We start from the raw sequence: 72,089 nt of genomic DNA, 5'->3' as shown, positions 1-72,089 counted from the left end.
AGATTCATAATTTAAAACCTCTAGTTGCGCAACAAAACGCGAAAAAGTTTGTTTGTTTTACAAATGTCACAAATTCTCGAACCCTATTTAGTTTTCGAGTACTTGTCTAAAATAAGCACGTAAATTTGTCTCGAATACCCAAACAACGTGATTAAAATTTTGAATGGATAAAAAACATTTTTTTGAACTATTTATAGAAAGAAATTTATATTAGCTCCTTAAGAGACGGGTTGACATCTTCTCCTCAGCATCAACTAATTATGCTCTGAAACAAAAACTCAACATAGAGTTCAATACAATAACCACGGTCTTGCAGTAATTAAAAAGCCTATTATAGTTGTAAGAAATAGAAATCAAAAACGAATTCGAAAAACTACAAAATCTGTAGGAACGGGGCCTCCGCTTCCATACTGCCTGCGAAAAACTGTTTACAAAAAACGTCAGAAAATCAAAATTATCTACAACAATTCCAGCCACCACGTCTCACAAATGAAAGCAAACAACATTTTCACTGCTTTCCCAAAATTAGCACAAAAATTCTCTAAGATGATGAGTCGTACGTTAAAGTTCTTTCTAGCCTTCAATGCTTTTCATACACTGCAGTTTTTCTCTACTTTTGACTTGAATTTCGAATTGGTTTTTGAACGGTGACACAGCCAGTTGAAGTTAATTTACAATCGTTCATTAAAAAATGCCTTAATCATGTTGTTGCACTGAATAGTTAAAGTAAAATACACTGTGGCTAGAAAAAGCGCCTAGCTACTCACCCTCTTTTAATCAACTCTGCAGACAACCAGCTATTGTCAAACTCAAAGTCATCACGCGAGATGGAAAAGCATTCAAACAGGCCTACCCACCGACCACCACCGGCTATTGTTTTTGATTTTGAGTTTTGTTTCAGGTGGTTTCCTTTTTTTTTGGATCGAGAAATTGATTAATTGTTCCCGCCAGCATCATTGATACTTTTTTGTTCTCCTTTTCCATCCAGACCGTTTGATATTCCACAATAACATAGGAGCAAATTTATGCAGAAATTGATGAATTTGTTCCGAAAATTGATAAATTTGTTCCTGCCAGCATTATAGATGGTGTTTTTTTCCGTTTCTAGCCCGTTTGTAATTCCACAAAAAACATCGGAGCTAAATTATAATTATCAAGAAATTGAGAAACTTGTTCCTGCCAGCAACATATATTCTATTGTTTTCTCCGTTTCTAGTCAGTTTGTTGTTTCACAGTAACACGGAAAAAGTCGCAGCTCGCACGCAAAGCCTGTCCTGTTTCGGTCTTTCAGTTGTAGGGCCACCTGGTCGAACGCTGAGCCCAAATTCAACATTCTGAAGAGCTTTGCATCTCCCAGATTTGAGAGATTTTCATCAATTCGGCGAAGGATAACGCGTCTGTTACTGCTTCTGCGTTCAAGCAACGGAATCAGAAAAAATTTTTAGATTGTCCTAATTTTGTTACCATCATCACGCCTCCTACTCAAGGAGAATTAGAAGTTACTATCATTTTTTTTTCTATCGACACCTACTTTTTCCATTTTGCCATTGACTTCTATGGCGTCAATTTCCCTAGCGCACTTTCCTAGGTAATGCAACCCTCTCCACCACGATCTCAGATTCGGCAATTTTGGAACAACCTAAATCTGCTTTATGCCTCAAAAAAGTCTCATTTTCATTTTAACACACAACTCAATAATCTCGGCTTTTTGTCCAATATCTTACATCTCAGATGATTCAGGCAAATCGTTTTTGTCTGATGCTAGATCTGATTCCGTTGGTCTCTTATTAGGAAAATGCCAGCAACTAGGCAATCTTTTGCCGTTTTCAATTTTATTGAAAACACTCTTAAAAACTTTAAACTCACTAGTTCTCCTCAATATGCGTTCTTTATCAGCGTGAAAAGGGCATTCAGGTATTTAAATTTTCTGAATTTCTACTCATTTTGTTCCGGGGCCAGCTGTTTACAAGCTTCCCTTTGCGCTGTATTGTGGCCATCGTTTCCTGAGTGCTCAAAAAGGCAGTCTCATATAGTACGCACGGTGTGCTATTGAGAAAAAAATTTCTGAAAGCGCTGGCGTTGAAATTTTGATCGTAAACCAAACACACTTCGAACTTGCTCACTAATACTAAGTCCAATTAAAATACCCACCCTAAAAGTAGCAATAACTGCTTAGGTTTGTTTTTACCTAATTTTTTGGTCTATCAAAATCTTTTTAAATTGTTTCTTTTCATACTTAATTTCTGAATTTTTTGTTTTTACTAAGCCTTCATTCAGGTCAACGGTCAACTCAAAAATCTATATAAAATTGCGCGCCAGGATTATTTGGTCGGAAATATCAAGGTTCTTTATCATCAGGAACCTCATCTAGAGATGTCCTCCTCTCAAATGCAGTGACATAACCGACCTTCTCCCAGCTTTATGAATTGCCCCTTGGCTTACAGCAGCTAACCGGTGAACACCGAATATTGGTAAGCACCAAGTCCAATCTGTCGAAGCGCATATCTGTCCAAGTACTAACGGGCATGACATTAACTACAGCACAGCTATCCAGCGAGCCTTTTACTGCGAGTTCCTTTCCGTGTGTATCAAGCATGGGCGCTGCGTAAGTTATCGGCATCGTTTTCAAGCATGGCGTTGTTTCCAATGCATCTGACTTTTGTGTTTTTCCTGCCCTATATAGGTGCATGCATTCCACTTGCTCGCTTGCGCTTTTGACATAGTCTTAAGTTTATATGTTTATGCTATCTACGTTCATCAGTTTTGGGTACAAGCCATCGACCTCCAAGTGATGTCAGTCTACCCTCATCATTCTTCTCTTTCCCGCTATGAGTAGAGCTCTCACTGCTCTTGACTCCTGTTTCCGTGCTTGGATTCTTCTTGTGCAGGTATTCTTCATAATTTTCTAAGTTGACCAGTGTCATACCTGATGACTGGGTCAGATTCTTCACCTCCAGGTAGCCTTCCACTCGCATTACCGACATTAGCCTGCTTTCCTCTTTTTCTTCCCATTTTTTCCCGGAAGTCTCGTTCAATTCCAGGCTTCGGATTTTCAGCGCCTGGCGGTGGCCCGCCGTTCGTTTGTCGCACAAGCCAATTTGATTACGCATACTCGGCTACTGCCTTCCCCTGAATGTCATACCGTTAACTTGTATCTCTTGCCCCTTTTTATCATCTCCTGTTTCAAACTGCAAACCGCCATTGCTTTTTCCCATTGAAGCAGTTGTTCGTGCCGTTGCTGCAAGCAGTTTTCAATATTTTATGTCGCATACGGTGTTACCAACGTTAGTCTAGTCATCTCCGGATTCATAGACGAGAAAACTTCAGCAGCTTATAAAGCCAATTTTTCCTGATTGCGTCTTGACTTCAGCTCAGTTCCCGTTGTTCCATATGAAGCATTACCATCTATCTTCTACACTTTGCAGCTTTAAATGTCTGTTGCCGACCACTATCTCACATTTGTCGTTAATTTTGAAGCTTCTGCGGTTTCTTCGACGTTTAGGTCTCTTGTGCGCTTGGAATTAGATTATATCCCCATTTTTTTTCTTTAACTAGGTTTGGCAGTCCCGTTTTATTCTTGAATTTTGCTGTTCTGCAATTTCTATGAGGGTATCTAGTATTCTTATTTTCGAGATGTTCTTTGTCGAGCTCTCCAAAAGCGAATGTTTTCTAACTCTCGTCAAGGTGTTTTTTCTCAAACTAGAACCTCGCTTTTTCACAGCCTCTCTGCCCTGTTCAAGTTTGTCGTTTTATCCGATCAGTGATGATTCATAGGCAGAGAGCGATTCAGTGCTCCTGAACTCTCCTCCAGTAGTTTTTATCATAGTAGTACCTTGTTAACACTAGGATAGGCTTTTGTTATAGCCGAGCCACTCTGGACGACTGTTGACTTGCTTTTCCTGGATGCACTTTGGTTCTATTCCATCACCTCTAAGGTTTTTGTCAAGATCCTATGACTGGACGCAAAAATTTGTGGATGCATTAGCCCGGCTATGGTCATTAAGTTTGGCCCATGGTATCTGTTGAGGTCGTTCGTTGTACCCTGCTTGAGTAGGGGAATCAGCCACTCATCTTTCGACACTTTCATGAACATGCTTGGGACCGTATTGGGAACATTGATGATACATACTTACACTGAGTACTTCACATCGTCCAATACAACTTCTAGAGCTGCATCCTGGCACCATCTTTCTCCGGCATGCTGTTCTTTATCACTTTGAGTCCTCCTTCCATCTCCTTCTGATTAATTGGCGCCTCTAGAGCGTCAGCTGCTTGTAAATAGACCACAACATACTTTGATTTGGTCATCGAGCTCATTAACGCTTTGTTCAGCTCTGTTCTTTCAAAAAAAATTAGTAAACACTACCGAAAAGTTGCTTTTGGTGCTCCTCTGCAATTCGAAATTCCTCCCGTATCGAATTTTTTTATTTGATCCCTATCAATTTCAGGGTCTGGTACACCCTTTCTTTGATAGATGATATGTCAATCCACCATCATCGTTCCTCGTCACAGATATTCGTTAAGACCGGGCTCCTGCCTGTCGCCCTGTTGGATACATAAGCTACCTAGTTAGTACTACAAAATAATACTCAGGTTTTTCAAGTTATTTTTTCTCCTACCTAAAAAAATTTTGCCCAACACATTATGTTGGCGTTGCAATTGATGGTCAGGTCGTTCCCGGCAGCATTTGTTTTTTCCTTACTAAAAAGCCCTAACGCCTGAGCAACTGATCTGTTGTCCGATGTTCCTAACGACGAGGCGAAGTCTCCTCCAACAATTGGGTTAAATTTTTTCCAGGTTTTGATAATGGCTGAGAGTTCTTCAAAGCGGTCGGTAGATGGCCATAGTCTAAAATTGTTACTTGACTGAGCAGTATTGGTTTCCACGCTCCCATTTAATTTTACTCCTCCAAGTCGTTGTGCCAACCATCCCTCAGGAGGATGCCGATTTGCTTCTAGTGGAAAAGCAAGACGTAACAGACCTTGTCTTTTGTCCCTTTCTTTCTCGGTTTCCAATATTTCAGTTTTGTCATCAATTCGGTTTCTGTTTATGTTCTTGAGATAAAGACTTTCTGTGAATCGGGTTCTTTTTGGCAAACTCGCTCTTGCGCGTTGAATATTCCAGTTCCAAACAATCGTGTTTTTATGATTTCCCAGAATCGCTGCTCTCTCTGTCCACGCAATCCGCTCACCATTTCCCCGTTATTTTCGCTCGTATCTGTTTGCAATGGAGATGAGTTTTCTAGGAGCACAAAAACTCTTTCGTAATATTTTACTCCAGCGTAAGTATTCTCCGATGTCGGTGCAGTTCGAATGCATCCAACCGTGACAGCCTATACATTGGCCTTCCAGTCCCTTCTCATCAGCATTCTCGATCATTAATTGCACCGCCAGGGCCCGCCTGGACCCGAGTTCACTTCATCGTCATTTATCAAGCTCATGACCTTGAGGTTTGTTTGGTGCCTCTCCTCTCCTTTTATCTACTGACTTATCCAATTGCGTTCGGCTGCGCCCCAACCGGTTTCATAAAAGGTTTTCTGCCCAACAGTCTACCTTAGGCTACAAATACTGCCGGCCCCATCCCCCGTTTGGCTCGGTTTTACTACACTTAAAACTCTAGTGGGTTACGCGCTTCTTTCCTCCTGGCAAAAAACGAGCCATTTCTTGCTTAGACTTCACTCATCAAGCATTCTTGGCTTGTTTTTGCTCCCGTTAGCGCCTCCTCTTGCCCAATGTGCTTCACTGCATTACAAGACTGAGTGCAATCTGAACTTCTGAATTGAACTGTCCCTCGAGGTTGCAGAAGAAGCATCGCTGGGCAAACTCCATCATGATTCCTCATCAATAGCGTCCAGGTCGTCGTGGAGAAATCCAATGGCTTTCACGCCCTGTTTTAATTTGGGGCCATCTGAAATATGGTGGTCTAAGGAGCCGCAGCTTGCACCAGATCACCTTTTGTCTATGTCATTATGTGGCTTGTACAACCAGAAACCGTGCGGGTATTCGTGCCACTTTAATTGCCTAGAGTAGTACGTATTCTCCTGACTTCATGCGCAAATCATCTGGCGTGGCAGCATATTCAGCTAGTAGACTGGATGAAGTGAGTGGTGAGCATGGTTCTACCTCTTCACACCGTCCATAAACTTGGGCAGGATGGTCATATTTTTTTCCGAAATCCTTGAATCAGGATTGCTCCTCCACCACGGCACCTCCAAATTGTCTATGAGTCTATCAATTGACTCATCATCATTGAAGTGATGCCTTTTAACGAATCTCATCATCGCCTGGTGTCCTTGTGCTCCTGCACCAAAATGATTTATTAGGATTTATAAAACCTTCAGGAATACTGTCATGTTCATGTTCTCTTTTTGCCATACAAAACTGAAGGCCATATCCTCGAGGTTACTTGTCACTGTGCTGCATTTTTTCTTCATCGTTAGTGGAGCTTCTTTTTGCTCAATCCAGGTGTCGTTTCCCCGTTTCAAAAGTCTTTTTCAATTTTATTTGCAGAGAGAGTTTTTTTTATCTGTCAATACTTTCATTGGATTCTGAGGTTTGCGTAACCTTTTATTCAATGGGCCTACTAACAGTTCAATTATAGAAACCTAAATCGTGCCACGTGCCATTGCCGAGATATCGGGGGCACAATTTTATTGAGAAAAAGATGGTAAAGTTAAACCTGAGGCAACCTCTGTTTGGTTGCGTTGGAGTTCCAACCCGACCTTGCTCAACATTTAATCGAGCTTCCTTATCAACAGATCTGTTGTCATTTCCTTGTGAACCTTCACATTGGTCTTTGTCTCGCAGTTGATTCGATAACGTTCAATCAAGAGCCGTTAAATCTCTTGCGCTATCCGTCTTTCTCTTGATTCCACCAATCTGGCTGCGTTGTGCAGGTTCTCTGCAATATACTGATCAATTTCTTGCTCGTGCTTCATCTCAATTCATATTCAAGCCAGCTCATTATTCAGCCCATACCGTGCTTCCTTATCCACTCTGTCAATCTTTCCAGGCGCATATTGTCGCAATTCATCATGTCTCGCCATCATGTCTCTAAGGTTTTTTTTTCATTGCTCGTTATGAGCTCTTCATTTGCGTCAAAATTAGTGTCAACGACTTCTCGGGTAATTTCTTAGTGTTCTCATTGAAATCATGAACTTGTCAAATGTCGAAGATGACCCCTTTGTGACTCCGTTGGTCACCGGTCTCATGAAGTAGACGCTCCTTTCTTTTTCTTGCCGTATCTGGGACTTGGTATGAACTCCAGTTCTGAATTTGTTGATCTCAGTTGATCGAAGCTTAAATGCAGTTCATTGTTCCGAGACTGACCAGACAAAATGACTGACTATTGTAACCTCAACTGGCTCGCCAAATCTCGCAACGAAATTTTTCTTTGAGATCACTTCTGAATTGTTTTCTCTACGACTGATGTTAGGCATCAATGCATTCTTACAGTACCATGCCAGAGATGACTGCTCACTCTCTCTCTCTCTCTCTCTCTCTCCCTCTCTCTCTCTTTCGAGCGTTGCCTTGTTGCTGATTTCCATTAACTCTTTCAGGTTGGCACGGTTTATGGAGGACTAACGGTCTCTCATCATTAGCTTTGATGTGCTACATGTGCTCAGCAAAGATTTTCTAGTTTCTTCATCAAATGAGCTCCTTCTATTTTTGTTTAGATTGTAATTTAAGCATGCAAAGGACACTGATTACAGTTCACAAGATCGGTGAAGAACACAAACGTTTCGCTGCGAATTTTATTCGAACTTTAAATTTTAACAAAAAAAGTATAAATGAGCTATATCTACAATAAAAAAAAGGATTCCCGTTTCACGTTTACGTTAGTTTTTCTTAAAATGAGTCAAGTCAGCACAAAAACACACACACACACTGATTTTTATCAACAACGCTCAACAAAGTAACACACGATAAAAACAAAACAGTTCCTATAGGTAAAAGTAACCTCTCGTCTCAGTAGCAAAACACTGCCCTAATATTATCAAACTTCTGCAAGGTGTAAAATAATTTGTTTCAAAAAGCCGTTATGTTTTTGTGTAAATAATATTAAAACCTAAGGTAGTTGCAATGGTCCAAATAAAGGTAATTCAGAATAGTCGTCTTCGCAAGTGAATGTTTTGTTGTTATCGCACTCAACTAGGTCTTGTTTTTTTTTCTTGCGATTGCCTAAATAGTCCTACTGAAATACTCAAGGCAACCTCTAATCGAAAAACCAAATAACAATTTCTTCCAAGCAAAAGCTCTCCCACACACAGATGGAGGGAGCAATCAATATCCTTCGCAATTGAGTGTTTCGCATATATTAGACTCATTGCGGTCTTCCTCTAAGTGACATACTTCCCCATATACTCTGTTAGATAGTTCAACCTGAAAACCATAAAAATCCAAAACTTAAACTCAGATAATATACTACACCCTAAGTAGAGTCCAAAGTTAATTGCGAGTATCCGGGTCAACTTATTCTTAATATGCTTTCTCAGAGGGTATTCAACCTTCCAATTTGATTCTCACATTTCTCAGGGGCTTTGCGTTTCAAACGGAGGAGTTTAATTTTTCCTGCGTTGTGGCATTTTTTTGAGGGTTCTTACAAATTAAAATAAGGTAAAATAATTAAATATAACTTAATATAAAATAATTTATTATAATATCTCAAATAATGTAAAATAATATTTAAAAAACAGAAAAATTTTGAAAAAAAAAATAACTTAAAATAATGTAATATATTATTATATAATAAAATATAATTTAATATACTATAATTAAATATCAAATAATCTTTTATAATATACTATAAATTAATATAATATAAAATAAAACAAAAACATATAATATAATATGAGACAATATAATAAAAAATAATATAATATAATAAAATATAACATAACATATTTTTAAAAAATAAGCTATAACATAAAGTAATATAAAACAAAATAAAATAATATAATATAATAAATTGTAATATAAAATAATACAATATAATATAATATAATATAATATAATATAATATAATATAATATAATATAATATAATATAATTTAATACAAAATAATAAACTTGTAGATGATGTGTTTTTCAACTTGGGAAATTGTAAAACGGAAGCTATTTGTCGGAATTTTTGTAGCTTGCATACTTTTTTTTAATCTTTGGAAATGCTCTGCTAGTTTTGCATACTGATTTACATCAATCGTATGTTGACTTCAATTACTGTGCAGAGAGGCTCCTCTTTTCAGCACTTTCCAGATCTTCGTGGAGTTTTTGAGTTCTATGATACTACCATAAAACAGTTTACCCTTAACCTCAAATTTGGCAGCGTAGTTCTCCAAAAAAAAACTCCTAACAAACGGTCAACATTGCAAAACTTGGACTTTTTTCGCAGGAAACCAAAAAGGACTTCTATAAAAACAAAATCAGGCGCAGTCGAAATCAGAGCGAAAAAAAAACCTAAATTTTTAAATTCAATTCTTACACACAGATTTTGCAGGGTAGTTTCTAACAAATTCAGCTACCCTTTATCTCAGATTTGGCAAACTATTTTCAAGGAAAAATCGAAGTTTCCATAAAATTGGTCGAAACTTCAAAATTAGACAATTCATAAATCTGTAGTTCTTTTCCAAAAAATAAGGGCGTAGCCGTTTTCATCTACACAAGCAGGAATTCTAACACCGTTTCTTGCGATTGAGCGTCTGACCTCGGCTCGATAGATTTCGAGAAAAAAATAGTTGCGAAGAAACGATCAGCAGTTCATAATTTGGGCATTTTCTAAAGCCATTAATATTTTCTGCGAAAACAAGGCGGAGCAGTTTATGCAGGTGAGATTCCAGTAATTTTTTCATTTGTTTGAAGTCTTTGAGGATTTCAGATTGGGTAGTTTTGAGAAAATGAAAAAAAAATCCAACAAATGTGTCAAGAATCCCACCAATTCAAGTTTCGAATGCCGGGTGAATCGGTAAAAAGACTAGCAAAATTTAAGGCACACAGAGATTTAAACGGTCTTTGAACCGGTTTTATGAAAATAATAGTGCCACCAAAAATAGCACCAATATTTGCTACTTGGGTTAGAAAAAAAGTGGACTGCGTATTTAGACCCTACGCTCCCATTTTAATAAGCTGACTTTAGTCCAAAAACATAGCCAGCAGATAGTTGGAAAAGAGTCAATACAGGCGATACAGAAGACTGGCGGACTACGTTGGTCTGCGTACCTGCACACTGCTGTATCGAAGGAAACGAAGGAGCAACCAGCCTCGATTAGACTGAACGGCCTCTTACTCTCAACCCACCCAAATCAATCATACGAAAAGAAGGCAGAAATCTAGACGCGAAAAACGTAGGCGAATGGAGAAAAATCATGAAGACGAGACCGAAAAATATGAGGAGATTTCAAGAAGTAAACTGGAATCAACTACGCACAGGACACTCATCAATGGCCAGAGCAGACCTTGCGAGATCCGGCATTATTGATGACCCAAGTTGTCTCGATTGCGGCGAAACAGATACAGATAATCACATATTCACGTGCCAAAAAGGAGACAGGCTCAAACAACTCACAAGAGACGCGAACAAAACCGAACAATTATTCAGAAACTCCGGAAAACTTTTTACCTACCTACGACGGATGGAACGTTTCAATATTAGTGCAGAGCACTAGAAAGACCTCCTGAAAGAAGAAAAGAGTCAATGAACGCAATTCAACTTTCAAAAATGGATTGCCTTGAAACTCTTTGAATTTCTAGCACCATTTATAATTGACACTTTTTTGATAAACTAACCCAATTTGAGAAAACTGGCTCAATATGTAAAACATTTATTTCGCTGAAAAATCTGAAAATTAAAATCCATTTTCGAAACTAGAAGTCGATCACGTTTTTCGTGACCTTCTCTTTCGCAGTTTGGTAGTGGAGTTTGGGGAGGTTTCTCATGCTGGAGGGACCGAAAGCTGGAAAAATTTCAACCAATCAAAATCTTTGAACGTTCCTATTGGCTTAAGGCCTTTCTCACAAAATCGAAGTCAATATTAACAGAAAATTTTAATACAGTGCTGATTTAAATCAACCGGACAAAACGAGCTAAGCTTGAAATTTAAAACGCGTTTTTCTCAAATTGGGTTGAGTTTAGGCGAAAGCTTATGAAGACAAAACTTGCTTAAATTTTTAGCAGAATTGATATGGTGTAAATTGTTTAGCGAAATTCAGGTCAAAAATTTTACCCCAAAAATGGGTCATTTTGGCTTTTCTTAGTTAATCAAAAATTACGCCGAAAATACCCAGTCGATCACAGACATATTTATATCAAAGTGAGCCCCTTACGTAGCCCAACTCATTTTAACCAGGGTATAATCTCCAAAAAAAAATTGCAAATTATTTAAAAATTGTTTTTAAAAAAAAAGTTGGTATTTTATACAGTAAAAACGACCTTTTTTGTCTATCAAACAAAAATAAATTAACTTATACAATATTTTGGAGATTATACCTTCTTAAAGTTTGTTGGGCTACGTAAGGGGCTCACTTTGATATAAATATGTCTGTGATCGACTGGGTATTTGTGTGATCGACTGGGCGTAATTTTTGATTAACTAAGAAAAGCCAAAATGACCCATTTTTGGGGTAAAATTTTCGGCCTGAATTTCGTTAAACAAATAACACCATATTAATTCTGCTAAAAATTTAAATAAGTTTTGTCTCCATAAGCTTTCGCCTAAACTCAACCCAATTTGGAAAAAACTTGTTTTAAATTTCAAGTTTAACGCTTTCGTCCGGTTAATTTAAATCAGCACTGTATTGTAAGTATAATAGATGCAGATATAACAGCTGCAGATATAAAAAATTTAGTTATTTGTTTTTCCGTTCTTGTAAATTGGGGTTCTTAAAACATTAAATTTGTTCCAATCCGCCTTTGATCCGGCATTATTTTCATTCATCTGCTTATTATCTAATCGGGAAATATTAACAATAATGGCCTCGAATTACTTGCTTACTTAGCGATTTTCGCAATTTCCCTGAGTTTTTTGAATACTGTTGTATTGGCGGAAAATAAGCCAAAATAAATGTCAAGCATTTGGTCCCTCCAGCATGAGGGACGCCACCGTGGAGTTTGCCTTCCTATTAACAAAGGAAATGAACTGAACTTGAAACCAAATCAAAAGTCAAACCGCGAAAAACTAAATTTGAGCCTGAACAAACTATAAGACTTTTCTTGAAAAACAGATCATCACGACCTATATAAGAGTCTGAACTACGTTCATCGACCCTTGAAAACCTTCCTCAATAGTTGTCGTCACTACGTTCAGTTACACTTGAACACATTTCGGATATATTGAATTGGAATCACCTATATAAAGCAATTCGGAAATCATAAACATAGTTACATCAATATTAACATTCTATATAAGATTTCATTTGTAGAATTTTAAATTAAATTCAAAAATTGTTGACCTTATTAACTGCACAAATAATAGCATAATAATCTGAAAGAAACCCCAGAACATTCAACAAAATATAACATTTTAAACATATTTACATTACTTTGTTGTAACATATTAATTCATGTACTATGGAATGATGATAGTTCTATAACGTATTCTACACCATTTTTAAGCTGAAACTCAAGCTAGAAAACACCAAGATGCTAAAACATGAAACAGCATCAAAATATGGGATGATTTCTCTACTAGCTACTTAGTAGTTTACATAAAGCATCCGTTTTTTTATTTGCTTTCACACAAGTTCAGTTCGAGCTCGGAGTTCTAAACGAAGTTGTATATGCGTGAAATTCTGTTCATGTAGTCGAAAACTGCCTGTCTGACGAGGGGGTTGGTCACGTGACACATGAGCTGGTTGATGACAGGGAAAGTAACTGGGAGGAGGTCTTTGAAGAGGGGATCGCTGGGAAACTGAATGAGTTGGATCATGCCGGTGATCATCTCAGTCCATGCCTGGATCTTAGCATCCGAATCTCTGATAATGGAACTCTTCTGCTGCAAAGAGATCTCCATCTGAACACGCCACAGATAAAAGTTAATATCAATAATCACCAAAAAAAAATTTCCTGCGTCATTTAATCAAGTAAAATTAATAAACATAGCCAACATCAAGTTGGACACAGAAGCGACAAAACGACAACAAAACAGCTCCATAAATAGAAAGAAGGTGAAAATAAGCTTAGAAAATTAAGTTTGTTGCTATGCCTGAAGATCCTACGACTTGGAGATTTAGCACATCTGCTAAACAAGCCCTTGACAATTTACCAACACTAGCCACAAATGAAGCATGCTAATAAATTGTAAATGCGATGCAGCAAAAGTGGCATTAAATACTTATCGAAACAAATTTGCATGTAATAATTTAGAATAAAAACAAACTGGAGGCATCCACACTAACTTTGCATGTAATAAAGCATTCAGCCAAACTATGTATAAAATATGCATTTCAAAAAAATTGCGCAATATGTTGAGCTTGAAAAAATGTGAAATAGGTTTTTTTTCTGTGCTTTGATACAAATAGCTTTTTTCGGTTCATATGATCAATTTAAAAAAAGCATCAACTGTGTTGACTTATTACTACTAATCGAATGTCAAGGTACATGCTATCCAAAAGCCGTAAAGATGCCACCAAAAGTGGCACTAATATTTGCTACATAGGTTGGAAAAAAATAGTCTTACTATTGCACTATGCTCGCTAAACCTCGCAAGTGTAAAAAGTGTCAATGAACGCAAGAAAACCGAACGCAATGACTGACTTGAATTTCAAGTTTCAAAAAAAAGTTATATGGTCGTTAAACCTCTGAAATTCAGAAATAATTTATGATTGACACTTTTTTGATTAAATTATCCTAATGAGAGAAAACTGGATCAATACTTTTTTGTCTCGCTGATAATTCAATAAACTAAAAATCATTGATGTTTATCATGACCTTTACGCTTCCTGCTGTTCGATAGTGTAGCTTGCCATCCTTTTAACACACTAAATGAACTGAACGTGAAAAAATCGAAGTCAGACCAAAGCACTAAAAAAAACTAAAGAGTTTTCCTGTATCAATAAATCAACTCGACTAGTGGGCGGATCTAGGACTTTCTCGAGGGGGATGAGGGCAGATTTTCAAAAAAATTCGAAAATTTTGTCGACCTTTTTTTTGGTCGACCAAATTGATTTTCCGAGCTCTGCCAAATCACTATAAAACAGGTTTTTAGGAAATTTTTGAAAAATTTTACCAAAAAAATCGCATTTTTTTGCCGCGCGCTGCCCCCTCAAAATTAGTATATTTTGGTGCCAAAGTCGCCTTAAGAAAAACTTTAGAGTCAGTGAGCCAAAAATGAATACCTCAGAATAATACAAAGAGGGACCTTTTGTCTCGGCAGGGGGTCAAATCGCTGAGGGGGGTCCCTCCTAAATCCGCTGGTGAATTCGACCTATATAATTGTCTTCACCACATTCATTAACACTTAACAAAAAAAAAACAATTTTGTTAGTTTTTAAACGGTTTAATTTTGATTTTCATTTCGAGCTATATTTTTAAATTCAATTAGTTCTTAGGATTAATAAATGTCAACAAACAAAATCAAGCCGGGTAAATTGCGTTAAGAGGCGCTTATCTCGAAATAAATCCCTTCGAAAGATTGCCAACGCACATGTTTCCAATCATGCAGTCATGTTAACAGAATGATATCAATAAGCTTGATTAGATGTTCAGTTCTCTGGCTTTGTTGGTTAGTATAATGAGCAATCTTTTGTCATTGAAACTCATGAGCTAAAATTTGCAAATAAGTACTGACCAAGGTATCGTCAAGATCATCCTGAAACCACCAAACTATTCTTAAATTATAAACTCCTAGCCAGATATATTCCTCGTCTATGAGAAACAAATTTGAGTGCAGGACCATTCAATTTCTAATGATGCTTTCACGTACTTCAATAGGGAGCTTTTCTCATTTTTGAAATCTTGAAGGTTTTGCTGCCTCCTTTGTTTGCTACCAGCACTCATTAGAAGAAGTAACTGGTTGTTGCAAATCAAGCAAAGAATGTCCTGACCACAGTAATTCATATGATACATCATTTTAATGATAATAAGTTTAATCAATTGGTAAGGCTGGCATGCTACAAGACTTGACACAACATACTATTAACTATCTATGCACCTGTTGGTAGTTGTCGTCCGCAGACTTGTTGGGGTCGTATGCCGGATCCTTCATCTCCTGGAAAGGCTTCCTCACAAATACAGAGCGCGAATGTTGCACTTTCCTCTTTTTGTACTCCTTTAGAAAATATGCAATTAGTAACATCAAAAGCAAAAAGTATCTAACTTAGAAGACTTTTGGTTGTGAGATATAACTTTTCGTTGTCCTTTGAGCACTCTCTCCTTGGAGCACGATCTCAAAAGTCAAGATAAAGTTTGCCTCAATAGGGTTTAAATTATGTCCCATTTCCCACCGATTACTTAACAACTCATATTGATGAGGTTAGTATATGACAACGATCTCGAAATTGTTTGATGGTAAATCATTCTTTCTTCCAGTTTGGAGGAATCTGAGTTTTAAGAGCTGCAATTTTGACAGCAGAATATGTAGTTTTTCAAAAGATATAGTCAAATACAAAACAATACCTTCATCATGTTCTTGATGGTCTTGTTTGTGGCCACAGTGTACATCTTGGTCGAGTCCTCGTAGAAGTCCCCTGCGGATCCCTCGACAGACGACATTCCCACTGGCAAGGTACCCCATTCCATAGACTCCTTCTTGTTCGGCGCCCTGATTTCCATAGGCTCATCTTCCTCATTTATTGTCGGCTCGCTCGTGAAATCTCTGCAATGAACCGTGTAAAACGTCTTCATAAGAGGCCAAAATCGGTAGGAAAAAACCTTCCAAATGAAAAAAACTAACAAATTGGTAAAATTGAAACCGTTTTGCTCAAGATTCACACAAAAAACTACGGCATTACTAGCCTTTAAAAACAGCAGTGAACTTAAACTAGAGTTTGAAGTACTAACTTGAAGAGGAAAGACTTCTTGTGTTTCGGGAGGTTAGATTCGTCTGGGATCAAGAGGAACAGAGGCTGACTCGAGATCCTCTCCAAGTCCAGATCTCCTTGTTTGTCCAGATGCATCTACAAAAAATTATATTGCCTACATCTAGTTAAACTGAGGACTAACAAACTGCTAATTATCTTTAATAGAATTAAAACAACTGGAATTTCTTTAATAGCAAGTGGAAGATTGTTATTTTTGCGTCTCAGATACCCGATCAGCCTCACCTGCACATATGATGCGGATATCTCTGCACACATTGCGTACATTCGTTTTACAATCCACTCCATACCTGAAGACACGCCCACACAATGACCCCCTCCTCCCCCACTGGATAGACTAGTCTTACTATCCGACACACTCTCAGTTCCCCCTACTCCACCTTCCGTCTCCTCGGCAGGGGCGAAACTGAGCTCGGGTGCCGGCTGTTGTCCCGAAGACGCCGTCTCCTGTAGACGTTTCAACCTCTCCATCATATCCATTCTATTCTCCTGAGGAGACTTTTTGGAGCCCCTTTGCTTTGTCTGACCTTCACTTTGGTTATTAAAGGTGAAATTGGTGGGCGATAGGAGGTCTGGAGTAGCGCTAGAGTTGTCGCTGAGTTCACTGATTGACAAACGTTCTGATAGCTCGAACTGGATCGAAGATGTGGGAAGATAGTTAAGAAGGGGTTCCAGCTTCAACGTAGCTCTGAAAATATCCATGTGTCACTATTTTGCAGCTTAATTTTACATTTTTAAGCATAATAATGTTTGACAAAAATCTCCATTGGGAAAGAACACAAGTTTCCAAACATTTTAATAAATGAAAAAACAGTAAGATAGAACTTTTGAGTCCAGTTTTGTAAAAATGAGTTTCTTTGTCAACTCACTTGATGAAGTTCTGGGGCAGTTTGTCTGCGGATCTGATACACATCTCAGTAAGTACATGCATGTAGAAGGTGAAGCTAGCGCCCACTTGTCTGTAGAGATTGGCTGCCACCTCTATCTTGGCCACCTTTTGGATAAGGAACTTCAGTCCTGGTCTGACATCGAAGTCCGCCGCCATCTTGTAGGAGTCAAGCAGACATTCCAAAAGAATGTTCACCTGCTTCTTGTTCAGTTTATCCAGAAACACTGCAATGCATAAACAGCAACTGTATGAACTATCAAAAATCAAATTACATTTTCAATCGAGCAGAAAGACATCCACCACTCATTCAGATTTTAAAAAAACATCGTTCACAGCTGAACCATCTCTATGAGGATTGCAGAACCACAAAACTCGCCAGTCTAAAGCCTTGGCATCAAATGGCATCTTTAGGGTGTAGGTAGAGAGTAATAGTGAATTTCAATTCCTAAACCAGAAAACATTCTTAAAAAAATTACCAGGAAGTTTGCTGTGTTGGGCCGAGCCGCCTTCCTTTCTCTTTCCTCCCGATATCTGATTGGCTTCATCGATCGGCAACAGATTCTGCTCCGTCTCCGTAGCTTCACTTTTAGAGCCCGACAGAAGCAACAATCCCAGTGTCTGTAACAACAGCTGGTGAGACACCAATCCCACAACAATGTTTCTGAATGGCACCCTGAGAGTTGACTGGGAGGAGTCGTTGAGGTTAGTCGACGAAGCTACTTTTGAAGAGTCCGCTGTATTAGAAGAGTCATTGGGTGGGTAGATGATGAATACGAATGACCTGGTCTCATCTGCTTCTGGTTCCAGTTGAGTTGGAGTATTGCACGCGGCTAGATTGGCATACTGCGAATCCAAAAGGAAAACCTAAGCAGACACATAACGACGAATGAACCCCTCGGTCTTAATTTCATAGATGATTTTCGCCATCATAGTCAACGCTAGCTTTCGATTGATAATGCTCATATCCCTCATTTTTATTACCTTTTTAACAGCAAACACTTCTTATAGTCACCTGTTTTGCCAACTGTTGGAGCCTCTCACATTCCATCTCAGAGCAATCCCTCCTTGCCGCCACTTTCACCACCCCAATGTCCCCATTGAAGTCAATCGAACCTGGATTGAAATGCTCCATGAGTTTCTTCGCAAAACACAGTGATATGTTAACAGCCTGGCGCAGTCCATTGCAAGATATGGACCACATCTGCTCTGTGAAGTTTGGTCCAGAGGACACCAGCAGATGCTTGATGCAGGAGCAGCCCAGTCTAGCTACTGATTCATTAGGCTGTCCGACACATTCCACCAACAGGTCCAGCAGTTGAGTCAACATCAATGGAACGTGGGTCAAAGGAATTTTATTCTGCACGAACTAAAAAAAACCTCCTCTAGCTTTTAAACCCTATTTTATTCCTACTCATGGTAGCTCACGCGCTCAAAACGCAATTTTTTCATGTGTCGACAAAGAGGACATTCTTTTAAACACATTCTTAAATTCTTAAGCAAACAACGCAATTAAATTTAAAAAAACTGACTTGTCAAAAAAATTTCAAAGAAAAAAATCGATGCCCTTTCGAATTTCTAAGAAAAAAATAGCTGCCTTTAAAGCTCTTTGATTTTCTAGAACAATTTATTCTTGAAACTTTTTCAATAAAATTATCCCAATTTGAGAAACATGGGTCAATATTTAAATATTTTATTTCGCTGGGAAATCTGAAAAATAAAAACCATTTTCGAAACTAAAAGTCCACCAAGTTCTTCGTGACCTTTAAACTTTCGCTGTTCGATAGTGAAGTTTGCCTTCCTTTCAAGTAATGAAATGAAATAAATTTAAAAGTTAAAAGTCAAAACGCCAAAAATTAAACTTGAGCTTGCAAATTTTGAGACTTTTCTTGAAAATAAAGCAAAAAAACTCATCGCGACCTATATAAGAGTCTGAACTACAACCATCGACTCTTAATAACTTAATAACATTGCACATTCAAAGGCTTTTCGATTAGGCAACTAACATGATTGATATGGTCGACAACTAGATCTGTTGATAGTCCCGTGGCATGTCTAAAGTTAGCCACCGCCGTCTCCCAGAAACCCCGCACACAAGATCCCCTCCTGAGCCACGAATGCAACATAGGCAACAGCAGATGAGTCACTGCAAACACTGCAAACTCTGGCCCTGGAATTTCTGTCGCTGCTTTGAGCAACTCAAACAGCAATCCCAATGTCTGTGGCTGGTACTCTTTAGGACAAGTAGTCACCGCACCAGTCAGGCCTTCCAGCAACAGATACCACACGCGAACAATACCTAAACAAGATTGCACCTCGAGTCTTTATCGGCATCTTTAAAATATTCACAAAAGCGAATCAAAGTTTATCACAACTTGCTGTACAAAAAAGGAAATAGATTAGGAAACAGGGAACAGTTTTCAAAACGAAAAAAAGGCCGATTCCTGTGTAAATAGCAAAAACTGTTCCGAAAAGATCATCTATCCACCATAAAAAACTTTTCTATCCAACACAGGGGCGGATCTAGGATTTTCTCGAGCGGGGGGCGGATTTTCAAAAAATTTTGTCGACCTGTTTTTTTTAGGTTGACCAAATTGATTTTCCGAGCTCTCCTGAAGCACTAAAAAGTCCCCCAAACCCCCCCCCCCCCCCAAATCCGCCCCTGATCCAACATAAAAAACATCCTGTTCTTTTTTTCGTATTTTGGATTTTTTGAGTGGGGGCAAGGAACTGTGAACTAATGAACCACATGTTAATGAAGGTTTCAATAAAACTAATATCTCTTAAGTGAACGTAATTGCCGGGCGAGGCAATTGAACTATTAATCTGCACCTTAATTTGGTCTGAAATTTTTCAGAACTCTTTTTCTCGACACTGATGCTATGTTTAGAATTATTGCACCCCGAATAGCGACCAATAGTGCTTGAATTTGACCCATTACGAGCTTTCCTTGAAGTATCGAAAATCGGATAAAAAACAAGAAAAGCGACATCCTTACTAAATTTTGAAAACAAATAAAACATTAGCGAAAAGCTATACCAGATTATTCAATTCCTAATTTTTGAAGGTTGAATTAGCTTTTGCACCACCACGATGTCTGCAAGTTGGGTTGGTTAACTCGCACAGCTTAAGAAACGAATGAAAATATTCTAAAGAAAACATACATCTCTTTCGCTCTTTGATCTAAATTCGTCTTAATTGCTAAAATATCATACCAAGTTTTTCTCGACATCGCGAAATCTATTTTGATACGTTTATCGATGAAGCACGATCTAAAGCGTTTTAATCTGATATATCACTCAACTTTTCAGTGATAATGACCATATGAAACCTAGTTTTGAATGAATAAAGTTTTTATTTGCGCTACCTATACGCTGTATTGCAAGTTTTTAACTCGGCTATACTAATAAAACTTGTTGTTCCTACCATTGAAAATGGGGAAGAACTTTGTATTCGGGTGTGTTTTAGTTTTTTCCACGCAAAATCAGGTACCGCAAATAATCACCGGAATGGGTCGAGTAATATATCATATTAAAGGCTTTTTCAGTCGTGATTCGAACGATATTAAAACATTCTTTCAATGTCGAGAAAAACCGGTTTGAAATTTTTGATTTTTTGGTCTAATTTTGAGCTAATAAGTGGCCATGTAGGCTTACAATAGCTTAATTAAGTTTGATTATAGCCGTAAAAACTTATTTTTTATTCAAGTAAAGATACTTTTTGGATTTTTTAGCGCAATTTTGGGAATAAAAATTGGAAATTCAAAAAAATTCTGGTTTTACAAATTTTCTTTCGTTTTTCCAGACATTTTTCTTCAAAAACTGCTTTCCAATTGACCTATATTTTATGAGTCAATTATTCCTAAGTTCTATTTTTTCGTTCAGATCTTTTTATCACAACATGCAGAAAAAAAATATGCAATTTGAACATTTTTTTTATAACTGTGGTCGGAACAGTCTGTGCTACTTGCACAGTAACCTGCTATCCTCCTTATAATTTAGTCGTTTTTGTTTGTGTGAATAGCAGGAGAGGGTGGTTTTTAACTGAAATAAGTTGTAGGGACTAATATTAATACAGGAGCGAAGCTGAACTTCAAAACATAAACAACTTAACCTCAGAAACAACCAGCATTAAATGCGCTTTAACTGGGTAGAATCCGTTCATCTATTTATAATTGCCAAATATAAAAATACAAATTAAACATTAAACGAAAACTCAATCAGAAAAATGCGATGGAAAAAGTGAACAGTATTATCACACAAGCTTTGATTGCACAATAAAATATGAGCACAGAGGCGAAGCTGCACTTCGCAACCAAACCAAACGACAGGAAAAAAATAAAGAAAAAATATATTGTTTTGAAACAAAAATCAACTGAAAACAATGATAATCGGCTGCTGTGCAAGTAGCACAGAAAAACCCGACAACATTCATAAAAACTACAGAAAAACGTTTTTCAATACTTCAATTTATTTTCGTTGTTTGTGCGTGGTGTGATGATAGAACCAACACGTAGAGCCTTAGCGAAAGGCATAACCGACAACAATTGTCTTCAAAAATGAATGACAAGAAAAAAAAAACGTTTTGCAAAAATTTTAGGAAATTTTTATTGCCAAGAAAATGCTAAATAAAGCTTCTAAAAGTAGTTTCCTTGTAGTAAAATTAACTTTCAAAACCTAATCACAAATTTCATATAACGAACGTTAATTGATCGTGTTACCCGCACAAAATTAGACTAAATCTCAAAAAATTCGACTACGACAATGTAATTTTTTTTAAGTAGCTCAAATCACAACTGATAGAGCTTGTTAAAGATATATCACTCAACGCATTCCGATGATTTTTTGTGGTACCTGATTTTGCGTTGAAGAAAAAACTAAAACACGTCCGAATACAAACTTCCTCGCCAACTTCAATGGTGGGAACAAAAACAAGAGACGTATACGGTAACCAACACGGAAAGCTGGTTGCTGTGCAAGTAGCACAGAATGTTCCTAGCATATTCATCAAACCTACAACAACGGGTTGTTTTTTCTTCTTCAAATTAGTGTCCTTTCATGTGCGTTAATCAAAAACACTAGCCTCAAATAAAACAGAACAGATGCTAAAGATCACGATTATAGCAAAAAGGCCACCAAATAATGAAGACTTTTATTTGCAAGATAGGTTAGAAAAAAAGACGGTTCGTACTAATTCACTAACGCTCGCAAGTAGATAAGGGACGTTCAAAGTAAGACTCGCTCGAAATGAGACAATAATTTATAAATTTCAATCCAATTTTCTAAATACTGGAGTAAATTTTCGACATTAAAAAAAAATCGTTCGAGTCACGACTGAAAAAGCTTTAATTTGATAAATCACTTAACCCATTCATATAACTATTTGTGGTACCTGATTTTGCATATGAAACGAAAAAAAAATTAAAACACATCCGAATACAAGTTCCTCCCCATTTTCAATGGTTAGAACAATAAATCTATAACTCTTGACTAGAATTGGATTCAAGCTTACTTTATTCTCTGTTGATATAGCTAGAAACTCATATATAAACATCGCATCCATTTTACACTAAAATGTGGGAATAATACCAAAGGGGAAAAAACTGAGGATCTTGTTAACTATTCCCCCTCCCCCCTATTTCGATTTTCAGAAATTCAACTTTGGCGGCCACATTTTCAATAGCTTAAAACAATTTTCAGAAAAAAAAATCTTCAAAATTTTCTTCGTGGGTATTGTAAATAGTGAGTAATACAAATACGAACGCGCGAAAATGAAAACCAACTTAATTGTTGACATTTTTGAAATGCATATTTTATACAGAAATGGTTGTCAAAAATAATACATGCATGGGGGGGGGAGTTAACAATATCTAAAAAGGGGGGAATAGTCAAAAAGATCCAAAACTGAAATTTAGGAAAGTATACTAATCGTTTACTACTATGCTTGCAAGATCAATTGTGCTCGTTTCATTAATTAACATGTCAAACAAACATAGCCAACAGACAATTGGAAAAGTGTCACTGGACTCAAGGAAAAAAATGATTTTGAGACATAGCCAACAGACAGTTGGAAAAAAAATAAATGAACGCAATTAAACAAAAAAGCTGACATTTTAAAAAAATCTCCAATTTCAAAGAAAAAATAGATACCTTTAAAGCTCCTTAAACTGCTAGAACAATTGATGATTGGCACTTTTCGAATACAAAAAAAGTCGTATTTTTTTTGTTTCTAACTCGAACGCTCTTATAAAAAATTTTACCTTTATGAATTATAACTCTGAAACAATCCATTATTGAGCTTGTCAACAAAAGGTAGCTTACTAATCCGCACATGAATTCAAAACATACATGCTAATTATTTCAAGAACACATATTTTTTTTCAATAAAACCTGGTACATAAGAATACAGTAAACAAAACCCATTAGAAAAGCACGGATGTGCAATACTCTTCGACCGCGATTTAAGACAACAACAGCTAACAGACAGTGGGAAAAAAAGACAATGAACGCAATTGAATAAAAAAAACACCGACTTTTTTTTGAAAAAATCCCCACTTTCGAATTTCAAAGAAAAAAATGGCTGCTCTTAAAGCTCTTTGAATTGCTAGAAAAATTAATGACTGGCACTTTTTCGATTAAAAAAACCCAATTTGAGAAAAAAGGCAATCAGAAAAGAAAAGATAAAAATAAGCTTTGAAAAATAACAACTTAACATCTGCCATAATCGAACCACCAACCTGGATATTTCGAGTCTAACATCCACCCATTTCCACTTTTTGCGCTTGCAATAGGCAAACAATAGCCTCCAATAAAGCGTATCGTAATTAGCGAGTAGTTTGCATTAACTAAATTTGAATTAATTTTAAAAAGAAATTGACAGTCAAACGGCAAAAAATTCAAATATGAGCGTGACGAGGCTTAAAAATTGAAAAAATCAACACCCTTTATTAGAGTCTTCACTAAATTCATTGAAACTGAAAAAAAATAATGTTATTCTACAAAAAGTGAGCAGATGATTGCAGTATTATTGGGGTGTTTTAATGGCTAACAAATGTGATTCGAATTAGGGTCTATGAAACTAATATAATTGTAGAGACCTGCCAACTCGGTTTATCTGAAACAATTCAGTGTCACAATTCACCCGAAAACAAAAGAGCTGTTCAGCATAGATAAATTAACACAACTTACCTGTGTACTTTTTGCCTGAAAGCAGACTTACAACTTGATTTAGAGCTTCTATGATTCTTCTAAAATTTCCTGCCTGAGAACTTAATGATGTTTTCCCAATTACATCGTATCAACATGGCTCAAAAGAATCATTTTTCCTAAAATTTTCATATAGCACGGAAAATACTTCTACAATTATTCCGCGGCAGCCACACATTTAATTGAAATTTTCTTCCACTCTAACTAACCTGTTTCATCGTCCATTTGTTCTAAATCAGAAGGCATGAACACTCCATAGACCACATTGACAGTCTGAGTAGTCCCCTGTTTGCTCCCTCCCCTCTCACCCTCCAATCTTGTCCCCTTGACTGTCACTTCATTACCACTGCTACTTCCAGTCTCAGCTGCTAGTCTAGATGTCAGCTTCACAGACCTAGACCCCCTGAACATCGGCTTCAGAGGCATCTTGTAAATGGAAGCCAGTATATTAGAGCAGTAGAGCAATCTCTCCAGCGCAGGCAGACATAGTTCAGCGGACTGAGCTCCGTTCGGATCCGTAATACTCGAGTCGTTCTCTGACGCCGAGTCGTCTTCAAACGGATCAAAATCTCCCGACCCTTTTACAAATTTCAAAAGACATAGTATGCAATCTATCGCAGCGTTCGCAAAAACATAGACATTGTCAGTATTTAGAAAAGCATCAAACACGTCAAAAACTGGTGATATTTTAGCCTCAATTGACCCTTCAGTTGGAAGCTGGCTATCTTCGTTCGAATGCTTTGTGACGCGAACTGCACGCAGTGAGCCAAACAAGGGTCTCCAGCCTGACTTAATGTTTTCCTGACAGGCTTCAACTAACTCACAAATAGAGCAAATCACTTGATCTTGGATATCGTCGTCGCATAGCTCCAGCCTCAGCATACTTTCGAAAGGTTTGAATAAAGCCTCGTGGAAATTGTAGTGCGCGTTTTCGGGACAGTGATTCAGAATCTCAGTTAGGATGTTATGAATTGATGACACTGCTTTCTTTGAGACTTCTGTGTCTCGATGACAAGATGCTTCCACGAAATGTGGCGCCACGATACTCCAAGCTCGCATTACATGCAATATAGGACGCTTAGTTCTGATACATTTCAGAATGATTTCTCCCATCCTAAACAAATGGAGCGCTGTGCAGCTTTTTCCACCGGTAGGAATCGAGCGACTTGACATAGTCGGAATTGCGATTCCACAGTCATCCGCTGGCGAAAGCTTTGAGAACAACTGGAGCTGAGACGCGAATCTAAGCTCCTTGAGGAACTGTAGCAGCGCCTGAAGATTTAAATGGACGGCTGCTTCTTCGTAAAGCTTGTCCACTTCCGCACTTAGACAAGCAACAACTTTAGCTGCATTAGTCGGGTTCAGAGTGCCTCCTCCAATCAGATTGCTCCTTTCCAGTCCAATTTCGACCCTGGCCTGATTGACAATGTCAGCCACACTTGAGTCTGGAATTGAGGACGAAGTTGACATTTGTGATACGTCGAATGAGACATCTCCGTGTTCTGAGTCGAAAGACTGATTGTGTTCGTTGGACTGCTGGAGGTTGGTCGACAGTGTTTTTACTTTTCCAAAAGTTGAGAAGTTTTGCACCGCTCCGTTACTGAAGTAAGCGCGCTCCAACTGCGCAATATATGCAGAGCATCTAAAACACAACTTCATTTAACATCTCCGGCACGAAAGTTTTATTTCAGATTTGAAAGCATTTTCATTTTTAGTAATAGCACAACCCTCAATAGCATAAAATAGGGGAAAGACAGAACAGAAATAAGACCTGAATATGAACTTCCAACAATCATGGCAGTGACTTCCTATCTCCAGCCCCACACTCAGAAGGGCCTCCATGCTCAATACGTGACTGGCATGCAGCTTCATTGGCAGGCCAGGAGAGGAGGCACTTAAGGCTGTTTCATTCGAGTACTTCTTGTTGATCTTCTGACCTGTGGAGGAAGTGCACTCTCCTTGAGATGAGTGGTCGATGGCACACGATGCATTTGTGATGAGGAGGAACACGGATGAGCACAGAGAAGGCACGCCTATCAATAACAACTACCATCAAAGCTTTTTCAGTTCGTCAAATGATGCATAGTTCAATATACTTAAAGTTCCATTTAAAAAGCCACTGCTCAATTTAAGTAACACCTTCTTCATTTGCTTTGGCTTTAAACTCTTAAGAACAACTAATATCTAAACTAGGTTTCAACAATTCTGAAAACGTTACCCAAAGCACAGCTTAGCTGAGCCGCATTCCTCAATCCCTCCAGACTCAGACATATCGCCTCTCTATCTCTCTGCGTGATCTCCTTCGTCCCCTCCACAATTAACATAGCAATACTGGTCACCCCAGAGAGTGTCTTGGATCTCAATGGCTGGGCCAACACATCCAGAATAGTATCCCACACTGCCAGGAGAATTCGGCGGGAGAACTTCAGTCCAGCGTTCAGGGCCTGACTGTGCTCATTTTGTATTCGTTTCTTCAGACTGGCGTTCGTCTTGTCACTCATATGCAACATCATACCACCCAGTTCCAAATTGCCCATTCCGTCAATATCTAAAAAAAATGTTCGCGTCAATTCTATGCACTCACTTCACGTCACAATTTAGAGTAGCCATAATTAATTTTCAAAACATCGCCGAAGGCGATATTACTTAGCAGAGCCTTAGCAGCCTTCGATTATATTTATCAGAGACTGAGCAGTATTCGTTTATATTGTTTCTAGACTGACTTATTTTGTTAACGGATTAACCATTCCAAGTTTGGTTATCGTGACTTTGACACGGCTGTTATTCGCAGCAACGGTTGCATGTTAGCTCAGCACTGGAATCAATTTTGGTGTTCCAAGTTCAAGAACAAGGAAAAGGTTGCACCTACCAGTAAGCATGAGAATGAGTGCATTATTCACTCTGGGATCTTGTGTGGTGTATCCTCCCTCGCCCAGAATGTCACAAGAGATGATCAACTTGTAGAGTTCACTCAGCCAAGTAGAAGACAGGTAGACCAACACTCCGCTGTCGTGAATTTCTTCAATGAACTGTTTCTGTGTAAGCGGTAACCTCCCTCCGTTATTCTCGTAATAGTGACTACCAATCAGTTTCAAGTTCAGCAACAGGGTGTAATAAGTCGCTATGTAAACACCGTCTGCATTCAAAATCAACATCGAGTTATTGTTACTTTGCACCGAATCAGATCTCTCCAGTCCCGGTCCTCGCAATAGAAACGAGGGCTTCGACTGCTGTCTTTGGTGTTCAGCCACTTCTGCACAAAAATCTGACGCAAACTTCAACAGCGCTTGGTCAAGTTGGAACCGGTCAGTTATTCGGAGGAAGTTCGGCAATTCCGAAATCAGGTGCTGCAAGTAATCATTAGCACATTGACGTTCTTCTTCCACCTTCTCTTGAGCAAGCCGTTCCACTTCTACACGTCGTTCAAGGGCCTGACGTTCACTCTCAATGTCTGGCAGCGTTTTGGTCAGTTTTAGCCCTTGTTCTGGGTCATCTGTTATATCAAACACTTTCACTGGTCGATCCTCCCCATGTTTGTTGCTGGATTCTGTTACCTAGGACAAATTTATTCCCCATGATAGATCCAAAACAATTAAACTCATTTTCTGAACAGGACAGAGTTTCAGGGGCAGACAAAAACAGAACAGAAATGTTGAGAAAAGGAAGATAGATTTTATCATAAACCTTGTCCACACTTTCGATCAACCATTTGTCAACTACTTTTAACGAGCTCTCGGCAGCATCACTTTCATATTCAGTCAGAGGCACTTCGCCTTTAACTTGATAGTTGTAAGGAAAAGTGGCAAGATAGGGCTCGCCCTGTGCCTCAATGCTAATTTGAGAAGTGAGCTTGGAAATCATGAAGTCTGGCGATACGGGAGGAAGGTTGAACAAAAAAGCCCGCTCCTCTTCCGTTGGTTCGACTAGCATACAACTACTACTTGTGCTCATGCTCATCACTTCATCTGGTATGTCTTTCAACTGGTCACTAGGATTTGAAAGAGACTGAGATCTGGACTGTTCTTCGCGAATGGTAGCAATATTAATTGAGCCTGACTTAGTAGAAGGGTTACTATCAACTAAAGAGCCTGCTGGAGGACAACCCACTCCCTTCGAATAGTCACTCCCATTACCTTCACCATAGCACGCATTCACTAGAAAGCATCTATAGTTATATTCTAAATCACCCTCAGTCTCCTCGTGATTTACCGCAAAAGCCTGTGCGTTAAAAACCGGTCCACTCGAGTTGTTCAGTCTAAGGCTGAATGAGTCATCAAACTCGAAGCTCATTGGACTGTGCTGAATTACTCTGTTGTCTCCGGGATCCACCGATGTCATTTCATCATGATGTGGTTCCTCTTCAACTTCCGAAGACTCTTCGCGACTCAGCTCATCTAATGTTCCTAGTTGTTCATTATTCTCATTCTCGTGAAACACGTCTTCTTCGTCTTCATTTGTAACTATATTGTGAGTTTGGTGAGTCATTGTTGAGTCTTCTTCTCTTTCGTCTTCATCAGGAGTCCCGACAGAGTGAAGCTCACCGCATGACTCCGAATGTGCAGACTCGTGATCATGCTAAGCCATAGTTTAGGTATTTCAAACAATCAAAGAAACCATGACAACCGTCAATGATCGAAAAACACACAGAAGTCGCAAGAAATTCAGAAAATCAACTCGTTGTTTCAGAGATATTAAATTATTCAGATGAACTGAAACGATGTGATCAGAAACCACAGCCCAATTAAACCATTTTAAAAGTTTAAACTAACTAATAATTACCTTAATTGAGGGGTTGCAAACACTTGTAGTAAGAGCACTTACATTCACAGACTGTTCTTCATCTTCGTCAGGGGAGTCCAGCACATGGCTAAAGTCTGTCGCTAGTGCCTCCCCAGCTCCGGCGGTATTTAACGACAGGCTGCTAGACTGAACTTTTGCTGAGTTCTTGAGTTCCTCGGCTAGAGACATTTCCTCGATGTTTTTTAGACATCCAATGACAGGGGCTAAACATTAGAATTATATGCTATCGCTTAGCGTAATCAGGGCATTAAAATTCATAAAATTGCGTAAAAAAAACAGCTGAAAAGGTGTTAATGAATTCCATGACATCGAGTAAAACAACTGAGTTTCTGAAAAACTTCCAACTCTGAATTTAACAGATATCATACACCACTTTGAAGCTCTTTTTTGATTAAAAAAAACATTAAACTTGAGGTTATTTCATTAGTCCACTGGAAAATCATTAAACTGAACTGCACTAGTGAAAATTTTGTTATTTGAGATGCAACTTGCCTTTCATTTGGTAAATGTATTTGAAGTTATTTGACTTTTTCCGAGAGCACAAAAGTGACTGAAAAAGAAAAATTCAAAATTTTCATTGACACTTGAATGAACATTGGTCTAAAAGACATCAAAAATCGAAATACTACAATCACAGCGCCAAAAAAACGCAGAAGCGAAGCTACGCTTCACTTCGCAAACACTAGCCAAAACACAATAAAAAGCAGCTCTATAAAGCGCAAAAAGAAAAATTAGAAATAAGCCTCGAAATATCAAAAATTCGGCTACGTCACGGATTCGATCAGCGATCAAGAGATTTTGAGTCTCAGGCACTAACCACGGACGCTTAATGAATCTCAAACTTTAGCCACGAATAAAGCAGAGAACAGATGCTACGAAATTTCCAATGCTACCTAGAGACTGAGTCTCACGCACTAACCACTTAGCCACGGATGCTTAATAAATCACAAGCACTGGCCACAAATGAAGCAGAGAAAAGATGCTATGAAATTTCGAATGCTACAGATTGTGATTTAAGTAAAATTATCATCAAATAATAGAACACTTTTAATGATCACTTTAATTTGCGAGTTAGGTTAGAAAACAGAAGATTCGTACTAATACACTACGCCGTATAAAAACTGAGAGTGCGCAACCAAACAGAAAGACAGCCGGTTGCTGTGCAAGTAGTGCCGAAGATTCCCAAAAGAAGAATAATAAACATACATTTGAAAAATAGTCATGAATGCAAAGAAAAAGAAAAAATACTGACTAATTTTTTCGGAAAAGATTCAACTTTCGAATTTAAAAGACAAAAATATACAATCTTAAGGCTCTTTGAAGTTCTAGAAATTTATCATTAACAATTTTTTTGATAACATCAACTAATTCGAGTAAACTGGATCAATAGGTGAATTTTTCTACTCCGCTGGGAAACCTGACAATTAAAATTCATTTTTGCAACTAGAAGACGATCGCGTTTTTCGTGAACTTAACATCTCTGCTTTTCGAGAGTTGAGTTTTCAAAAAGGAACTAAGCAAAAACGACTAACAAAAAAAGCTCTTAACAACAACACAGAATCGACGCTGCACTTCGTAAGCACAAGCAAGAAAACGACAAAAAAAAACAGCTCTGAAAAGCGAAATAAGAGAAAGTACGACTTGAAAAATAAAACTTTTGCTGTTTCGGATTGCACCTCCGACCTCAACATTTGGAGTCTTACGTCCTTGCATCTGCGCCACAGGCCTCTGGAACCTTGCTAACAGTAGCCACCAATAAGGCAGCTAGATGTGCTAATAAACTGCCAATTACATGCAGCCAAAAAGTCCCTTAGCATGTAATAAATTGGAATTTATAAAGCCCCATTGGGTGTAAATTATGCATTTCAAAAGTTTTGCGAAACACTTTTCTGAGGAAACTTTCTGAAACTCAAATTCGATTTTTGTACTGTTTTATTTAAAAAAATAGCTTCTTTCGGTTCAATTGATAATCTAAAAAATGATAATCATCTATGTTAACTTATTACTCAATGAATGCCAAAAAACAGACTATTAAACTACCAATAGTGCAGGCCGCAAAAGTGTAACCAAACGAAAAGAGCACTATTATGTGCGACTTAGGTAGAAAAGAAGTAACCTTGTAGTATCACAAAAAAATAAATATCACACTTGCTGTGCTCGTGTAATTGTCAAGCAGTATCGAATGCTCTTTAGTAAATTAGCAGATATAAATCATGTTTGGTGACATAATAAGGCAGAAACAAGCTGGCCCAAAAATTGTTAAATTGGTAGAAAAATTTCGTGTTACAACAGAAGAACCTTAGTAGTGTAATAATTAATCAGGAGAGCCGTACATAACCGATACATTTAAGATTTTGCGAATTCGCGCGCGGAAAAGAACTTGTTCAGACATGATCAAATACGTTTACCCGAGAGTTAAAGTTTTGTAATCATGCCGCCAAAGGACGGTTTTTAATAGGACAGATTTCGATGCAACTATTAATTTCATAATCATGCCGCAAAACGATAGTTTTTTATTGGTTGAAATTCAATGCAGCTAGATACGTCATTGTGCGATTTAATTTGAAAACTAACCTGATTGGAAAAGACTCTGATTTTCTATATTTTCATTTTCATACAGTAGTGTAATCTGATCAATTGGTAAATTTGAAACTAAGTTTTTGCAAAGGCTATAAAACTTGATAACATAATTAAAACTGTTTCGATATACCACGGATTTATATATCTCTTCCTATCAAGAAAAGCAAAGCGCCTCAGAGAACGGTGTCAGTTATAAACAAGGAAATACCTATAAATTTACCAGTGCAATTAATTTCTGATTCCAAATCAAACGAAGCCGCTACTAAAGCCAAAGTAAGCTACTGAATCCATTCCAAGTTCGTTTATACCCCCAAAATGCAGTAGACCAAAACAACAAGCAGATTTCCTCAGACTGCAGAAGGGGAAAATCGAAACAAACTTATACTCAGTCTCAAACAAATCATTGCAAGTGTCGGTCGAGAAACAAGGAAAGAAAGGGTGATTTTCAGCTGCTGAAACATCTGGGCTGCAAAACTTGATAAGTTTTTGTTTATTTTCTATGCTCATGTTAGTCCGCGTAAATTTTAAACGCCATTTAAGCCAATTGATTGGTAATCTTAAAATTTAACAAGAAGTTATCCGTTGAACCACTACTCTCATCGAATGAAATTTTAAGATATCGGATACAAGTTTGTTATTTCCACAGAGCTAGTAGAAAACGATAAATTTATCAGGGAAAGCTTTCAGGGGAAAGCTCTCAATATTTGGATCCATGCTGCTGAGCAGTTTCTAGACTTCAGAATATAAAAATCTTAGTTCATAAAAAATTACTTCGATGATTTTTGTTCCGATTTTGGAAGCAATTGCTGAAGAGTCAGGCATTGTTTCGTTTTCTGAGTTTTTGATATATTCAAAATTGAATTAAAGATACATTTTTTGTTTGTTTCAATCAAGAACTGTTGAAGTTGAAAGCAAAAGTCAGAAGTGAATCTTAATTTAGGGTTGGGGTCTTATTTATTATTTAACCGCAAGCATGGGTTGAAAGCGGTAAATAGTGGTTTGTTCACAATCTTGTTTACCTTTTTGGTTATAGTAGTCAGTCCTGTTAAGGAAACCATTACCAATAATTGCCATTACCAATGAACTTGCGAAATGATGGATTTAATGCTACTGTAATTGCATAGATGAATACAACCTTGTATTTATTTTTTAGGCTTTTCAATCTGATTTAGATTCCCAAAAAACGCTGGCAAAAAATTATTAAGTGTTGAAACAAGCCGGTTAGAAAATGGTGATTTGTCCACACCCCAAACTCTTGAATGTCAATTAAGTCACAGAGGCTAAAAATTTAATGGTACGTTCGACAAAATAACTTTGAAAAAAATATGCCGAGAAAAGTTGGCAGTTTTAAATGAGCATTGAAATAAAATGTAAGAAGCGGTAATTGACCAACAAGACTTGAGTAGACACCTGATGGGTCGAAATTATCGTCATAAATCTTTTCAATCTTTTCAAGTTTCGCATACCCCGCGATCCTGGTTTACACACGTATGAAAATTTGTTTTCAAATTCAAATAGCACAATATGAAGTGACAAAGAGAATATAACATCAGCCATAATACTAAAAGCCGAGTAAACATTGTAAGCTGAAAAAAAAGGAAATTATACAAAATCAGAGTTAGTTTACCAGCAACATAAAACGAAGTTCATAAATCGGATGATCAAAACTTAGATAAGCCGAAAAAATTGCCTATTCAGCTTTCTTACCTAATTCTTGCCCATTTTCAACACATCTAAAACACATCTAATAGCACGCGAAAACCAAACCAGAGCCGAAGTACAAAAACCGAATTAAAAAATATATAAAAATTTTTTAAAAAATCGAAACTTCAAAACTGTGCTGGCAATATTCTGTGCTAATTGCTGAAAAATTACCTAGCTTTAATTTATAGCTTTTTAGCTCTTAAATGATTGAATATACTCGAATTGTTCACGGATTTGTGAAGAACTATTTTATATTTGTATCATTTCCGATAAATTGTTTTCTCGTTCTTTTATTATTTTGGCGTTTATTAACATTATTTTCTTTCAAGTCTCATCTTGTTTATTTACTCATTTTTTCATTTATTAGCTAAATCTGGTTGCCTGACTGACCTGGGGGCAGGACAATGGATTCGCTTGAATTCTGGTCACTCGACGCACTGGACACCCTCCCTTCTCCCCCCTGAGGTCCACCAAGTCCCTGCTTCAGAACATCTGTGATGTCCACATCTTCGTATGCTTCATCCACTCTTTCCCTCGTATCTCTGTTGCTATTAGTGGACGAGGACTGAGAATAAGGTCGATCCAACTGACCTATTGCTATAATTTCCTCGTCGAATGCTCCCTCGTTGTCATGTTGCATCGAACCGAACTCTCTCCTGCAATACGGAAACCTACCATGAACAAATTGATCCATAATGAATCTGGTAAAATTATCAGATTTGAACGATAGAAAGTTTAACAGACAGAAAAGAAACTCATTTCGCGATTAACGCTAAAAGGGTACGATAAAACATAATTACAATTTTTCAAAAGAGAAAAACCGAGTAATTCGAAGCAAATGTCTAACTGTTGTTCCAAAAGTTGGTCAAAATGTGTGCCCTTCGACATGAACAGTTGAGAAAATAGAAATTCCATAGAGTAATTGACAATGTTAGCTCAAATTATCTCACCGAAATAAGTCCTCGTCAGCTCGGCTGTGTGTGTTGAACGTTCTCTTCTGAACTAGCTCTTTAGAAAACCTCACGAACTTTTTTGTCTTGACCGACATCTCATCTGGACTCATCAGCTCCAGATTATCCGCCCATCTCGAGATGATCTCGTCTATCTGGTACTGCTGGAACCCTGCACCCCAACTGATTTTGCCCAGAGTGGTCAAGAAGGACACAATGCAACCAACTGCCTCACTGCTCACATGAGAGTTGTAGCTGTACACTGCCTCGCAGATTCCATCCATAATGCTAAATAATTTACAAATAGTCTGTTTATCTCCGCATCTTTATGTTCTTTTTCTTCAGTACTGGCGACCGTATAAGGTAATTGCTAACATTCTTCGAATTTCACAACTGTTAAGTCCCTAGATAATAGATATGAAGATTTCCACGAGTCAGCACATTCATTACACATGAAAAGATAGACTAACAGCTTGAGCAAATCAGTGTCGTAGTCTCTCCTAGCCCTGTTCTCATTGACGCGGGTGTCCTGAATAGTGGGTCCACATATGTCCAGCACCCTCATCGGGCTCTGGAAGTACTCATTGACTGCCCTCAGTGCCTCCAGCCTGTAGTTGGGCGGGGGAAACAGCAGGATTCTGTGGAACATACTCTGCAGCACTGGACGCATCGAACTGAGACATCCAACCAGTCGAAGCAGCTCGCCCGCAATGGCATAGATGTTTCTAAATTGAGTAAGGACATCTCCTTCGAGAAAAAGAAAAGCAACTCTGGTTGGGTCTTTGAATCGACCAACCAACCCTTGCAGTTTTACCACATCCGCAGTACAGTTTTAGGCGAGTGGTTTTTTACTCAATGAAACGCTCTATTCTCTTAAATGGCAGAAAAACTCAAATTTACCATACTTGGGATCAAATCATTAGATTATAGAAAACATCAATAACTCAACCAAATTAGGCAGGTTCCTTGGAATCATTTCCTTCTGCTTGAGGTTACACAGTTACGTTTCATGGTGAGTTTTGTGCCGTAACCAGAATTGTTTTGCAGGGAGCCTTTACCCACGTAGCTCTGCATGAAGTTGAGGTACAAAGTATTTGTCGGCAAATCAGCTATGATACTTTTAACCCATATTTAACCAACACATCGAGTAGGAGCACAGAAAAGAATCAACAGAGCGTAGATACTAGTTAATACTCACTCAGAATTGATAGCAACTTTTTTCGACATCATTCGAAACAGTTTGAAGAAGCTAGATCCATGCAAACATTGAATATTACACGTTAAGAAAATTTACTCAAATAAAAACTCACTCGTAATGAAAACATCAGCCCTGGATTAAAAAAACAAAAATTGAAAAGAGCCAAATTCATTAACAAAATTGAACAATCAGTGAAATGATGGACAGAGGTGAATGAAAAATCAATTATTGGATTTTATTTCATTGCTTGTGTATCATGCAATGAGTCTCGCGCTCATTACCTCGCGTTAGATCCAATCATGTTTGGCGGAGAACTCGACACGCCAGAACCTCTTCCCAGTTCGTAAGCTGAAGACCCACCAACTACTGGACCTGCTATTGACCCTTTGCTCGAACCCGTCGCTACATTCTCACTAGCCTCATGCGTATTTGATACCGTCTTCAGGTTTCTTGGGTTTCCAAGAATTGATATTAAAGTTGGGCACAAATTCTGCCAAACAAACTCAAGGAACTGGGGTGAACAATTGATGGAATTTGGCAGACATCGGAGCCCTGTAAGTAAACTATCGAGACATAATTCCAATTTCTGCGAATTCAGTACCACCGTGGATGAGTTTGATGATTCTTGAAAGGATTCCACTTTCGTTACTAAATATTTAAGGGTTTCTATTACGTCATTGCGTAGTAAATTCATGCCCTTCTGTTGAGCATGCACAAAGTGATGACTTTCCAGCTCAGCCGAAAACTGATTGCTTTCAGTTTGATGATATCCCTCTTCGGTGATTTCCTCATTTTCTGCCGCCTTGTTGCACCCGGTACATAGTGGTACATCCATTTGGGCCTCAGACTGCCTGGCGTTTAGTTGGGACTTGATAGTGGCTGCACAGCTGGACTTCTTATCGTGCAGCTGGTAGCAGATGTTGCTGATCATCTGAAGAAGAGTGCCTCTGATGGCAGTCCTGGTACCACTCAGGAGACTCGTTTTCTGCACTGCCAAGCATAGCTGAAAAACATCGCAACCGAAAATCTCGCTACCAGTATTAGCCAGAACGTGACATTTCATGCGAAGTTTGAGTAATGTAGTCAAAACTCACCTCAACGGCTGAACACATGCTTCTTTCTGTAATATGAAAGGCGTCAGAATTGAAGAAATTGAGAAGAAACTATAACACAAATTAAACGTACAACAATGAGTTCTACTTTTGTCACTTATAGACGGAACCGAAATACAGAAGAGTGAACAGTATTACATTATAACTTTTATTGAAAATGTGCAACAAATTTTGGGACTAGCTACTGCACATTTTTGGATATGAAACTTCAGCAGCAGTCCCGGCCGATTGTGTCTATTGTGGTCACCAATGTATTGCATAAAAATTGCTGATAGGTGACTGTAACTGACCTTCATGATTGCGACCAGCACATCATCTGGCAGCTGTGGACAACTGTTGAGACAGCTGAGCACCTGTGCCGTCATCTGCTCCTCGTACTTCTCCTCCTGAGTGAGGGAGAAAAACCTGGCATCGGTGACTAGCTTCTTCAGACCATCGATCGCATACCCACAAAGCTTGCTGTTCTTCGAGTCCAGTGCCAGAAGAAGGGGCACCATGCTCGTTGTTCTCAACTCTGTTTTCGGAATCATGTTCACCTGCTCCTCGTTCTCCAGCAATTCTAAACACTTAATGCGTTCACGACGTATCTACACGATTGAACTCTAAGCTCACAAAAACTATGGTTTTTAACTATGAGCAAACGGCTTGACACTGTAGTCTTCAATTTCTATCTATTATTATCATTATTATGGGCAAAAATAATTTACTTTTAAGTAAAATTTTTAAATTTGCCACCTGCCCTGCTTTCTCTTTACAACCTTGCCCCTTGCTTCCATGGGGGCGACAGATGGCATCCATTTCACCGCACCTGGTCCCACCGGATGACTCTGGGACCACTCCAACCGTGGTCGAAGCGAGATTCAACCCACGACCTTCATGTTGAAGATCGTGCATTTTACACACTGTCGCTCCATTAAAAGGAATAACTATGCAGAGGTGAGCCGAAACTCAACGCCACTAGCCGCTAAGTCGAAACAAGAAATACCTAGATCTACCAAAATTTTCCTTTGTTTGTCTCAAATTGTCTTCGGTTGCGACATTTACATTGCGACAAAACTTTCAAAGCGGTAAGTAGCAAAGCCGACGATACTTGAGCAGAAACTCGTTGAGTCGACAAAAAAGTTTTCATACTTAACTTAAATACTCTAACAAATTTTAAGTCCCCCCACAAAAAACACGCATAAAAAACACACACGTTTTTTTTATCTCACCAAGCGGCGCAATAAGGTGCCACTTTTGTTCAAAAAAAAATAAGTAGAAAAAACATGAAAAAAACCAAAGAAACCAAAACGTTCGTATACTCAATAAAAAATACAAGGGGACGAGTAAAACATGTAGATAGATGTTTGATAATTTTGTGGAATTTGTTTTACTTAAGCTGGATGTAATGGGTAGTTTCAAAAAATGGACTTTACCGAAACCTTAGTTGCTTTTCTACTTAAGTAAGTGAGAAGAAGGAAACTTTTTAAGAAATTGCTATCTTCCCAAATACATAAAAATTTTCTCACAAAAAAAAGGAGTCGCCGCTTCTGTAGGAAAATGTCTCCCAACCGGTTCTTTCGATTGAACCCTTCATCTCAAATTTGACAGCATAGTTCCTATGAAAATCAGAAAGATTTGAAAAACACGGTCAAAAGTTCAAACACTTGATTTTCCGAAATCCATCAGCGCCTAAACAAACAATAATAACAAAACCGGGTTTCTGATTGAACCTGAGAACTTAACGTAAGAATTGGCAGGGTAGTTTTCGAGAAGTCAAAGAGTTTCCAAAAAAGGGTTAAAAAATCAAAAACTTTACTGTTCCATGAATCATACCTTTTTGTGTAAAAATCTGAGTCGATTGAACGCAAATTGAAGATTTGAGAGTTTCATTTTCGAAAAAAAGTCAGTCAAATAGTTTCAACAGACGGTACAAAAACCAATTATTGACATTCCGAGTGCCAAAACTTTCTGCTGAAATTTTTTTGGCATAGCCACTAAGCAGATGAGCTTCCCCTAACGCAATCTATCTACTGAACCCCAATATCTTGAATTTGGGAGAAAACGAAGAAAAAAGTCCAAAAATATGGGTTTAACATTCTCCCTCCCCACACACTTTTTCGAAGGCTGTAGACAGTACACTAAAGTACAAAGACCCACGGAGTTTAAGCAGGCACATAGGGGAATAGACGCTCTTTTCTTTGATCCGATTTTTTTGAAATTCGGTAGAGTAGTTTTCTACTAAACTAAAATTTTGTTTAAAAATAAAAAAATCCGAATGCGTCTCAAAAAAGAAAAAAAAACCCAATCCTATACCATTTTATTTTTAGAATACCTGATTTTGTTAAGCAGGAAATCTTTGCTGTCCAAATTACAAAATATAAGTTGACGAAGCCGATGCAACATTAGCCGAAAAAAAACTTATTCAAAATCATACGTAGTAAAACGACAAATTACACAACTTCCAATTATCGCAAAAAAAATACAATGAAAGTAAAATCCATGCTTAACAAATTAGGTTGATAAAAACTAGTACCAGATAATAAAAAATCGGAAAATGAAACGACGGAAACTAAGACGAAAACTATGAATCCGATAAAATCTAAGTTTTTCATTGAATTTATCTGAGAAAATAATAACTGTCCCAAGCGAACTCCACCTATTAACTTAACTACCATGAGGTACTTTTAATTAAACTTCCAAGAAATTGAGCATGTCTTGAAATTTACCATTCCTAAAATAACCATTCTGTGACCAAAGTTATTTACGGGAAAAAACCTTGTACCCGGTTGCAATACCGTTGCCCTTACCTATCGCAAGGGTAATTACCATCTTCCAAAAAACAAATTGGCTTTCTCAAATCTTCATTCAATAACTTTCAGTTATCGCTTGGTTGTCAGAGGAGAAAAGGAGCTCCGTAACTTTTGCGATAAAACAAGCTCAAGATTGCATTGCTGATGTTCATTGCACACCATTAGCATTGCTGATGTTCAATGAGACAAAAACGCGTCGCTAAACAATCCCCCGAATACTGAGCAAATTTTCATATCCACTATTATTCATATCCAAAAGCATAAAAGTCTGCATAAAAACGAACCAGCAAAATTGAACACTGAGGTGAGCTGAGATTGGCAATACTTGCAATACAACTAGATCTTTCAAAATGAAAGAAAATAGTTGTAAAAAAACATGATCAAACAAAAATACAAAATCAGCATCGGAACAAAACTAAACAGGCGGTGACAAAGCCAAAAACACCTGAGCTCGTCTTCTTAAAATCAAAACAAATTTAAAAATTTTACGTATACCTTCCCCTCATGACACACACAGGCACACAAACTTTTTCAGCGCATCAAATGACGCAAAACGAAGCTACTAAGCCTATATCAAACAAGCCAAAACCTATTGAACCGGAAAAAAAACAAAAAAACAAAACGAGATTTCAACAAACCGAGTGGTAAAGGTACAGTGCAACCAACTTAAAAAGTGCGGAGCAGATTGTAAATTGTGTTTCCTTTGAAACGATGCAAAATTGGACCACTAAATCGATAAACAAAAAAAGGCCGAAATATTATGGGTCGAATAAATTTCTAAGTCAAACAAAAACAGCAATACGAAGTCAAGGTAAGTAAAAATACAAGTTGAAGGAGTAAATCAAACACTCAAAGCAACTTTAATAAGAAAGTGCCACCAAAACGATTCAAAAATGTGGCAAATACGCCAATAAAAGATAAGGAGACAAATAATTGAGCTACAATTTTAATTGAAACAGAATATTTCTCAGGCGGATTCGCTACTTCCAGGCTAAGTGAGCTGGGAACGCTAAAAACTTAAATAATTATGAAACAAGGTACCACTACAGATGAGTCCAGAAAAGTTATGTGAACAAAGTTATTTACGGTAAACAAAATCCACTACCCGATTGCAATACCCTTGCTTATCGCAAGGGTAATAAACCATTATGCCAATAAAAGAAAAGAAAAACGAATCGAACAAAAATGGAAAACAAATAAAGGAATTATACAAAATTAAAGTAGGTACAAATTTGAAAGACGTTTTAATGAGAAAAATTAAGCAAAAAAACGAACATTTACTCATCGAAAATGAAACGAAGTCCGACCGGTAACTCAACCCGACTATATGATCCCCGGGCACGCGCTTTACCACGCGACTAAGTGGGGAGACACCTTGAAATTAATTAGGTTTTCTTAAAAAGCGCAAAATCTAAGATTTGTAAGAAAACATTTTTAATGGATAAAAGGGAGTCTTGTTCTCGATTACACGTTACTTGCTCTAGCAAGTGATATAAACGATTTGTTCTTACCGACAGCAGTTGTGCATGACTCCTTGATGGCTTTGTTCTTGGCAACTGCCGGATCCTTCGCCAACAGACACAGCGCTGTCTCCATGTTGATTCACACAAAGACAACAACTTATCAAGATTTGAAATTTCTATCGATTTAAATAACTCCACTGGAACTCCATCGAATTTCCATCGCTACGGCTCGAATAAAATTGATTTGTGAAGCACACTCATATGATAAACTGAAAAGTAAACAAAAAATGTTTGTTTTAACAATAAATAAATTCTAATAAAGAAAAATTAGGAGATAAATTCACCCGGTTAAAATGACTATTTTCAGTTTAAAATGAATGGACAAGCAGTTTCACGTGGTTTGCAAAAATAAGCCAGTAGACCGCTAAAAACTACTATTCTCAAAGAGACAACAGTTTTTAATATGAGCCAAAAGCTGCAATTTATACACAAAATAAATAATGTGCAACTATGTAAAAAAAAAAACTGATAAAAAACTATTTAGATCTATTTCATCCAGAGCTTTGTTACACGAGTTTCTTTTTCTTCCTCTTAATAGTTAAAAAGGATGCATTTCATTAAAAGGATCAATCGGGACCACTTGTTTCCAACCAGTTGTGTCCTTTCAACGTTGACACAACTCCTAGAAGCCAGCATACTATATCTTTAATCCACTCTATTGCACATTCAATGGGGTGGTTCAAAATGACACATGCACGAAAACTCAGTCACCGTAAAATACTCTAAATCACTTCCTGCAAAAAGAGCAAATCATATGATTGCAAGCGATCATTTAGTTTCGCTAACTAATTGAAAGGACCATGCGCACAAAACGTTCCATTATTTTTTAAAATATTTATACCGTGAAAAAACTGTTTACTTAACGTTATATATTTAATCTAGAGTAAAATTACAGCATCTTTGTAAAAGAAAAATGAACAGCATCTTTAAGTTCAAATGGTCAGATGAAGAAAGAAAATGAGTTAGTGCCAGGAAGGATCAATTAAATACTTTTCTAGCATTCGATCTAAGTTCAAGACTTTCGTCATTAGTCTTTGGTTCTTTATGAAAGCAATCCTACTGCAACTCTACGCTAGCCAAAAGTCTCAAGTCTCATTTGATCCATCAGAAGTAGTTCAAAACGTTTCTGGCTAAATAGAATTGTTTAGTTCCATGTGGTTATAGTTTCTTTGTCTCCATTAACCTGACTTCTTTGTCCATCTGTGTTAATTTCGTATCAATTTCGCCCATTCTATTCGATTTTTCTTTTACTTTGGCTGCGAACAAATCTAAGTCGTTTCTGAAAGTGGCCAATTTTTCTTCATGTTTCTTCTTCTTTTCAGCCGCTTTTCCGTCATCGTACAAATATATGACCGCCAAAAGACCAATGACAACTACATATAGAAATAGGTCTGCGCCTGAAACAAAATATCAAATACTGAATACGCGAATATTGTACGCACAAACTAAGCAGTTGTTTTTTAATTGTTGCTTCTGGAAAAGTGAAGCGTCATAATGAATGTTAGGAATATTGCCATTTTTATCGTTTTTGAGGTACTAGGTAAGCGACCATAGAAAATTAAAAGTAAGAAGCAGATCAATAATTTTTGCTAAGTTTGATCATTTTTACAAATTCAAATGAAACGCGTATATCTGCTGTCCAAATGTCTTCCACGTCGTTTTTAGCAAAAAAAAAATCAAATGCAAGTTTTACTCACTTTTACAAGTTTGATCATTTTTGCTTGCAAATGCATCAAAAAAGAAAAGTATGGCAAGCTAGCAAAAACAAAACTTAACTTAATCGAAAACTTTCCGAATAAAGAAAAAAAACGTTCGGAAAATATCAAAAATAAAACTATGTCTATCAAAACATTCTTAAGTTTACACGCGTTGAGTAGAAAAAAACTTTTAAAACTCGAAATTTCGATTTTCGAATGTTTTCGAGCATCACATTCCCCCTCAGTATACACGCGAAATACATACTATCGTTTTTCATCAAACAATTCAATGTCACGCGACTTAGCCGAAATAAATTAATGAAAACCTTTTAAGCCTTTCAATTAATGGAAACCTTTTGCAACACCCCTACCTATCGCATGGATAAACAATTTACAACTTGAAACTTGTATTTTGATTAACTTAAAGCTTTCATTTTGATTATCTCTTTTCGAGCGTTCTGGCACCATTGAAATATGGTTTAATTTGAAATTGAAAACACCCGATTTCTAGGCCCTCTGCAACATTGATGCAGACAACACTAGGGTAGACGGCAAACCAGCCGACAAAAAATGCTGTAAAAGCTTTTGAGCTATAAAAAAAAAGTTTTTCACCCCACCCCTCCAAGAGCACGAATGCAACAAAAACTATTTTGGCCCTTCAAACGACAAATTATGAGGCAAAAAAATAGATATAATACCAGCCGAAACAATTTGAGCCAAAAAAAAATTGAAGAGAAAAACAATCAGCGAAGAAAGAAAACAATAAAAATTCGAATGGAGCGGCCATTTAAATCCATAAAGGCTCCGAAAAGATCGGTTGCCGTGCATTCCATCAGAACAGACAAGCCAACTGATCAAAGGATTTTGTGAAACTAGTTCTGAACCGGAAAAAGTCTATTTTTCGATTGGATGACGCTCGCTAATCGCAAGTGTAAAAGAGTCAATGAACGCAAGTAAACACAAAAAAAATATATGTATTGAACTTGAAGCTCTTTGAAATCCTAGGAAAATTATGATTGACACTTTTTCATACAATTACGCTATTTTAGAAAAAAGCTAAATGGGAAGCTATAGTTCGCCATTTTTTGTTCATTAAAAAGAATAACTTTCCTTCCATTTTGCAAGTCGAGGGGTAAAAAAATCCAAGATAAAACTACAAAAAAACTCAAAATTGAGAATGACTAATTTTATGGCTTTTTCTTGGAAAAAACACGATCCAATTAAGTTCAATCGCTTCGTTCCTTGACTTTTCATCACTCACAGTCAATTAGATTTTTGGTTTTTAAGTAAATTTTTAAAACTTTTATATATTTTTTTAAAATTTTTTTAAGATTAATTTGGAGCCTAGTTTCAATTTTTCAAGTAAAACAAGGAAACTGCACAAACGATTTTTTTTTTTGGCAACTTCTGCAATTTTACATGAATTACAGTATTCGTATCAATCCGTGATACTTGCTCATTAATCGACTACTCTCATTTATTTGTAGCACAAATCACAAACTAAACATGTTGGCTCAAATTAACAATTTGAATCTACCAGAATTTTCCAAAAATGTGAAGTGAAACATCAATTAACACAGAGGCGAAGCTGCGCTCCGCAAACACTTTCGAGAACACGACCAAAAAGCAGTTTCATCAAGTGAAGTAAGAAAAAGTAGAAATAAGCCTCGAATTAGCAAAAACTCGGCTACGAGTAGGATTCGAATTTGCGACCAACTGCAATCGAAAAAATTTCAGTCTCACACTATCCACTCAGCCACGCAAGCTTAATAACCGACTAATACTAGTCACGAAAAAAGCAGCTACATATGCTAATAAATTGCCAATGCTATACCGCAAAAGTGGCACCGAATACAAGTAGACTCACATTTGCAAGTAACAATTTGGAATATAACAAACTAAAGGTATCCAAACTAACTTTGCATGTAACAAAACGCAAAGCCTAAAGCCACATTATGGATAAATTATGCATTTCAAAAAATTGCGAGATATATAGAGTTAGAAAATCTCTGAAATCGAGTTTTAATTTTTGTTACGTTAATTGAAACAAAATACTTTTTTTGGTTCATTTGATGAATCAAAAAGGCATCAACTGTGTTAACTTATTATTTTTCGAATCCCAAAGAGCATGCTATGAAAAAGCTGTAAAAGTGCCTCAAAAATGGCACCAAAATTTGCAACTTAGGTTGGAAAAAAGAAGGTTCGTACTAATACACTCGCTTCGCAATTGTAAGAAATGTATTGATTGACGACAGATGATTATTTTCGTGGTTCAAACCTTGTGATAGATTGAACAAGGTGTGATCAACAAAAAGCATCTGAATGATAAACTTGTAGCGCTTTTTTTCTGTATGTAACTTTCATCTAATATTGTCTTCGACATTACAGCCCATAAACAAAGCTGATTTAAGTTATCAGGACAAAATGAACAAAAATTAAGCTTATAAACGCGTTTTTCTCAATTTGGGCAAGGATAAGTCAAAAAGCGAAGAGTACAAAAATTGCTTGGAATTTCACCAAAACTATCATGGAGTATTTTACTTTGCAAAACTTAGGGCTCAAATTTTACTCCCAAAATAGGATAATTTTGGCTTTTTAAAATAATCAAGAATTACGCTAAAACTACCAAGATAATTGAAGAAAAAGCTATAATAAAAGAAGCCTTTCACTAGGCCCAACAGAACTCTAGAAGATTAAAATCTCCAAACAAATGCGCAAAAAGTTTAATTTTTGTTTCTAGCATTTTTTTGGACTGTATAAGAGGCTTCTTTTGTATGATTTTCTTGTCGATTAACTCGGTAGTTTTATCGTAAATTTTGACACAGAGGCGAAACCGCGTTTCGCAAGCAGAAGCAAAAAAAATTGACAAAAAGTAGCTTTTAAAGGTCAAACATTAGAAAAAAAAGAAAAGGAAAATTTATGAGACAAAAAACTCTGATAGGTTTCGGTATCGAATCCTTGATCTCGAGATTGAGAATCAACCGTCCTAGCATCTGCACCCTGGTCGCTTCACAGTTTTCAAACAATAGCCATCAAAAAATTCAGCATGTTATTGCAGCAAAAAAAAAACAGACTAGGGTCCAGTCACAGCTGGAGATAATTGATTGATGTCTTAACCTCAAAGCTGGCATTTTGGAGAAATTGAGCGAAGTCCACGAAATTGGTCGAAATCACCCTTATTGGATGTTTTGCCATGTCTATAGCAGATTCCTTGGCAGATTTGGCAGAATCAGCCTATGCAGTGGATACACCTACAACTTGTTCTTTAAATTGAATCCTTAAAAGCTCATAAGTTTCAATAAATCAGAAAAAATTATCTTTTTCGTTCAAAAACTGCTGTTTTAAAATATTGGGACCTAGTCACTGAAACAGCAAAATTTCATAGCACATCCTCCTTTGATTGAACTTCAAATCTCAGATCGGCAGACTAATTTTTGAGAACAATCTAAGTTTCTAAAAAACAAGCAATACTTCAAAATTTGGGCAATTTTTAGAAGCATAAATTATTTTCCCTCAAAACTTAGGGCACAACTTCTTATGCAGAGAAAACTTGCACAATCTGTTCCTTTGATTGAAACCTTATATTTAGATTCTGGGGCGTGGCTTTCGAAAAAAGTCAAGTTTCCGAAAAAACTAGCAGATCTCCTATAAACTTTTATACAAAAAAAAACTTTTTCAAAAATTTAGGACAGCATCAAAATTAAAAAATCTGCACAAACTATTCTATTTAATGTTCCGTCAAAAACAAATTTGGCAAGGTAATTTCCCAGAAAAGTTCCAAAAAATGAGCAAAACCTCAAAAATTTGACATTTTCTATGGCAATTAATTCAAAAATTGGTTGAAATGTCAAATATAAGACGTCTCAAATCCATTGCTGATTGCGTGCTAAATTTAGTAGAATCCGTTGATGCTGGCGATGACCTAACACTTGTTCTCCGGTTTCTCCCTTAATCTCAGATTGTGCACCGTAGTTCTACAGAAAAACAAACACAATTCCAACAAAGGGTCAACATTATTAAAATTGGATTTTTCTAAAACCAAAACAGATTTTCTACCAATATACAAACAAAGCGAAAAAAAAGAGCAAAAAATTTCACGCAGCTTAATCTTTCAATTCAGCCCTTACAGATTTGGCAGGGTAGTTTCCAACAAAAGTTTTCGAAAAATGGTTAAAAATTTCATTAAGTAGACTTTTCCTAGGTCAAAACTAATTTTCTACAAGTAGTAATGGTGTAGCTTCTAATGCAGACAGAAATGCTGCTACCTTTTCTTTCTTTTGAACCCTTAATCTCAGATTTGGCAGAATGTTCGTAACGAAAAATCCAAAAATGGTCAAAACTTCAAAATTAGACAATTCATAATTCTATGATTCTTTTCCACAAAAATAAAGGCGTAGCCGTTTTCAGTTATGCAAGGGGGATTTCGAACACCATTTCTTGCGATTGAACGTTTGATCTCATATTTCTTTTTCGGCACGGTAGATTTCGAGAAAAAAATACTTACGAAGAAACGATCAACAGTTCATAATTTGGGCATTTTCTAAGGCCATTTAAATTTTCAATAAAAACAAGGCGGAGCAGCTGATGTAGGTGAGATTCCAACAAATTTTCCTTTTTTTTTGAAGTCTTTGATGAATTCTGATTTGGTAGTCTTTGAGTAAATGAAAAAAAAAATGCGTCAAGAATTCCTCCAGCTTCAAGTTTCGAACGCCGGGTGATTCGGTAAAAAGACTAGCAAAATCTACGGCACACAGGGAAGTAGACGGTCTTTCCATCGATCCAGTTTTGCGAAAATAATATTGCCACCAAAAGAAGCTCCAATATTTGCGACTTGGCTTAGAAAAAAGTGAACTTCGTATTAAGACACTACTCTCCGGTTGTGTAATTAACTGAAAAAAGCAACTTTAATCATGTTTGGGAAAAAAATTTGGGATCCAAATTTTGCAAAGTAAATCAAATCATGATAATTCCGGCCAAAATCTAAGCAACTTTTGATCTCTTCATTTTTTTCTAACCTGTATCCAATTTGAGAAAAACGCTTCCCATAAAGTTTCCCATGTTGTTCGTTCTGTCCGGTTAATTTAAATCAGCACAGTATAAAAAGATTGTTTAATTCATTAAAAGTAAGCCATAATTGAGAATAGTGCATGAGCTTCGGTAAACAGCTTATAGTCAATGTATTGTATTGCGTGGCCGTTCACCTGTCTGTACTGCGCGCTTCTCGGTGAGCGGGGCGATGACCTGTGGCTTCTTCTGGTTGTTCTGCCAGGCAAGACACGTCACCTGCACCTTGTGACTACTCTGGCCAATCGGAGCCAGGATCCAAGTGCGCAGCAGAGTGTTCGTCTCTGCAGCTGCTACCATTAGTTTGGCTGCAGGTTTCACCAGCTGCTTGATTGCAACTACAAGGATCTTCTGCAACGGAAGTGGGGCCACCATATTGCTGATAAGTTCTAAGGGTCAAAGTGAGGTCAGCATTTCTCAACATCTAAGGACATCAGTCGATCATAACAATTATCTGCAAAACTGCCCATTCAACTACAAGTTAATACTTTCATAGCCACGATAATTAACAAAGACGAAGTGGAGCAAAACAAAACTACCAGCAAGAAAAATTTCATTAGTTTTTCTTACCGAGCAGTCACTAAGACAACAACACTTGCGTAGGCGACCGTTTAGCCAAAAGCACAAAATTCCTTTAATTTTTTTGTCATAACAAAACTTAGAGCTATTCAGTATGCGGCACGATTTAAGTAAAAAAAAACAGAGAACGTGTTGTAATTAGAGTTTGACAAGTAACAGAATGATTTTACATTTTAATACACAAGTGTTGGTCAGAAGAATAAAAAATCCATACATTGGGGTGTCACCCGGCAAAAAATTAGGCGATAGTCTTGGCTAATCAAACTTCCCAGAAAAAAATCAAATTAATACGCATCGAAAAAAGATCCGACTGGCATTCAAACCCCAAACATTACGAGTGTGGGCGTTAGACCAAGCTAGAATGGACCTCCAAGTTGTTAAGATTCCCTAAGAAACCAAGTTCAATTTCTTAAAGAAATCTAAGAAGACTTTGTTAACTGGAAAAACAAGTAATTTGCTCTCGCAAGAAAAAAAAAGACCTCAGCATCCATGCTATGGTATTGAATTGAGCTAATGAATGACAATAGCAACAAAGCTTAGTTTGAAAATTCAAAGATGACGTAATTGATCTTTCTCATGACCCCGTTAGAGGTTCTCTCTCTCTCACTATAGTTCTACTTTTTTTAAATATATACTTCTTATATAATTTTTTCAAACAACAATTCACAGCTAGTAGAAACTGTAACACTTTTTACTTCGTCAATTTTCTTTTATAACATACATAAAACTTTATACACAGGCATTATAAATATCTTGAGCCTCACTAAAAATGACCAATTTGATTAACGTCACGCTCTCCTATTACGTACTACATTTATTAAATCAAACCAACTTGAGCAAGAACTTTCACAATTCGCGTACATTGCCTTCAAAACACATCAGACAAAAACTGATATCCAACAGCGTATCTTATATTTATACTGTGTATCTCAAAAACTCCTGACGAATCCGGATTCCTGAGAAACTTTCATCATGTGTTCCAAGATGATAGACTTCGTGGCTAAGATGATCATGATAGTGATCAACATCATCACCCTTGTCATTTCTCTCGGCTTAATATGCGGCATGATCTACGCGATGGTGGGTCTGAACATCAACGAGATAGTTGAGGTGTTCGGGGAAACTGACATCACAACTATGATGTATGCCATGTATGGCTTCCTAGGCGCCCTCCTCATTGTCTCACTGGTCGGTCTTCTGGGCGTGTTTTACAAAAGCAAACTCCTGCTGGGAATCTACTCTGTCTTCCTCATGGCCTGCCTACTTGGTAAGCGAAAAAATCATTCATCCAAAGGCTGTTCTGCCAAAGGCTGAAAACTGCTAATACCACGTAGTTATAGTACACTAAAACGAAAATAAAAACTAAACGGACACCAGCTGATCAAAATCACTGCAGAAGTATTCCTGAGAAAAACAGCTACGAACCAGCCGTTGAGAACCAGAATAAGAACCAGCATTACTCTCCAGGATATCGTACTCGATGAGCAGTACTGCTCTTTAGGATCTCCCACCAGACATAATATATTGCTTTTGGCGTTGTATATGTAGCTGGTAAAGTAATTCAAATTTCAAATTTCAAATTTGCAGGATAAATGACTAACTGGTAGTCGGTTACATTTTATCAGGGTCCAATCTCCAAGTATTTGTTTCCTTAATAAGACAATTCCTTTTAAAAATTCATGAAATGTCTTCGCATTGCTAATCAATTAAGCACAGGACGCAAACAAACGTCATGTTTCGCTACCTTTCAAGAAACGAAAACAAAAAATCCATTCTCTAGCAAACCTTTCTGATCTCATTGAGCAACTGAAATGCTTTAGGTGTAGCGATCGTGGCCACGCTTTGGTTCCTGGAGGGAGACAGCATCATGGAGAATGCGAGGGTGCAGATGAAGGACAGCATCACCTACGAGTACAGAGGAGACTTCAAGACGGACGTGTTCTCCATTGCCTGGAATCTGATCCAGTACCAGCTGAAGACATGTGGAGTGGACAACTACACAGATTACGTCGCATCCGAGTGGTACAATGGCACCTACAACTCAAACTCCTTCAACGGTGAGTGAAACACAACAAAAGATAGAACTCAAAATCTCAAATTCACTTCAGGTATTTATAGTAGAGCAGAATTTTTTTTTTCACAATTTCTACGATTTGAGTTTGTTTTTGAAATTTTTTTGAAAAGTTATTTTTTCTCAAATTGTCAATTCAAAAGTAAATCCACTTGCAAAATAAAGATAGGCGAAGAATCTTTATCGCGACTTTCTCAGTTTAATATTTAAGAATTTTAACAGAATATTAAATTCTGCCTAGATACCTCGAAGTTCCGCCAAGCACGAAGCTGCATATTTGCTTGCTTTGATTCGAATCATTTAAGGTGACAACTTGACTCCAAAATCCTAATTGCAATATCTTCACCAGCTTCAAGAAGATTCTGCTAAATTTTTCGCTGTTTAGACTCAATTTCAGTTGCCAGTTCATTTAGATCTTATGGATCATAAGGTATTGGATTTTTTTTTTGATAATAGCATGCTGAAAAGTAATTTCAGTCACAAACTCAAGGAAAACAAAACAAACAAATAAAATGGCAAACTTTCTTTTTAATTATTTTTTTGTCAGTAACACCTTTAACAATCAAAAATAGGGTCAAAAAAATGTGCCATTTTGCACAGCAGATGATTGGGTGTAAATTAAAAATTTTCACGTACCACAAAGAAACTTCGTAGGAATAAAACATTATATTTAAAGCCTTAACATAAACTGCCTTCTGAAAACAGCAAAACTACGCAACATCAGTTGACTAATCCGATAAAGCATGAACCGAACCCATTTAACCATAAAATCAATAAAATTTTAAAAAATCAGAGTTGGTAAATTCAACTACAGAACAACCTTGAATTATAGTTAACACTAGGGGCCTAGCTAAAGCTGGAGGTACCTGTTTGACATTTTTTAGATTATGTTTTATTGATGCGGGACGAAGTGCATTATTTTCAAAGCCCAAAACCTTAATTGTTTCTCAACCAAAATATTTAAGTGATTAGCCGCTATTGTAGGCCACATACCTATTACACGTTCTTACAAATGAACCCAAAATGAAATTGGGCAGGTTAGTGTACTTTTCCAGCAACCTGTTCATTTGATCAAAATCGTGACTGCGAAGCCACTTATACCAAAAAGATTACCATATTCTGAATTTTCGATTGAACTCTAAATCTAAGATTTGTCAGGGTAATTTTCGAGAAGAGAAAAACTTCAGAATTTGAAACGATTTTTTCTTGCACAAATTAGTAGTCGACGCTTCTGCGAAAAAAGTGTGTCACAACTACTTGACCCGATTTAATCGATAATCTCAAACTCTGTAGGGCTGTTTTTAAGACACTCAAAAAGTTTCGAAAAATGGTCTAAAATTTGACTTTTCCGAGGGCCATAATTTTTTGTGTAGAAAACTCTGGGCGTAGCCCTATATGCAAGGGAGTTTTCCAAAAGCTGTTCTTTCGATTGAGTCCAAAATCTTTGATTTCAGAGAGTAGTTCTCGAGACATGTCAAAAGATCAAAGAACCAGACAATGAATTTTCTGAAAGCCATAATTTTTAAAGAAAAAATCGGGCGCACCCGTTTTATCAGGTCAACTTTCCACGAACCGCTTATTCGATTGAGCCCAAAACCTCACATTAGGGCAGGCATTTACCAAAAAATAATTTAAAAATTCCAGAAAAAAATGGGTTATACAGGCTTACAATTGAATTTTTCGAAGGCTGTAGAAGTGGAATAAGATACAAAAGGACGTTTTGCAAGCATACAGGGGGGTGGGTGGTCTTTCTATTGGAACCATACTTTCGAAAGTATTTACAGTAGTTTTTGAAAAATTTACCAGATCGTTTCGAAAAATTAAAACAAAAAAATTCCCATAAATTTTTATAGTTTATGTTTTTATCAACTAGGAATTGTTCGAATCAAAAATTAAAACAACCCAAGCTTTGGAGAGAAGCTGATTGAAAATCGTACCAGATAAAATGAATTTCACTTGAAAGAAAAACGGAAAATCAGCCGACAGAGATTTTGACGAAACCCACAAAAGCAAAAACAAATTAATATATTTTCAATACATAAAATTGAAAAAGTTCAACCTTAACTCAAATAAACTAAAATTTTAAAATTACATAAGAAACGTCACATTTCGAAAACTAAAAGCAATTGAGCAGTCGCATTTGGACACAAGATTTGCAACTCCTGAGAGTACTCTCGCAGTATCTAACTACAGGGTTGGGATTTCAAATTTAAGCTCTCTAAAAAGGCACCATATTTCAAAAACTACAAAAACTTGAGCACTCGAATTTGAAGGCACGACTCGCAACCCCTGAGAGTACTCTGTGAGCCCCCAACTACAGGGTTAGGAACTGAAAATGGATTTGAAAAAAAATTAAATTTAAAACTTCTGAAATTTTTTTTTGAAAAAGCACTAAAACGTCATATCTGGTAAACTACAAAGATTTGAGCAGTCATATTTGAGAGCAAGATTTACGACTCCTGAGGCTACAGAGTTGACAATTCGAAATTTAGAAAAAAAAATTTAAATCAAGTTTTCTGATTTTTTTTTAAATCATCAAAAACGTCACATCTCAAAACTACGAGAATTTAAGCGGTCATATTTCGAGCAAAAAACTCGTTACCTCTAGGAGTGCCCTGAAGGAGCTTCACTACAGATATGGTGATTTCAAAATTTGTGAAATGTTTTTACATCTGTGCTTTGAACATTACAAAAACATAAAAACGTCACATCTCGAAAATTAAGAGCAATTCAGCAGTCGCATTTGGCCGCAAAAATTGGAACTTAAAACTACTAAGAGTGCCCTCACAGTACCCAACTACAAAGCTGGGAAGTTCAGATATTTTGAATTTGAAAATCTAAGTTTCTGAAAAAAAACTAAAAAGAAATTATAATAAGGTCATATCTCGAAAAGTACAAAAAAAATAAGCAGTCAAATTAGGAGGCAAGAATCGCAATCCTTGAGAGTATTTTGATAGCACTCAACTACAGGGTTCGAAACTTGAAATTTTGTGCATTGCTTTTTGATTAGTTTTCTGGAAAATTAAGAAAAAAATAACAAAAATCGTCCTATCTCGTAAACTAAAAGGATTTGGGCATTCATAATTCAGGGTCAAATATGCAACCCCTTGGGTAACCCCGAAAGACTCCCATTATTGTGTTGATTATTTCAAACTCGGTAAAATAAACACTGAATTCAAACTGGAAAATCGAAAAACAACTCAACATGCAAACATATGCTATGACGCTTAACCATGGTAAATATAGCTTAAATATGGTGTCGCACGCATTTAAATATATTATATAGATATTGATTTGCACAGCATCCGGCTAATAATAAAATTAAGACCTTTTATGATATGACTTCTTCAGTGATATTTAATCATTTATAAATCAGATAATTTTTCCTTCTGAGGTTTAATGTCAGAAGTTTTCAGTTTGACCAGACATAACACTATTTGTTCCGTAGCTCTCATTACTTCAGAACCAAATTTTCTTCAAATCAAAAAATAAAAGAAGCAAAGTCAAAAACAGGTCTTTCAGCGATCATTACAGCTTCCGGCGCCTTTCATTGAAATCGTTTTCTCAAATTATCTACACAAGACTTGAATTCTTGGTTTGAAATATGTTGAATAACATACCAGGAAAAAATTTGATCAATTTTAGTTCAATCTATTGAAGCACAAAGGCGGCGCGGAGCTTCGCACCAATTGCTATTTAAAAATATTTTCAAGCTAAAGTGTGAAAAAAACTGGGAAATGTTTGATTTTTATCAAGAGCAAGCACGATCCAGTCGTTCTCTAAAAGATAGACGTGTAAAAACCGGCGTAAAATGACAGAAAAAAAATCATAAAAAAATTCAAAAGGGCTCATTTAAGAAACTAGGCAAAAGAATCAGGAAAACGGAAAAATTTGTCATATCTTTTCAGATGAGTCCATTCATTTTTCAAAAAAACGACGACAAAGCCCCATTCATTACTATATTCTGATTAAGAGGAGATTGAAGAGAACAAATAAAACATTTTACAACACTTTTATACATCGTATGAGATAAAAACGAAACACAACAAGGATATCCGGTTACTGTGCAATTAACACAATGCTCCGATCATAGTAAAAAAAAGACAAAATTTCTTAGGTCAAACGAAAAATAAGTAAAACTTAATTTTCACGCCATAATTTATAGTAATGTAAATAAGCTATAGTGAGTCTACACGCTCACTTTATTAGTTCGAAATAAGACCAAAACCAGAAATTTAAATCGGTTTCTCTCGACACTTAGAAAAATTTCGAAAACTTTAGGAGTCAATCAAATCACGAATGAAAGAGCTTTGCTATATAACTCGGCACATTCCGATCATTATTTTTTGTGTTACCTGATTTTGCGTTGAAAACAAGAAAAAAAAGCTAGAACACACCCGAATACAAACTTCCTCCACATTTTTCAAATAGTCGGAACAAAAACAATTCAGCAAGCATTCATGAAATTAAATAAATGCGAAATTATTGGAATACATCATAAGTATATAACACTATAGTGAAAAATGATTATATCATAAGGAAATCAAGGCTGCAACTAAGTTGAGACTTTGTTCTGATTTGGTATAGCTTGCGAATCTATTCATGCGATTTGAAAATCCTGTAAAAATTTCTTGAAAATCTTCATAAATTTCACGAACAAAAGACTGCGCACCAAGGCGATGCGGATATTCGCACCATTGCCGATACCACATAGCCTTTTAAGCTAGCAGACAGAAAATTGGAAGAGTCATAGGTCAAAAAAATTTCAAACTATTTCGAAAATAATGTATTCAGATAATGTTAAGCTAGCGCATGACTCACACCTACGGTATTTTAGACAGTTTGTTGAACTTGATGAAAGCTTCCTGAAACATTTACAGAAAAAACGAAGAAAATTAATACAACTGTAAAATTAAATTAGGCCCATCAATTAGCGTTTTCTATTTCTTTACCTGAACTTTTTATTAAGTAATCTTAAAGGTTTTTTCACGAAAATGGTCATGTCTCTCCAAATATACTGTGTTTTAAAAGATTTGTGAAACTTTAGACTAAAAAAGCCTTAAAACCGCCAATATAGACATGCTTCTATCATGCTTTTAAAAAAAATAAAAAATTCTGACATCAATCAGATATTAAAATGATTAAACTCTTTCTTCTACTGAAAAATTGAACAAAAAACTTTAAATGTCATATCCCGTAAACGTAAATCGAAAAACTCAATTAGAAGCCAAACATGCTAGCTCCCAAACAGCGCCACAAAACATGTTTGAAAAATTCAAGTTTTGTAAGTCCTTAAAATCTATGTTTTGAAGAAAAAAGTAAAAATGGATAGGACGCGCCATATCTCAACTCTTACAAGATTTTGGCCAGTTGAAATTTCTTCGTTAAGTTTAAATGGTTGAATTCGATAAGACCATTAAACGTTGCAGAAAATTGTCATTTTACTAAACATGGCAACACTGGGTCTTTTTAAATGTGTCAGGCGAAACGTTATTTAAATAATGAATACATTTGATGAAAGCACGTCCAGAAAAACAATCGCTATAGACTAGGAATTTCAAATTTTGGAAAAAAATTTACATCATATTTATTTGAACATTAAAAAAAGACATAAAAACGTCACATCTCGAAAACTAAGAGCAATTCAGCAGTCGCACTGGGACGCAAAAATTGCAATTTAGAACTACTGAGAGTACCGTCACAGTACACACCTACAAAGCTGGGAAATTCAAATATTTTGAATTTTTGAAAATCTAAGTTTTCTGAAAAGACTAAAAAGAAATCATAAAACGGTCATATCTCGAAAACTAAAAAAATTTGAGCAGTCAAATTAGGAGGCAAGGATCGCAATCCTTGAGGGTACTTGGATAGCACTCAACTACAGAAATCGAAACTTCAAATTTTGTGCATTGCTTTTAAATTAGTTTTCTGAAAAATAATGAAAAAGTAACAAAAATCGTCCTATCTTGGAAACTGAAAGGATTTGGGATTTCATAATTCAGGGCCAAATTCGCAACCCTCTGGGTAACCCTGAAAGACTTCTGTGGAGGGATTTTTCTGTGGGGTCGACCTTAGGGGGCGGTATACAAATTACTTTAGGGGGAGGGATTTCTGCGAGGAACTTAGTTACTAGATTTGTGTGGTTGTGTTTTAAAAAAGACTTGTTGTTGGCTAAAAACGAAAGTGGAAACTTCTTCTGGGTTGTTAAGATTGAGTGAAGGGTTAAGATTGATTAAAACGGAGTCAATATCTTCTTTAAAAGCGCTTAAAATTGATTATCGAACTTGACGTGGTGCGGGGTGTGAGTGGTAGAAATTATTTGGGTGATGGGAGCGGTATGACGAGATAAAAAAAACAGAGGTTAAAAGAATGTGATGATTTGGAATATTGAGGATCTCGACTTCACTTTGCAGCTCTGAGGGCTTGATTTTGGGTAACCTGCAGGTGGTTAATTGAAGTTTTGCTGGCGGCATGTGACCAGACAAAAACCGTACCAAATCTAAAGTATCTCACAGGAGTTGAGAGAGAGAAAGGGAGATTGAGAGCGCTTATAATGGTATACGTATTGTTCATTGCCAAAAATACATGTCCAAATGAAACATTTGAAATAATACCTAAACCATAAAAAAAACTACTTAGCTGGATGGATGGATCTGCTTGCCAAGGTAAATGACATTTTCGTTTGAAAATTGATTTAATTGATTAAGTTGTTAATGTCGCGATCAAAAATCGCTGTTTTTTGGAAAAATTTCAAATGTTATGAGTAATTTTTGACACGTGCGTCAATGTGGTGGAAACATAGCCGTGCCTATTTGCAGTTTGCGAGTTAGGTCGATTGAGTAGAAAGCATGTCAAGTTTCGCAAGTAGTAGTAGTAGTCAAAGAGTTTTCCGTGATCAGTTTTAAAATTGATGGGTCTGATGATGAAACGTCTAGTTTTCTGCTGATCTTATCCTGTTGTCATTGATGAAGTTGCTGTTGATGAGAGCTAGTTTCTGCTGAGTCAGTCTCCAAAACTAATGAGATTTTTATAGCGGGTCTGGTGAGGCGTCCATGGTTGAACTGTACTTCGCACGATCTGATATTCCATCTGATCCGAGAAACGTACGGAGTACCCGTCCCAGGGACGAAAGGCCGCGAGGCGTGAGGTCTTCGAGAACCCAGTATAGTTATCCTGGTTGTAAAATCTCGGCGGCCTTCTTCCAGTTTCGTCGTTGGCTGTGTAGGCAAGTATTCGCGTAGAAGTCGTTTCCGGAATTGCTGAGTGAGAGCTTTTGCCTGTTTCTATGAAGTCTTATTCGTTATGTCGCGGTTGAATCAAACCAGGTGTCAGGTTCACATATGGTAGTTCAAAAGGAAAGGATAGGACGAGAGTTCATTACTGCTTCTACTTCCCAGGCGAAGGTTGACTAAGTTTCGTCGATGAGGGTTCGAGAATGGAAAAAACGAAAATAGCCAAGAAAAAAATTGAATTTTTCGTTTTTCCTTCAAACTCATTTTTTAAGCTGATCAGCCCCCTAAAAACTTTTAAATCGTCTCTTTAGATGTACTCAATATGATGTTTCATCATATATTTGGAAATTCAAGCGAAAATCAACCAGTTTCTTATCAAGAAACGCATGGGTAGTGGATCGAATATCTAAAACTCCAGTAACAGCTTGCTCGCGAAATGGCTGATCTGTTTATTCCATTTATTTCCGAGGAAAATTTGATCTACTTTTTTCAGTTCATTGACAAAAACTTGCTTCTGTTTGTTTGTTTGAATATTTGCAGTAGTTATGAGAAATATTTTGCGTTTAGGATACGATCTGCCGTTCCCTATTAGCTGCTGTGAGGGTGGCGACAATTACATATCCTTGTCCAAGGTCATCGACGGAGAGCTCTCAGCTGATATGTTCAACGAAACATGGGTGTTGAATTGCATGGGAATCACTGACTATGGAAACGGAACAATTACCACCGACGGCCCCACCCACCCGAACAACAAGGGTTCCCTCGACGAGGTGAAGACTCTACTCAAGAGTTCCATTTATGTCGTTGCAGCATTCGCAGCAGCCGTCGTGGTGCTACAGCTGGTCCTCATTTGGGCCAGCTGCCACTTGATTGACAGCAAACAGTTCACCGGCGAAGACGAAGATGATTAATGGCGGCTACATAAAAAACACTTTCCATACTGATTTTTGCCTCATTGAATTATTTCATAATAATCATGTTTGATTCATCCTGGAAAAATGTATAGATAAATACAAATAGTAAATTATGTATAGTAAAATTGTAAATTTGTGAAATTAAAGACATTCAGTACTACTACAGTTTAAAACCAAAAACAAAAATGCAACAAATCTTTTTAAATAACTGTAAATAAACATTTCTGTGTACTATATAATTTGTTCTAAAAAAATGAATTTGACACAACATTAATAAACCTTTTTGTAAATCTGAAGGAATGACCTTGTCCTGCACACGTTCATACAAAAGATCAAACATCAAATATATTGATGAAAAACGAGAGAAACAGCAGAAGATCATTAATTCAGCATGTAATTCGGCATTGTAGAAGTTAAGCAGTTTTCTGATAGCCTTAACTAAAAACATGTTTATTTTTGCGTGAACTGCTTGAGCGAGTGATGTGACCTTCCGCTGCTCAAATTGACAATCAAAAGAGGAATGAGATGGCTGCTCGTTACAAACATGTTTAGCACCTTCAGTCGAGGAGTTAAATGCGACCGAGATCTTTAGATGAGCTCTTAAACTAAAAAACCAGAATCAATAAATTAACAGTCGGGTTAGGTGGGTTCGAATTGCACAGGTATAACAGTATTTCAGGCAAAAAGGAGCCAATATAGATGAAACAAATTACGTCAGAGAGCTCATCCAAAACTAGCCGACTACTGCAGTAGCACACCAACAGGCACTCAAAAAGCTTAAAAATCCTTTATAACGAATCACACTAAGCTCACAACTTAATTTTAAGAATAAATATCTCTAACTATACAACATTAGGATGCAAACAACGGAAGATTTTGAATAAAATTGCTCTGCGTCAAATAGTGAAAATGTGAAATGTATCTCACTTGAGAGAAATGCAAAGTTAGTCTGTTGCCTAATATACAAATTAGTTGGTCTTTCAATCTCCTTCTCAAGGCTATTTAATGCGAAATGAATGAACAAACAACTTGAGAATAAGATAAACTCATAATAATTTTGTAGTACTGTGTTCTATTAATTAGTTGGTCGCTCTGCTCTGTCTGTGTCCATTGCTACAATCACTCTTCCGTGTCCGACGAGCTGGTGTCTTCATCCTCTTCAGCAGTCCCTTTGAATTTCACTTCAGTCGCAACATCTCCATTTGCTGACGTCTCTTTCGCTGTTGTCACCGTTGCCAGTGTCTGGCGTCTCAACAAAACTTTACCTTTCGGAATGGCGACATCGCTTCCAACGTCTGGCGACCTGCATTTTTCAATGCCACCATCCTCATCCGGCTGCTGCCTGGCAACTAATGGACTCGTCAACGTGTTAGTAAGCGCAGTGTCTTTGAGTAGAAAACTATTGCCATGAGGTAGAAAAGCTGAGCGTCTATCTCCGTGATCAATCGTCTGTTCATGTGGCATCAGAGCATGCGGAGCCTGGAAATAGTACGAGAAAGGGTAGTTTATGAGGTTAATAAACGAAGCTGCGTAGAGGTCGGCGTATCTGACTGTCTGTGCGGCGAAGAACGTTTGACGAGACCCCGACCTGAACAAACTGCCGAATTTGCCGTACATGATGTCAATGTCGTGAGATACTTCACGCATGGATTTCTTCAACTCTTTGATCTTTACATTCAGATCCTCGCTGTCAACATCTTTCGCGCTGTCTAGATCCAAATAGCAATCAGTCAGCTCAGAGTTCAGCATATCAAGCTGGTCAAACTTCTTTTTCTCCTCAACCCAAATTGTGATTTCTTGTGCGATCTCGGGAACGATGAGGAATGTACGCCAGCCACAAAGTTTCTTTGATCTAATTACATCTCCGTGGATGTGATCTCCAAAGTATAGAACATCCCTTCCCTTGGCCTCGAAAAGAGCAGTGATCACTTCTGCTGATCCACCCGAGTACACTTGGCCTTTGACCATTGGACCTATGTATGTTCCAATATGGAGGCTTCCTGTTTCCGGATTGACCTACAGAATCACAATTTGTTCAGAACAATTAACAAAAACTTTGTGGTTCTTAACGAACAATCAACAACAGTTCGCCAGAAAAGCTTAAACTCCGCCCTTACTCTTGTGCAAAAATGATCGTAATCTTTCCACCTCATTTTTGTCAATAACAAAATGAATGGGATGCCATAAATCAATGCATAATTATTTATGAAACTGCTGTCTTGTAACTGACAAGAGCCTCCTTTTTAATCTCAACTCGAGACTATACTCAAGCAATGACTGCGATTCAAAACACAAAACTAGCAGCAAATCCAAAATGCAACATTGAGAAGGGGCTACAAATATTCCAGTAAAATTTTACCGTGGTATATAAGGCGCAAAACGGTGCTAGGCCAACAAGCCGAAGGGCCAACTAACCAAAAATAGGATTACCATTCCAACAAGCCGAAAATTAATATTCTGCAACATAGCATAGCAACAGATTGTCATTGATGTTATGCAAGTGTTACGTAACTCTGATGTAATTTACGTTATTCTGATGCAATTTCGGCTTCAAGATATGGCGGGTCTTTAATTATCCGCGCGGAAAGTATTGACCAAACTCAAAATTTACAAGCGGTATGTGTCTAATTAGCAGCAATTTAAGTGGGCCGTTTAGCTCAGCTGCAACCAACTGATAAACTTCATGGCAGCAAAATAGTGTTCAATCATTACCTGTCTGAGAAGAGTTCCCTCTGCAAAGAACTTGGGCTTCTGAGCATCCACTACAATCAGATCAAAGTATGACTTCCACTCTGTATTGTCCAGATCAGGGAAGTCAAACAGGTAGGTCATGATACCATTCGTGTACTTGTAGTCGCTGTTAGTCAACAGAAAGATCTTCTTACCATGGTCCTTCATCCGTTGGAACAGAATGGGAAGATTTATGTCTTTCACAATGTATTTCTCCAGGCTATCTACAAAAAAGGAGACTTCAATAAACACAGCCACATATATAGTTGCACCTCGCTCGTTATTTTGTACTTTTTTCGTTAGGTACCAAAGAACACCTCTTCGATTGTGGAAATCAGTATCTCTCCTTACACTTGAGACGAATATCTGCAAGGCCAGACAACCGTTTGACCTTTTTCTTATAGGCTATCAAATTTTAACTACATAATGAAAACGTGCCTCAAAGTAACACGTCAACAAAATTAATTTCGGGCATGAATTACTTAACAAGGAGCTACTTTAATGACTTTCAAACTGTTAAACATTAAAGTAGAGCCTGGTGTTCGCCTCTCAATTAAAAGATAGTTGGACCAAGGGCCACCATGATTTAAGCTCATTGCCTGCGGGCTAGACAACACTTCTTAGCCCAAAAAATAAATGCACGTAGTTCTCAAGGTGCACGGGTGCGGGTCTCCGCAAAGAGCCGAACAGCTAGTATGTTTCTCCACTCCATGGTGCATTAAAAAATTAGACTTACCCAGAATGTACTGCTTCATGTTGCCCTCTCCCCCATGCACCCTGTCGATTGCATCCCGAATATCATTGGCTATATTCTTAAAGGACATGAACACATTCTCTTTTCGCACTCCTTCACGCTCCACCCGGAAGTCTCCACTTGTGACGTAATGATTCACTACACAGGCGAAGGTGAAGGCTTCCGGTGAATTGAACAGTGTATTCAACACATACACGTCTTTGTCTAGGGTGACGAAGTTGTTCGGATACAGACTACTGATTTCAGATGTGCGTAGAAATTTGAACCCAAAACTGCACTTCAGAATATTGCCATAAGGGTCGACCTTCAGCAACGTTCCATGTCGCTTATCTAGCCACAGACCTCTAAGGGTGAATGCAGGGTCATATTGGAAGCTCAAAATGACTTCTGGGTATCCGAACTTGACCAAGGTTTCCAGAGTTAGTTTGAAGCATAATTCGTCAAATTCTGGCGAGACATACACAGCCAGTGTGTGGTCCATATCGAAGCCATAGTACTGGATTTTATCCAGTCTTAGACTTCTGTTCACAAAGATTCTCTGTTGCGGCGATCGCTTTTTGCTTTTACGTAAATTATCCATAAGTCTGAAAACAAAAATGACAGCTAGTTATCAATACCACTAGTTTTAAACAACGAAATGGTTTAAATCAAACATGGTTCAACTTAACCAGTCAAAACAATTTAAGGAAAATGGCTTATTAAATCAATCACATGTGGCGGAACAAGTTTATTGAACTGCGGCTTGTTTCCAATCGACTACTACAAACATGTTAAAACGAAAACCACTTAGTTAGTTTGATGTTTAGATTAGTTCGTAAAAGCTGCTGACGAAGTTCAGCAAAGTCTATAAGAACATTTCTTCAATTAGAGCGATGAAAACAAGAATGATTTTGAACGAGAAGGCGAGGACCTACTTCTTTCAATATTCAGGCGGGTCTGCAATCAGAAAGCGAAATTTCAGTAGAGACGTCCATTTAAAATTAACAATTTAAATGCACTGAAATTATAAATCAAATTCAATTTTACACAGAGACGAAGCTTCGCTTCGCAAACACTAGCGATATCACGACAAAAAGCAGCTCAGTAGCCAAAAAGCAGCTCTGTAAAATGTTAATCAAATTCAATTTTATTAAACGTGTTCTCGCTAGAAAACACTAGCGAGAACACGACAAAAAGCAGCTCTGAGACCTCCAGCGACCAAGAGAATATGAATCTCACGTACTAACCGCTCAGCCACGGACGCTTAATAACCGAAAACTCTTGTCAAATAAAGCAGAGAACAGATGCTATGTCATTTCCAATGCTACTGATCGTGATTATAGCGAAAGTGCCACCAAATAAGTGAACACTTTTAATGATCACTTTTATTTGCGAGTTAGGTTAGAAAAAAAAAGAAGTTTCGTACTAATACACTGCGCTGCCAGTGTAACTAGGAATTTTTAAGCACAAAAATGAAGAAAAAAATCTTAATTAAAATTCGACAATTTCAATGAAAAAAAATTAAATGCGGATCAATTCAAACTCTTGGCTGGATAAGTCAATTGCCCCGTTCGGAAGCGGCACATTTGATTTGTTTAAAACGAAAAACAGCTGAATAAAAGTTGATTCCGAAATAAAACCTTAATATAAAGATAAACAAAAATAAGAAAATAAATTACATGATTAAATGATCATGGGCTGAAGCTGTATATGCGAATCATATGAACTACTTCGTCTGATACACATGCGATGGAATGCTATCTAATAAAAAACCATTCGTTCTTCATCTCGAGTCATTTACATAAAAACGCAGAAACTAACAATAATTGGCTCGTAGTGCCGCTTGATTTTTCTTCGCTCATTTATTTTCAAAACGCATGATTGAAGTCATGACATTAATATTTTCACGTGTTTCTCACCGAGAGCATAACTTTCGACGTTCGAAGGTCATAGATGGGCATATTGTGTTTTTTTACCCAGTTACTGAATTTTAATTAAAGTTGACGTACAGAAATAGGTTTGCAGCCATGTCTCAAGCAGCATCTTTTACCTAAGCTCTCGTTCAATTAAGTAAGAACCTGCAAAAGTCTGATGCCAAAACTCGGACCTATTTTTTCATCACAAAAAAACTTCAATGAAAGCTAGATAAAAATTTATGAAAACAGAAAATTGACACAAAAGCAAATTTTGTAATACAAAAAATGGCTAATAAGATATCCTCTCATTAATTTCTGATAATTGCGTGCAAAATGAATCCTCAAAACAAAATAATTTAAAAATTGCTTTTCAAAAACTGATCTTCGGAAAAATCAGCAAGATTAAAAAATCGGAAGAAAACCTGAAACTTATTTAACGGCATCATTAGGAAGATTAATAATGACATTCTAAAAATGCAGCGGAAATTCTATAATCGCAAGCGTAAATAACGAATCCTAATTAAACTTTAAGCAAAATTTTCAGGCGAAAAAAAACAAAAGAAAGAAAAAGAAGTTATACAACAACTGAGTTGACACAATTACAAATTATAGTATAAAAATAAAATGACTTTTAAGTATAAACAAAATAGTTTAAATAGTTTAAACAAGAAAAGACACTATTGTGGCAAATAAGCCGACAAAAAAGCAGACAAACGACAGGCCGAAATTTTTTCAATCAAAAGAAAAACGTTTTTGAGTTTGGAAAAAGAAACCGCTCCTGCCCGGATTCGAAGTCACGTTTCGCCAGAGCCAATATGCAAAAGACAATGAAGAATTTGAAATCAGTTGGAAAAGAGTCAAAAAGGCAAAGAAACAGAACAAAACACTGACTGAAGTTTGAAAAAACTTCAACTTTTAAATTTTAAGCTCCCGAAGTATAGCCGAGATAAAAATAGACCGAAACCTATTGAGCCGGAAAAAAACAAAGAAATGAAAAAGCCGAAATCAAAAAATTCAAGTTTAATACAATTTTTCGCTCTTCGAACGCCACAAAATGAAGCAACTACGCCGATGTAATATAGGCCGAAACCTAGAAAGCCAAAAATGACGAAAACCGACAAACAATTTTTTGTCCCCAAAAAATTATCAAGTCTCCCATGCCATTTAAAAACACAATTTTCTTCATGGCCGAAAGACGCAATATGAGGCCATTAAATTGATATAATATCGGCCGAACCCCTTCAAGCAGAAAAACAAAGGTGAAAAAACTAAAAAGCCGAACAAAAAATATTGTCATGAAAAACTTGGCAACTTGTGCTTTTTAGCAATTTGTGCGGTACAGTGAGCAATTACATTTCCCTTGAAAAGACTCAAAATTAATTCACTAAGCCGATAAAATACAAGCCGAAATCATTAGGGCAGAATAAAGTTTTTGAGCGAAAAAAAAATATATACGAAGTCAAGAAATTCTAAACAGCAGATTTAAATCAAAACACTAAAACCATCAAAAATGTAAATTGCGTAAAAAAAAAAACTACACGATGAGGCAACTAATCCGACAAAACATCAGCAGATGAATCATAAGCCGACAATTTTTTGAAACGGAAAATTTCTCGTTGGAAAAATAAAAAACAGGATGGTGTCAGATTCGAACTCAGGAGCTCCGCCATCCTAGATATATTCGTTACCTCTAGGCCAAGGGTGGCCGAGACACAAAAAAACTTGAATTCACTATCAAACGAGCCTAAAATTACCATTTCTTATTTTGACATTCTGTGAACAAAACTGTTTACGGGAAAAAAAGCCTAGTGGCCGATTGCAACACCCTTTCTTATCGCAAGGGTTATCACCTTTCGGAAAAGTATTTAAGCCTAAGCCAGTCTAGTACTTGATAAATCTCTTTGCGTACATGTAACAATGCGAAAAAAAGTAGAAACATTCTAGGGAAAGTTTAAAAAAAAAGCTCTGCTTACAATATATACACAAGTGTGCCATTCCCCCGGATTGGCAGAGTCGAACCTGCTGCGGCACTAGAAAAATGACGATAAAGGCCTTAGTGATCAATTATTAGTAAAAAGGAGGGTCAGAATATTCTGGAATTTTTAATTTTCGAAATTTCGATTCTCAGCGGTCTATTTCTGAGAAATGCAGAAACGGCCATATTTGGCAGAAAAAACTAACGAATTACACACAACCGGAGATACAGGACGAAAAACGGTCGATAGAAAAACACGAGAGTAACGAGATGTCTTATCGTGGTAACAAAACACGATAAGACACTTATCAGAAAGAGATCTCACGAAAGGAGACTACAGTGGAACATCCAGAGCGGAACAGTACTCTTCCGTGCAACGAAATTAAGGAGACAATGACGTTATTTTCAGGGAAGCACGGAATTGGAGGCCCGGTGCCCGGAGACAGATATATGCTGAGAGACTGTGATAAACGCATATTTTTAGCTACTTTAATGCCCTGAACATTTGAATTAACTCCTATATTTAGTATTTCGGAGTATGAGTAGCCAGAAAGAGGAAAGGGTCAATCCATCTCCAATGGATTTAGTATATAACTGTCACTAAAAACATAGTAAAATAAGATATTCGAGCCGTGTTTTTAATGGTAATAACGTAGTCTGGGGATCCGAGACCCAGCTATGTGGTTATCTTCGCATGCAAACGAAAGCTGACGAAAAGTCGTTTGACTGATGGCCTAAAAATGGTAACTTTTACTTAGCCTTCAACAGACCAGAAAATCAACTGGCTAGGTCGAGACGGTGAAAAACGGGTAGAACTTGGGTAACTAATGCGGGCCAGTCGTCAATAGGTGCTTTTTCTACGCTCCGTCACTATGTAGTATTTGGGCGAATATTACAAAGTGAAGCTGCAACAAGGATACGGAAGCTTTAAATGCACAATATCTCAATTTGCATATAAGAAATTGGAATGTAAGCTAAAGGCTTACTTGCTTATAATTAGAATGTATTGAGTCAAATTGCGTATTAATTATGCGTTTCAAAAATCTTGAAGTATATCGAGTTGGAAAATTTCTGAAATGGGATTTTAATTATTACACTGTTGTAAGAAACAAATAACAGTTTACGATTCAATTGATGAACTAAAAAAGCATCCACTATGTTAACTTATTATTAATCAGATGTCAAAACACATGTAAGTATAAATGCATCCTACTATTTCAAAAGTGCCACCAAATTTAGCACTTTTATTTTCAACATAGGTTCGGAAAAAAATTACATCGTACTATGATACTACGCTACGCTAATGTAAACACAGAGGCGAAGTTGTAAAAGCAAAATCGACAAAACACTTATTCAAAATGCAAAAAAAAAACAAGCAAACGTCTTAAACAGGATTTCAAAATGCAAAAAAGGATTGGAACCGGTGACCTTCAGCTTGTGAGTCATTTTCCTTCTCGATTAAGCCACCCGTCTAGTAGTCTAAAAGAAATACTACCTAATCAAATAGTTAATACCAGGCAGCCATAAATGAAACATCACGAAGAGTTCAAACACATGCTTCTAAACTAAAACTTAATTAAAACAATGAATACAGAAATATGCCATTTAAGTTAGGAACCTTTCAACTTTCGATTCAAAAAATGTAAACAAAATTATATAGCAGGAGAAACTTCGTATGTGGTCAAGGGAGATATCCTAGAAAAGCCCTTTTGCAAAAACATTTTCCCAAAACATGACAATTTTTTTCAATTTAAGGCTTATTACTAGTAAGTTGAACCAAAATGAAATTTTGAAAGAAATGAGGCTCATTTATCAGTCGAAAGAGCAGATGAACTTGTTTTCATATACTGCAACGTGCTTTACTTGATAATACTGATCAAAATGATTATTTAGCGGATTTGAGTTTCTGTAAAATGAATAATCTTCAAACTTGGTGGTTTTCAAGCAGACCCTGAGTTTTTGAAACCTACTATTAAGTAAAAGTAACTTACTAGTAAAAAAGTGGTAACTTACTAGTAACTTACTAGCAAACGAATTTTACTTGTGAGTAACTGCAAAACCCTACCCACAACCCTTGGTTTGCAACACGGGGCCGCAAAATTTTGATTTAAGAATAGTTTGGGCTATAAAGCACACTCGCGCAAAAATAATTTACTATTCAACGACGCATAATTAGGCAAGTAAACATACAAAAGAAAGCCTTAAATAACCTTGTAAATTGTCGTTTGTAGATAAACTAACAAAAAAAAATAGCGAGTATGACAAATAACTAAATGCAGACATGCCGAAAACATGCCTGTAACTAAAGTTAGTAATGAAACGGAAAAAACGAATAAATCGACAAATAAAAAATTTGGGAAGATAAATGAAAATAATTTCAGAAAAAAAACAGTCGAAAAATCCAACCAGCAATATCAAACACATGTTTAAAAAACTAGAAGAATAGAAATTTTTGGCTTGGGGCCCAGCTAAAGCTGGAGGTACGAGTCTGATATTGAATTAATTTGCTATACTTGTGCGGCACGAAAAAAGTGATATAAAAAATTGGACTTTGCCGAAAACCTTAGTTGTTTCAACTAAAATAAGTGAGAACAGTAAAAAAAAAATTGAGATTATCAATTTTCCCATGGAGACAACATTTGTCATACAAAACATTAAGGAGTCGCCGCTTCGGCAGGAACAACTATCACAACCAGTTCTTGTAATCAAACTTTTCATCTCAGATTTGATGGTGTAAATTTTAAGAACATACAGAAAGTTTTTTAAAAAACGGTCAAAGACTTTCCAAAATCCATAACTTTTGTCTGCAAAAAGCAAGTTCTGTCAGCTAAAGCAGAGAAGATTCCCAAAACTGGGTTTCTCATTTGAACACAATTTGATAATTGGTACGGACAAAAAAACTGTTAAAGATTGATCAGCAATCCAAAAAATTGACATTTCTGCGAGAATCATAGGTTTTTGTGTGAAAAATAGGGCGTAGCCGCTTATGCAGAGAAGATTCACACAACTTGTTTTTACATTGAATCCAAAAATTCAATTTTGCGAGGGTAGTTCTCAAAATAATCAAGAACTTACAAAAAAAACGGTCACAAGTCAAAATTTTGACTTTTCCGAGGGCCATAACTTTTGGTTGTCAGAAAAATTTGGAAAGAATTACATAAGCAAATTGCTTTTCGCAACACATTCTTTGAATTAAACCCAAAATCTCAAATATGACAGGGTAGTCATTGAAACCAGAACATCAGATTTGGAAGCCTGTTTTCGAGAAATGACAAAAAGATCCACAAAACGGTCAAAAATCATGAATTTGACTTTTCCCAGGATCATAACTCCATCTGGAAAACAAATTTGGACAAAGCCGCTTATGCAGGGAGCTTTCAAAACATCTATATTCCAATTTGATAATACTGCAAATCGCAAGCGTAATAAAATCGTAGTTTACCGAGCGGTCACAAAATGGTAACACGACCATTGATTCGAGTACAAAAAAGGCCATCAGAAATTGTTGTCATAAAAAATTTCGAACAATTAGTTTTTTAACTTTGCAGTCTTGCAATACAAACTACTTTTATTTCTCAAAAAGTAACTAAGCCGATAAAACAAACCGATACCTTTAGGCCGAGTAAAACATTTTAGCTAAAAAACCAAAACGAAAACAAACAACTTCAGGTCCATTAATTTTACTAATTACAGGCATAAATCAAAAACACTCGCATCTACGATGAAAATTGCTGGCAGCACAAAAAACCGCGATGTCTAAACTAAGCCGACAAAACAAGCAGACAAACGAAAATCCGACAGTTCAATTTTCCCGAACAAAAGGTAATTTACAATTTCATACATATTGAGAAAAATTTCCCACCGGTACTCGAACCCTAGACCTTAGGGTACAAACGCAAAAGCGTTGCGAAAGCAGTCTCGAAGTTACTATTCACTGGTAAAGCAACTGCACAATTTCTTAATAATGTGCAGGAATAGTTGTTTACGGGGGAAAAAGTCTACCCGATTACAAGACACTCGCCCTCGTAAGAATAAAGAAGTTCCGATTTCTTAGGGCTTGCTAATCGCAAGCGGAAACTAGCCACCTATAAATGTAACACATGCGATTAAATTGCCAATTCTTAAACTATATGCAGCAAAAGCGCCACCAATAAGTGGAACTAATTTACACAGAGGCGAAGCTGCCATTCTGAAACAAAGGCGAAAAACTCAAAGAAATAGCTGTAAAAATTTCAAAAAAAATTAAAGACAAGAAAAAAATAAGTAATAACTAGCTCTAAAATGACCTCTACTGGATTCGAACCTCAATAATCACCCAAGTACTAAAGTCAATTTCCGTACAGACCTGTGCCTCTAGAGCATCGAGAAAGCAAACACTAGCCACTAATAACTTTGAGAAACATGATATTAAACTGCCAATACTATGTCATTTGCAAATACTATTTATTTGCGCACATTTATTTGCGAGTTGGGTTGGAAAAGTAGAGTTCATAATATGACAACACTCGCTAGTTCGCTTGTGTTCTCTAATGAGATTTGGGTGAGAAATTAGTGGCCATGTATCATAACACAAGCGTCTGCTTGAGCAAAAAGTAAAAACCCTGGAAAACTAGTTAAGTTTGAGGCAGTAATGTCGCCAGCAAAATTTCTATCTTCTCACACAAGCCTTCGATCTAGGACCAACTTCTTACTCAAGCACTCGAAGTCCAGAGGAATAAGTTACTGCGAATGTGTTACTTTTTTAATACTTCAACCCGCACGACTGAAGACGTTACAGCTAGTATATTATGCTTAGAAACCTGTTTCAATTAAATCCTTCCCATAACATCCGGCTTATATCAGTTTTGAAATCCTTTTCAACCAACCTTGCTCTAAATTATGTAACCTATATACGCAAATAATTAACCTAATTCACATTATCACGCTTCCTAAGTAGATTTATGAGGAAATGAGACTCAGGACTGTAACAAAAAATATTTAATTCAGCGCTCCCTCAAAATGTAAAAACTGAGCATATCTATAACGTCAAACTCTCCATAGAAGTCATTCAATAATCAGTGGATTTTTTTTCAAGATACAATAGTTTACGAATGCCTCCTTAAAGTTTTCATTGAACTTCTCATGCTCGACTTTCTATCTCGCGGTCAAAAAGATATCTCATCAATTGCAATTCTAATCTGCAGCTGCAGTTAAACTTCTTTCGCTGATGATTTCTTCGGTTTATTTTTTGCAAACTTTTTCTTCAACGCCTCGACGTCTATCTTCGGCTTTTTCTCTCCTTCTGTTTTATTTGCATCAGTTGCAGGTTTGTATTCTTTTTCTTTTGGCGGTTGAAAAGATTTCAATTTTTTAGCTTTCTTCTGAGTGACTACTTCAGTCTGTGTTTCTAGCTTGGCTTTTCTTTTCAACTGCTTTCGTTCCTTCTCCATCAAAAACCATTCTCCTGTCTCAATTTCGACATCTTCCTTTCTTTTTGGCTGTTCTGGGGGGAATGGGTTGTATTCTTTCTTTTGCTTCACTTTAAACGGTTTCTTGCGTTTACTCAAAGTTTTACTTTTAAAATTAGGTACAAATCTATCCCAACTTTCGTTCGCCATGTTCGGGTCCTTCATCAACTCGTTCTGAATCATAAGGCGTTTAATGTTGTAAATTGGATGGATGTTCTTCATACAATCTTCGACTATTTTACGGCAATGTTGCAATCCTTTGTGCGGCCCCATAACAGACACAGTGCTGCCTAAAACACAATTACTTGGTTTATTTAGTTTCTCAACTGAACCTGAAAACAGAGCTTCGCATCACTTGCGATACAACCCAAGCGATGTATTGCAAACTAGCGAATTGAAAATCAGACGGAATTTAAAATTTTTTTTTGAAAACCAAAAAAACTCAGAGGACGACGTGAAGCGATTGAGACTGAGATTAATCCGTCGGATCGAGTGCAACCCCATTGTGTTGTAGTTGAAATACCACGCATATGGTAGAAGTGGACGTAAGGACGCAAGTGACCTTGATTGATCAACCGTTTTCGGTTTTTAAGTGTCTGATAGATCGTATGATCTAACTTTGCATTTAGTCTCTACCTAAATGCAAAGAGACTCGTTCTACAGATAATATACCTGCATTCATTTATAAATCCTGTCACAGCATTCTTTCTCCGCTTGCTTCTTTCCTTTTCTTATCCATTATACAATCTTGTGTTTGGCCCGATTCCTGGAAAACTGCATTCATCACTCCTGTTTTCAAATCTGGTTCTCCTTATGATATTACCAATTATCGGCCAGTTAGCATACTTCCTCCTCTTTCACTCATTTTCGAGCGTATTTTGTTCAATTATATTTACCCTCGAGTTCGATACAAAATTTCGAATGCTCAGCATGGATTCCGCAAGAAGCGTTCC

General features: G+C 37.0%; 4 protein-coding genes across 8 annotated transcripts in view; 1 reads left to right on the top strand and 3 right to left on the bottom strand.

The window, feature by feature from the left end:
* Positions 1–12,313: 12,313 nt before the first annotated feature.
* LOC134845040 (brefeldin A-inhibited guanine nucleotide-exchange protein 3-like) lies at positions 12,314–47,997 on the bottom strand. Of its 5 annotated transcripts, XM_063861874.1 has the most exons (26): positions 47,677–47,997; positions 41,063–42,175; positions 40,767–40,987; positions 36,754–37,022; positions 36,446–36,514; positions 35,633–36,354; positions 34,624–34,878; positions 34,154–34,441; positions 33,594–33,859; positions 28,941–29,122; positions 28,329–28,694; positions 26,989–27,673; positions 26,338–26,667; positions 25,891–26,152; positions 24,329–25,761; positions 24,102–24,116; positions 18,921–19,213; positions 17,930–18,283; positions 17,394–17,781; positions 16,898–17,141; positions 16,254–16,716; positions 15,991–16,106; positions 15,607–15,805; positions 15,143–15,259; positions 14,780–14,800; positions 12,314–13,003 (listed from the first exon to the last, which is right to left on the bottom strand). In XM_063861874.1, exons 3-26 carry the CDS (start codon positions 40,849–40,851, stop codon positions 12,755–12,757), a joined length of 7,671 nt encoding a protein of 2,556 aa, XP_063717944.1. In that variant the 5' UTR covers positions 40,852–40,987; positions 41,063–42,175; positions 47,677–47,997; the 3' UTR covers positions 12,314–12,754. The 5 variants fall into 5 exon arrangements, with proteins under 5 accessions (XP_063717944.1, XP_063717950.1, XP_063717969.1 ...); XM_063861880.1 differs by lacking the exon at positions 47,677–47,997 and adding an exon at positions 47,491–47,669 and having other exon boundaries at positions 40,767–42,175; XM_063861899.1 differs by lacking the exon at positions 14,780–14,800 and having other exon boundaries at positions 40,767–42,175.
* Positions 47,998–48,858: 861 nt separating this feature from the next.
* LOC134845031 (CD82 antigen-like) lies at positions 48,859–58,335 on the top strand. The gene is made up of 3 exons (XM_063861863.1): positions 48,859–49,385; positions 49,939–50,175; positions 57,989–58,335. The coding sequence occupies exons 1-3, from the start codon at positions 49,091–49,093 to the stop codon at positions 58,330–58,332; spliced, it is 876 nt and encodes a 291-aa protein (XP_063717933.1). The 5' UTR covers positions 48,859–49,090; the 3' UTR covers positions 58,333–58,335.
* Positions 58,336–59,450: 1,115 nt separating this feature from the next.
* Positions 59,451–62,487, bottom strand: LOC134845022 (cytosolic purine 5'-nucleotidase-like). Its single transcript, XM_063861855.1, has 3 exons — positions 61,802–62,487; positions 61,048–61,289; positions 59,451–60,351 (listed from the first exon to the last, which is right to left on the bottom strand). Exons 1-3 carry the CDS (start codon positions 62,397–62,399, stop codon positions 59,455–59,457), a joined length of 1,737 nt encoding a protein of 578 aa, XP_063717925.1. The 5' UTR covers positions 62,400–62,487; the 3' UTR covers positions 59,451–59,454.
* An 8,164-nt stretch (positions 62,488–70,651) lies between these two features.
* Positions 70,652–72,089, bottom strand: part of LOC134845013 (uncharacterized) — a 4,502-nt gene continuing 3,064 nt past the window's right edge. Inside the window, exon 2 of the mRNA XM_063861847.1 lies at positions 70,652–71,426. Coding sequence (XP_063717917.1) covers positions 70,879–71,426 — 548 coding nt within the window. The 3' untranslated portion in view covers positions 70,652–70,878. The remainder of the gene's footprint in view (positions 71,427–72,089) is intronic.

Source organism: Symsagittifera roscoffensis, chromosome 1 (genome assembly GCF_963678635.1).
Source record: "Symsagittifera roscoffensis chromosome 1, txSymRosc1.1, whole genome shotgun sequence".
In the NCBI taxonomy this organism is placed as follows: Eukaryota; Metazoa; Xenacoelomorpha; order Acoela; family Convolutidae; genus Symsagittifera; species Symsagittifera roscoffensis.
Note: the sequence above shows the minus strand (reverse complement) of the source record. Positions and strands in the feature narration are given on the sequence as shown.

Bases quoted from the DNA above. Each gene is read 5' to 3' on its own strand.
- LOC134845040 (XM_063861874.1), bottom strand. From the start codon at position 40,851: ATGGAGACAGCGCTGTGTCTGTTGGCGAAGGATCCGGCAGTTGCCAAG. The intron at 33,860-34,153 runs GTGAGATAATTT...TCCGTATTGCAG, and splicing joins GCTGACGAGGACTTATTTCG to GAGAGAGTTCGGTTCGATGC. The intron at 16,717-16,897 runs GTGAGTTGACAA...GGATATTTTCAG, and splicing joins CTGCCCCAGAACTTCATCAA to AGCTACGTTGAAGCTGGAAC.
- LOC134845031 (XM_063861863.1), top strand. From the start codon at position 49,091: ATGTGTTCCAAGATGATAGACTTCGTGGCTAAGATGATCATGATAGTG. The intron at 49,386-49,938 runs GTAAGCGAAAAA...GAAATGCTTTAG, and splicing joins CCTCATGGCCTGCCTACTTG to GTGTAGCGATCGTGGCCACG. The intron at 50,176-57,988 runs GTGAGTGAAACA...TTTTGCGTTTAG, and splicing joins CAACTCAAACTCCTTCAACG to GATACGATCTGCCGTTCCCT.
- LOC134845022 (XM_063861855.1), bottom strand. From the start codon at position 62,399: ATGGATAATTTACGTAAAAGCAAAAAGCGATCGCCGCAACAGAGAATC. The intron at 61,290-61,801 runs GTAAGTCTAATT...CCTTTTTTGTAG, and splicing joins CATGAAGCAGTACATTCTGG to ATAGCCTGGAGAAATACATT. The intron at 60,352-61,047 runs GTAATGATTGAA...GTGATTCTGTAG, and splicing joins AGGGAACTCTTCTCAGACAG to GTCAATCCGGAAACAGGAAG.